This window comes from Microcebus murinus, chromosome 2 (genome assembly GCF_040939455.1).
Source record: "Microcebus murinus isolate Inina chromosome 2, M.murinus_Inina_mat1.0, whole genome shotgun sequence".
In the NCBI taxonomy this organism is placed as follows: Eukaryota; Metazoa; Chordata; class Mammalia; order Primates; family Cheirogaleidae; genus Microcebus; species Microcebus murinus.
The window spans coordinates 59353184-59425272 of record NC_134105.1 but is presented as its reverse complement, the minus strand read 5'-3'; the positions used below and the strand labels follow the sequence as shown (position 1 = coordinate 59425272).

The 72089-nt window shown below is 38.5% G+C and overlaps 1 protein-coding gene across 1 annotated transcript; it reads right to left on the bottom strand.

Annotated features, from left to right (window-relative positions):
* Positions 1-20158: 20158 nt before the first annotated feature.
* Positions 20159-46435, bottom strand: LHX8 (LIM homeobox 8). Its single transcript, XM_012787811.2, has 9 exons — positions 46148-46435; positions 44080-44166; positions 43563-43724; positions 39716-39837; positions 37279-37499; positions 36660-36763; positions 31864-31959; positions 25248-25431; positions 20159-20873 (listed from the first exon to the last, which is right to left on the bottom strand). Exons 1-9 carry the CDS (start codon positions 46226-46228, stop codon positions 20797-20799), a joined length of 1134 nt encoding a protein of 377 aa, XP_012643265.1. The 5' UTR covers positions 46229-46435; the 3' UTR covers positions 20159-20796.
* Positions 46436-72089: the final 25654 nt, after the last annotated feature.

Here is a 72089-nt window from a genome sequence, read left to right as displayed (position 1 = left end):
CTCTAAAATTCTCTAATTTTCAGATGAGAAAGAAGAACATTGGGGAATCACATATTTTAGCTTTTTCACAAGGTAATTTCTCAGGGGAAATTTCTCAGGAGAGGTAGAAGAACTGACTAGTCTGCACTTAGCCTCATCAGTAAGCTTTAAGGATGCCATGTCAATACTTTCTGACCCTAGAAGCCAAGGATCTTCCTCCTCACACAGGCAATGAATGTATCCAAGAGCCTTAATTCCTGAGAGGGTCATTTGTGAGTGAACGAGGAGCTTAAGTCCATGAGACAAACTCCCTGTGTTCCTTTGAAACACTTTAAAATTGTGTCAGCCTCAGACATAGACACTAGAGTGAATAATGAAAGCACAGGTGGTGGCTATAAATGTTGGAAAGGGAGGCTATCAAATGCAGAGACTGGGAATTACATTGAAAGCACATTTCTAGACAAATCCTCGTGGTGTTTGCTTAATAAGTATGTTATCCCCAGAGCCATAAGCTTTCAGAACATAACAATTGTGTCACAGACCAGACTCACGGCTCCTCTGGTCCAGGACTCTGCCTCAGGCAGGAGCCCAGGCGACTGGTGGTGGAAGCCCTGGGGGGCTCCCCTGCCATCTCCCCAGCCAGATGGCGAGGACCTTCAGGATACTGGCCTTATTCTTTGGGTCCTGCCACAGCCCTCAGCATGCAGTCTTACACGGAGGCAGCACTCAGTAAATATAGGGTAAATGAATAAAAAGTGGGTGGTATGTCCCAAAAGTCCTTGTCACCATCAATAATAGGTAATAGTTTGATGCTGTATGAAGCTATCTAAGCCTTTTTTGAATTTGTTTCATATTTTCAGCCTGCATGAATGTAATTAGTGAAGGAGTGCTTCTGCTCGTGTGTCCTAAACAATTCTTTCCTTCTTTGAAGCATCCCCTCAAGGAGCCCTTGGTCTGATGGAAGGGTGGCAGATGTATAAACATAAAATACAAAGCAGAGTGAGAATCATCCTAATGTACACAGAGCACCATGAGTATTTAAAGGAGAGAATGAATTTCAAGGAAATAGCAATGTTTTGTCAAATAAGTGGCATTTATGTCAGGTCTTTAAGGAGTTATAAGGTTTTATGTAACAGAAATAAAAAGAGGAAAGATGGCATTTCAAGCAAAGAACAGAGCCCAAGCAAAGCATGAAAACAGAAAGTGAAAAATGCACCTTGAAAGCAACTAGTTAGAGTAAATGTAGGCTGGTTAGATAAATTAGATTAAGTGTAGGCTAGGGGATTGAGAGAGTTAAGGCAGAAACACAGTTTGGAGTTATGTTGTGAAGAGATTTTATTTACTACTGAATTATGCAAGCCATAATATTTCAGCAGGGAAGAACAGAAGCAAAGCTTAGGCATACTAACCTGAAAATTGGATTAAAAAGAAAAACATCTGGATTCTGGGCTCTTTAGAAGACTATGTTTCTCGCTCCTCAAAGTGAGATAGGGGATCAGCAGCTTTTGCACCATCTGAGAGCTTATTAGAAATGTGGAGCTTCCAGCTATCCCAGACCCACAGAGTCAGAGTCTACAGATGAACGGGACCCCTAGGTGATGCTGGTGTACAGTAAGAGTTAAGAAACATCGGTCAAAGGACAGCTGAGGAAGCCTGAACACAGGGAGCTGCCCAAAGGTGGCAGGAGGGAGACGGAGAGAGATGTGGAGAGCTAATGCACCAGAGGCTGGGGAGGCAGTTGAGGCTTTGGGCTAGGGACCATGGGAATAGTGGGGTCATTCATTCATTCTCAGGCATTTCAGGAGGGAAACAATGTAGGGCTTCAGGGATGATAGGAAAGGAGACAATTGGCCTTCACATATAGGTATGGAGGAGCCTGCAGGGAGTATCCAGATACAGACGTCCAAAGGCATTTGGAGAAGCATATTAGATCATAAAGTCCTCTTGTACTTTATCTCAGCAACAAAGACATTCAAAATGTCTTTGAAAAATGTAATAAATCACCTAAAATGTTGTAGTAGAATAACAAAATGTCACAACTCAAAGGAAGCATAGGTGTCATCTAGCCCAACCCTCTCCTGTGATGAGAGGAATTATAAGTCCAGGAAGGGGAGGTGACTTTGACAGGTGAGTCAATAGAGAAATAATGACATTCTAAGTTGCCTGGCTACCCACAGAGGGCTTATCTCATCTCACTGTTATTCTAATAATACAGGCCTTGGAAACCAGGAATACTGGCTAGAAGTCCAGAAAGAATCAATGGAAGTCTTAGCAAATGGCTCAGCAGGAAAACTTGAGGAATTTTATAAACAAGGTTGTTTGCATGGTGCACAGACCTTGGTCAAGTTTCAGGGTTATTTCAGAATATACTTGGTATTGGTATACAAAAACCAACTCTAATCTGGAATGCTTATTATATGACAACAATATTAACATTTATATACCAGTTACTATGTGGCACCACTCACAAATTCCAAATGCCTTATGTATTCAACTCACTTAAAACAACTATATAAAACAGTAGGTGCTAGTTTTCTCCCCCATTTTACAGATGGAGAAACTAATGGCCAAATAAATAACCTACCCAATGTCACATGGCTCATAAGTGGTGGAGCTACAATGCAAATATGCCACAATTTTTAATTTTCTTTTTGGAAGATTGGTTATACCTATTTTTCTTCCTTTTCATGTAAAACCATAACCCTGCATAGACTGTTGCGCTAACAGACATGCTTGGCTTAGGGCAGTTTATGGTTATTCATTAGTCTATATCCTCTTTAGCTAATCCTTGTACAGTTTTGATCTGACACTGGCTTCCATCCAATGATGGTAATCCACTTCCATACCATTTTAACACTTCTCAGTCCCATTATCTTTAGATCATTTCTAAGGACCATCTTCTTAACAAAACCTTGCCTCTCAATGTGTTTTGGTAACAGGAGACAGAAAAAGACACAGCTTCTATTGTTTTTGAAGGATAAAGCCTTCTTAACTGTGTTTTCCCTTTTTTGGCTTTGGAGCTGAGATTTCTGTTCGGTGGAGTCGAGTTTCCTTAGCCCGGGATCAAGGGCACTGGCTGTGGCTGGCTCCCTCTCTCCGTCCTGAGGAAGAGCGTCCAGCATGCCACCTGTGCCTCCTTTGTACCCTGCTTGGTAAAACGTGCTCCAACCGTGTTTCCTCTGGAAGGCACTGGCACCGCTCCTCTGAAATAAATCCTCCCAGCTGGAGATAGCGGGGGCCGCGGGCAGGGTGCAGAAGCAAGGCCGTCTTAGGAGGACCTTCATTAATGGCTTTGTGGGTTGCCTTGATTTTCCACACGTCTGACCAAGTCAATTTCCTGTCTTGGATCCCTTTCCTTCTTGTCAAATCCTAAGTTTTCTGTTCTTCATTCTTGGCCTGGCTGTGTGGGTGATCGATTTTAATTTTTCTGCTTAAAATGTACCGAGTGTTTGCCTTTTGGAAAAGAGTCTAGAGCAGTGTCAGGGGAGGGACCCAAAGTTTAATATTTTCCAAATGATAAAACTCAAAGTCTATTTTATTCTACTTCTCCCTCTCATCTCCTTTCTTTTTTAAAATTTTACTTTCAGTTGACATGCAATAAAATTGACCTTTTAAATGTACAATCCTATGAATTTTAACAAATGTATACTGTCATGTAATCAGCGTCATAATCAGTGCTTTGTTTTTTAAACTCTGACTCTTTGAACAAAATATTACGTAAACATGCTAATACCTCACATAACATAATAGAACTATTATTAGCACTAGCCGTGGTTGCTTTTTCCCCCCAAAGAGGATTATGTTATTCATTAAGACATTTTAAACATCGTCATGTTTTGTTTATTTCTAAGAAAAACTTCCAGCTCTTGAATACACAGATATAAATAGACAAGATCAACATTTTCATGGTTTAATACAATTGATTCTACCACGTGTACCATTAAATTTCTTTTTATTCCTTTGGTCTAGTATGAGTGATGTTTTGATGGTTTGTTTTAAAGAATCTTGATTGTATTACTTTGTTTTAGCAGTTATTTATTTAGGACAAGATAAATGATATCTGATTGAGAAATGGTATTTACATCTCATAATGTAGAAAACAATGTTGTAAAAACAAAATAAGCAGAGAGACACAAATGTCAAGCTTGACTATCACTTCAAATCACAATTTCCAGATTTGGGAGGAAGTAATCATCATCACTTGAAAGTGGAACGATTTGTCTGTTGCTTTATCTTCAAAACTAAAAATATATAGAGAAAAGAAATTTTGATTAATGGAGAATAATCTGCATGATTTTGAATGGCAAAACAAAAGCCAAAAAATTTCAATGTTTAGATAGTCTTGACCTTTAAGTTCTAAAGAAAAAAATTTTTTTTTCAAAGATTTATTTATTATAGAGTCTTCCTACACTCCATCATTTCTTTGGTCTCTCATTCTTCAAGACCTAGCTAAAAGTAATCTTTCCCTAAAAAATTTTGTTTCCCCATGGTGGAATTAGCTATTCTTTCATCTGTGTTCAGCTCAAATATCTCCTGGAGCATTGAATGTTTTTTGTCACAATCATCTACTTATATAAATTCGTCCTCCTCCTTAGTCTGTAAGCAACTTAAAGAAAGGGCCATATTTTATTCATGCATATTTTGATAGAGGCATTAGCAAAGAACCCACTTGTTAATGAATAAAAAATGAATAAGTAAATATCATTGAACAGTTGATTAAATAGTTGATATTAATATTCATTCCACTACTAGTGTTACTTAGGCACAGCAAGGTGCTAGAAACACAATAATGAACAAAGCTGGCCTGGTCTTTGCCCTCATAGAGATTACAGTATGGTGAGAGAGAAGACAATGATAAATATCATCAATTTTAGAGAGGGTGCCCTTTTTGCAACTGATAGAATGCATTTTAATAAAATCAGTTAATATGTTTTCCATTATAATTTTACAATTTCACTAACATTTGACATTACTGTAATAAGACATTACTTTCAGTAAAAGGGCTATTAGATATGACTTCAACATAGTTAGAAAATATATGAATGTTTTTATTTCTTGAGTTTTCTTGTTTCAGTTTCTGGGGGATAATGCTGAAAATTGCCTCTTTCTAACCTATTCATAAATATGTTGTACACTTCAGCTGCACGTGCTACTTGTATGGAAATCAAGAGAATGGGCCACTGGTTCCTTTTTCTTTAATGCTTGAGTTATATTTATGATGATATTTTATAAATTAATGGTTTGCTTGGCTGATCGACTAACTTGCATATAAATTTTGATGGCAAACTTTCTTTTTTGAAAATGGTTTGACCAAATCCAAGAAAACCAGGGGAAAGAAAGGATCATAATTTTCTGTTTACTCGCTGGTGTCTTATTTTCCTTTATCCCAAGAAAGAAGCAGCCTGCTTATGTTTTGATAATGCTGTTTATCTGTCAGATGGTGCAGGCAGAAGCCAGCTGTTTCCCATAAAGATATCTCAGGAAATAGCAATAGGGCTGTCTACAACGGCAGATGCTATCTGATACCATTTCTAGGGGGTAGTTCCTGTTGAAACATAGGAGGGTTCTAAGGAACAGGCCAAGATGTCAAGAATGGTTAGTGCTGATACATGCCAAAGTCAATGCAAAATAAGTAAAGAGGAAAACAAAATCCTCTTTGAGGGAAGAAAGAAAGATTCAGAAGATGGTTAAAGCAGGCAGTATACACAGAGTGTGTTGAGAGAGGGATTGGTGACACAGTCTGATAGTGGGGGGTGAAAGCTCAAAGCTATGGACATAGTCCCTGGTGCCCAGATCTTAGCAGACGTTTTCATAACAGAAGTCCTTGGAATCTGAGCTTGGTGATGGAGGAAAGAGAAAGCAAAGCTCAGAAGACCTCAAGTGCTTGGAGCTCAGTCATTTCATGTAGGCTAACTTTCCAATGAAGAACATTAAAGAACTCTCCCCACAGTCACTCAAGAGGAACAGTGCCTCTATGTATAAAGCACTGGACCCAGGCATGGGCTCCATGGGGATGAGAGGCAGCAGTTCCAGAGGAGGGAATCCAGGGGAGAGGGAGTCATGAAGCCGTGGCCCATGAAAAACCAGCATGGAGAAGAGTAGTTCACGAGAAACAGGACAAGTTTTCCTCAAATGTTTCAAGAGCTGTCATAAAACGTCTTGGTCTGTGAGTTCCAGAAGGCTGGACAAAGAATCCATAGGAAGAAGTTACAAAATGTATATTTTATCTGAGCATAAGTAAAACCAGTATGTTCGATGAGTGAAATGTGGGGGTATATATACAAATTAAAGTTGATTTTTGACTCCTGCTATCTCTTTAAACCTGCTCATGGGGTGTGGCCTTTACACTCCACTAAAAAAAAAAAAAAATTGGGTAAGCCATGTCTTTTCTGTTCTCTTTTAGGTAAAAAAAAAGTTTTACAGCCACTTAAAGTAAAAAACACAGCCTCAAACCAGTAATAAGAAATGACAGGGAAGTCAGGGAGACACGACTCTTCTCTATTTCTCTGCTTCATGCTTTTTCTCCTTCCACAGTTTGCTCACTGTGATGCCTGATCCTTCCAGGTAGAAGCAAGGAAAGGATGGAGATATGAGGGGGACAGGGAAGCTGTAGTGGCTGCTCTGTTACAATGGCTTCACACTCCTTTAGTCTGGCATGTGTTTAAGCTGACTCTTTTGTGTCCTCCTCAGGAGTCCTTCCTATTCCTCGTGGTCTCCTGTCTGTAGTTCCCTTGACCTGGATGAATGCCATCTAGTCTAACTGTTGCTCCTTTCCCCTCAGTCCCTACAAACCTTCCTCCAGCTTCTCTTATGCTAAGGTTTAGTAGCCTTTGGGTGGCCTCATTGAACGAGACCTAAGACAACCCCCACCCTGGCTAGCTTTTACACACAGTCTGGAAGTGCAGACCCTTCCCAAGACAGCAGCATCTCTTCTCCACTACCTTGGCAAAGTGGCTGGCCAGATCTTTCTCTCCTTGGCATCTCTTGATCCACTGTGCTTGCCAACTAGAGGAAGCAAGTGCCTAACTCTCCACATGGACCCATCGGAGCCTTTCTTTGAATTGAGATGATGGGAAGGGAGGTATCCTCCAACACTTTCCCCACAAGACCCTTTCCAATCTCCAACAACTTGAGCCTTTTATACCCTGTGGGTTGCAGACAAGTCTGGTAACAACTTCTCAGCCACAGTGGTCTGTCCCACGATTCATTTTGGAATGTAGCATCTATTGTGAACAGAATCTGAAGAAAGAAAAGTTCCATGTTAATGCCCTATTACCCAAGAGAGGGCTTTTTAGATAAATAGTATACTATTAATATTTACATGATGAGTTGGGAGCTGGACTCATTTGGTAGCTTTTAAACTTTCCTGTGGCCAAGTTGTGCAATTTTATGGCAGTGCTTTGGGGACTTTAGGTGGGAACAAGAGGCAAGCCTCAAGTGGTGGTCTGGCTCCTCCATTGTCAAGTCAACTGAAGCAGCTTGGCTTTTGATTTTGTAGAGTTTTGTAGCTTTTATTTGTAGAGTTTTAATGTAAGATCTCACTGGGAGAGGATTATGCTGCCAAAAAAATAAAAATAAAAATAGCTGCTTTACCTGGTAGACTCATCTTGACTATTGATTCATTTACTCATTTGCCTACTCTGAGCAAGACACCAGTCTAGGCAGTTTTACTCTGATACTAGGAGTCAGAACTGCTAGCACAGCAAGTAAGCAGGGTTTCCAATGACAGTTTAGGTCAGCCACATCCTCACTGGGGGAACTTGGGGGAGTTACTGAAATTTTCTATCTTTCAATTTTCTCATAGGTTAAATACCTATCTGGTAGTATTGTTTTGCATTGTGTATGTCAAGTGCCCTGCATGGTATTGTAGCTACCATGACAGAAAGGAAGAAGGACACACTTGTAGATAGGATGAGGTCTCAGAGTTAAGTCACTAGAATATTTAAAAGATCAGGTCCCTCTTTTATTCCCTAAATTGGTAAATTCAGATGGTTTCTTGCTTATAGCCTAGATTTTTGGAGATAAGATAGCATAAAGATTAAGAGTATATATTCTGGAGCTAAATTACCTAGATTTAAATCTAGGTAGCTCTGCCACTTACAAGCTTTGTGACCTATGCTTCATTTTCCTCGAATATGAAATTGAGATGGTAATAACTAATTTATTCATGGGAGGGAGGGAGGGTTAAAGGATGTTGACAGGTGTAAGCACTTGGCACAGTGCCTGGCACATACTAAGTGTTCACTAAATGTCAGGTATCCATATTCATATTGCCTCGGGGTTTTTTCCTAGAGATTTTTGCATTCCTTAGTGGAAATGGGGGCTCCCAAAAGACTCCCAGAACAGGCTGAGCACACTCACTGTCAGCACTTAATGATAGAGCCCTTTCTCCAGAAGAAAGAGTCTAAGCTGAAAAGAAACAGAATGCCAGAGTTCAGAGTCTGACTGAGGAGTTCCAGCTGAGAGTTATTTTAAGGTACAAGCAGGTAGTGTCATGAAGACTTGGGAGCAGCCCAGTCACGTCAAAAAGAGACTCCACTGGCAAGCAAATCATTTAGCAGAGCCCAGGGTTCCTAGGAGATTCAGGCAGGGGGCCCAAACTCAATTATTTTTCTTTCCATTTCTTAGGAGAAGCTGGAAGGGAGGGGAATTTGGACTCAGAGAGTAAAATGAGGGGATTGAATGAGATGATCTCTAAAGACTGTTCCAGCATTCCGCAAGGCACTGAGTCTATGAGCATGACTAAAAGAAGAGAGATTAAAAAATATTCAAGGCAGGAGCATTCAGGCAGATGCTCAGGAAAATATGTCCCAAACAAATTCCTGCTGAACTTCAGAATACCCTGGTAAGGGAAATGATGTGAATTTCATACCCGGAGTTATGGAAAATACAATGAAGCACATAAGACTGGGGGAAAATCTTACACTGGCAGAGATAGAACCTTCTTTATTCAGCCAGTCTCTCCTCATTTCACCACAGCTAGAAGTTATGTTTTGTCAAAGGAAGCTTCAAAAGAATTTGGATGGACAAGTTCAACAGTGGCTGCAATCAAATTATCCCTTTTCTTTTTTGAAATCTCCTATTGAGCAATAGTTATTAGGCCCAGCCTCACAAAGGCAAAATAATTCATGAATTATATTTAAGCGTGACTGAGGATCTCAGGAGTATAATGGCCATACATATCTCTAAGAATGGCCATACATATCTCTAGTATAATGGCCATACATATCTCTAAGAAGCAGTCCAAACAGTTGAGATATGCAGTAGAGTTTGTGTGTTATAAGCAGGGATTCCCCAACCTATGGTGAGTTGTATAATTATTTCATTATATATTACAAGGTAATGATAATAGAAATAAAATTTATGATAAATGTAATGTATTTGAATCATCTGGAAACCATCCCCCTCTTCCCAGGTCTGTGGAAAAATTGTCTTCCATGTAAACGGTCCCTGGTGCCCAAAAGGTTAGGGACCACTGATATAAGGTCATGAAACTAAGATGTAAAACATCATGTGATGAATAAGGATATTAAAATGGAATTAAAGTATTATTGCAAGAGAGGAATTTTTGTGCTTCAAGGGATGAAAGATGGGGGAAGTTTTGGCAAGAGCCAGGAATGAGACAAGCAGCTGCTGTTGGAATCTCTTTGCTATTATTATACCAGAGCATCCCTGAAGTTTCCAGACCAGGATTTCTTGCCCTACACAAACAGTAATCATTCTGCCAAGATGTGGCTCAGCATTCAGTATAGGAGCTGAGCCACTCTATGCCGTCCATCAGCAAAGCCTCAGACTCACCATGCTCCTCCTCTCTCCGCCAGAGAAACCTCTTAAGGCATCATCTGAAATCTGAGATAGCAGTCTTCCCTGGTGCTGCCTTCCTGCTCACACCAGGTTCACCATCTTAACAGCAGAGCACAATTCAGTAGCATTCATGTTTTGGCTCCAGCTTAGGCAATAGTCTCTTGAGATAGAGGACGCATCTGTTAGCACTGATTACCTGTATCCCCAGCTGTCAGCCTCTTTGGGAAAGGGATTCTCATATGAGAATGACCTCCAACAACAAGTATACTGGGTCATTCCCATTTTGGATGAAGCAGTTGCATCCATGCAGGGTAGCACACCAGGCAGAAAAAATTAACGGAAAAAAAAAAAAAAAAGAGTTGGCCCCACCTCTTGGTCACTCAGTGACTCAAATATCCTACCTAAAAATTAGAAAACTAAGCTCAAGCCAATGTCTCTGTGACTAGCCAAAATGTCTGAATATTTGAAAATATGTGGAGGTCGGGTACCAAGTTCACTCATCCAAATGACTGACTCACATTTTGGCAACTGTGTAATGCCAAATAGCATTTTGGTCAAAGATTTCATGGAATTAAAAAAAAATCAGCAGAAAGAGTTTTGGTGTAAACAAAATGGATCCAGTTATTTATTATAATATTTTGAGCCCCCCCCTCCCTGGGGCTGGTTAAGCTCTGAGTGTGCTGTAGTTGGCTTACTCCCAAAGCCACCTGCTTCCCTCATTCTCAACCTTTGCTGTAACATACGAAGTGAAAAAAAAAAAAAAAAATCAAAGACCTAGGTTTAAATCCCAGCCCACTAGGAAAGCTATTTGGCCACCCTGAGACTCCACTGGCCTCAACTGTATCATCCATGAAATGGGAACTTTAATAATGTACCCTGTGGCAATGTCGTGAGGAGTAAATGTAGTGGTACTTTAAGTCCCAGCTCACAGCAGACCCTGGACAAATAAACAGTAGATTAATGAGGGCAAACACAATGCGAATTAGCACCTGAAGAGGCACAATCATTCATCACAAAGCTGCTATTTAAACTCCCTCCTACCATCCCAGGGTTTCTCAAATTGTGATCTCTGACCATCTGCCAGAATTCTTCCAGGGGGCTTAAGAGAGACAGAGACTTCTGGTCCCCACCCCAGATGTGACAAATCAGAAGCTCTAAGAATGACCATATCTAACATCCTCCCAATCTCCAGATGACTCCTGAGTACCTTAAAATTTGAGAGCAAATGAATTAGAGCAGTAGGTAAGACTTATTACCCTTTTTAGTCATGGGTTTGTAAAGAAATAGCTTGTATGTTTCAGTGATTCTTAAACACTCTCTGCAGTTCCTAAGTCCAGAGGTCCATGGATATTCTGAACAATTAGACAATCTGGTCAGTTTGGAGAATTTTAAAAAAACAGTCAAGGTATTTCATAGGGGAGCTGGTTTTCTGATTTTTCACTTGACTTGCTGGCCAACTGAGTAATTTTGTGCTATTATTTAGGCCTAAGGGGTGGCATTTACTCAATTTCCTGGGATATTAAACTGAATTTAATATTTTTTATTTAGTTTGAAAAAACCCCAACTACCATAGAAAGTGTCTGGTCTAAAATCCATTCATACTTGTACTTGATAGTCCAAAAGAACTCTTAACCCAGGAACACTGCAGTCTTGAGATTTAAGCTGAGCAGAGAAAGTATTTAGTGGGCGTGACATGCTGGGCTAGTGCAGATACATGCTAGCACAAAGGTGAGAAGCAAAACAGCAAACACTGGCCATTTCTTTGGCAATTCAGCCCAGGTGTATCTGTTGAAAAAGCAAAAATGGAGTTGGCAGAGCTGTCAGGCTACCAGAGGGTTCATCCAACAGTGAAACCAGGGAAGCACCATGAAGCCTGAAAACTGAGCCAATGTCACTGGCAAGACTGGGAGTTCTCCTCCGCCATTCGTGGAGCCTTTACTAAATGGGACCCTCAGCTGAGCAGCGATACGGAGGACTTGGAGAGAGGCCATGGAAGGCAATCAAGATCAATCAGGCTGCAGAGGAATAAATTCTTTGAGGGATTGGCCTCCTTTGTAGCAGAGCGATTGGGCTGTGGGCAGGGTGAGTGGTGTGCAGGGAAAATCAACAGAGCCTCGAGATGGCTCAGTGATAGGAGTTTAGAGATTTTTACTAAGAACGTCAAAAGAAAGGGATTGAGTCGAACTTCAGCGGAAATTGTGCTTGAAATTGGAGTCATTGTTGTGAGGGGGAGGGTGATCCTGTGTTAGGGAAAGAGCTAGTGCTGCTTTTCCACTCCAGGGCACCCACTCCCTCCACCCCCACCTCCACCCCCTCCTCACTCCCGTAGCCACCACTTTTTGACATAGGGTTGGCAATACGTCAGATAATGTGCTCACTGCTATCTATTTACTATCTCATTTAATCCTCAGGGTCACCCTGCAAAGTAGGTAGTGTTGTGTTTATTTATAGAAAAGAAAACAAGCTCAGTGAGATTAAGCAACAAGGTCACACTGCCAGAAAATGGCAAAGCCAATCTGTCTCATTCCAAATCTCATGCACACTATTTTCTCCTGTCCGCTTGGGTGTAGCCCAGGAAGCCAGTGTGGCTGGAAGCCAGTGAGCAAGTGAGTGAGTGAGTGAGTAGGGGAGAGGGTAGGAGATGAGGTCAGAGAGTCATGGGGTGGGGGAAAGGTAGCCACCCCACAATAAGTGCCCTTCAGGCCATGTAGCACGTTGCATTTTCCTCTGAATATAAAGGGAAGCTACTGGCAGGGGGTTTCAGTAGAGAAGCTCTAACTTAGATTTTAAGCACATCTGTGTGAACATACTTTGGGGAAAAAGCAGCAGAAGCCAGGGAAATAGTTGTGTAGCTATTTTAATAGTCCAGATGAGAGACGGAGGCTTGCCCTGGGTCTGATTGGTAAAGAAGTGGGAAAGTGAGTGGATTCTAGAGATACTTCAAGGGTAAAATAAGCAGAGTTTGATGAATTCATAAATGATATGCCCAAGGTCACATAGGCAGTAAGAGGCCCGGGTTGGGGGCTGGTAAAATTGGAGCAAGGCTCTAACTACCTGAAACCAAATCCTGTGATCTTTCCACTAACTACAGTGAGCCACAGTCCCAGGTTACTGAAAAAGAGATTTCAGATTTCCTGTACCTGAGGCCAAAATATAAAAAGTTTCCAGCATGTAAAACTTACGACTGAGTTGTGTGTCTGTGTGTAGACGTTATGTCTTCTTCATACCAAACAAGAGGAGTTGACAGCAGGTTACCCAGAACACGAATAGAAAACTATTCCCAACCCTCTACCCAAACATCGCAGCCCACTTTGAAGACCCACAGAGTAAGGCGAGAGGATGACCTGGAACAGCTACCGTGGGCACGGTGAAAAGTAATTTTACATTTTAAGCTGTATTCGATAGAAAAATGGGAGGAGCTGCTCCAGAGAAGAGAAAAGACTCTGTGGCCACATTTGCACAGCAAAAGCCAAATGGAAGATTGAGCAATTACCCAATAACTACAGGCTGGGGAGTCAGCCAATTTGGGTAACTCAGATAAAAACGTGTTTGGCTGCTTCTCTTGCCTGAATTACTCGATAATGGCCCAACTGTCTGTTTTGCTTAGTTGAAGAGAACAAGAAACAGGTCCATCCCAAGCAGAGACCCTGGCCGAGGAGCCGGTGGGGGAAAGGCTTGCCCCAGGAGCAGCCTTCAGGCTGGTATGGAGGGGTTAACCATGGTAAAGAGACTGCTCATGGTAAAGATGAACAGTTCCAATTCTGATATTTCTCACAGTCTGGTCTTGAGGCAAACCTGAGAAAGGAAATTATAATAAAATGTGTTAAATGTAGAGATAGCCTTTGAGGAAATGATGGGAACACAAAGGTGGCAACTACCCCACACTGGGATGGGGAACAATCAGGGAAGGCTTCCTGGAGGAGATGATATCTGAGCTTAGTCCTGGATGATGAGCAGTTATTAGCCAGGGAAAGAGAAATGGGGAAAGACAAGGGAAGGCTGTGAAGGATGGTGGCATTATTTTTCATCTTTGGCTGAAACTTTGGTGGCATTTTTTTTTCATCTTTGGTATAAGAGTTAGGTTACCAAATAATAATAATAGATAACACTCATGGTTTGTTATGCGCCAAACACCTTTCTAAGCACCTTATATGCACTATCTTATTACACTGTCACAATAGCCATTTGGGAAAGGTGCTATTATCATTTGGTTTTATGTATGAGAAAACTGAGGCACAGAATGGTTCAATAACTTGCCTACAGTTCCATCAGTGGGATGTGGCAAAACCAGGACCCCAGAATGTATGACTTCAAGGTTTTGCAATAATGCTCCTTGTCTTGGTTTCGTCTGTAAACAGCTTCAGCCATCAGGTTCCTGCAGATGTCCATGACAGATCAGAATAAACTGACGCTTCACACAGGCCAGAAGCTCTCAGAGTAGAACCCTAGCAGGCGAATGACATGCAGAGGCTGCAAGCTGGCCTTTGCCCTGCCTGCACGTGTGCCAGCTGGGCACCACCTCGGCACCTCTACCCTATTTGGTCCCTGACACTGCGTCTCCTGCCCTACATGAGCTCAGTGCATGCCTTAGAGCCTGTGAACTCCCTGTAGACTCTCCATCCATCCTAACAGGAGTGAAAGCCCATGATGGGGTTGGATCCATGTCTGTTAGTATTTTCCGGCTCATTCTCTCACCTTGTTTCCTTTACTGAACTCTTGCAAGTGTCAGGCTCTGCTGAGGAGCCTGTGAGACTAGCTTTGCCCATCAAGACTCCTGAGACATGTTTTTACCATTGTCCTAAATGCACCAGGCTGTATTATGAAAGATAAATGATGAACTAGGAAAATTACACATGGTCTCGCTTGGAGGAGTTTCAACCAAAGATGAAATTTGTGGTTCAGAACCATGCTGGCAAAGTAGCAGACTCATTCCAATGCATCTGAAAGAAATGAGCTAATAACTAGTAGTGGTTCCCTGGAGACTTCACCCTGGTTCCAGGAAGTAAATATTTTGAAATTGAGTTTATAACAATGGTTTCCATTTTCAAATATGGCATCACACAATTCCTTGGGGTTTAAAAAAACATTTTTGCAAACATTCAAATCACCTCTGCAAGCTAAATTATATAGTGATTTGCTACCTCCAAATCAGAGAGGGTGATATTTCCACTTGACTGATTAACTTTAAGATCAAGAAGGGAGTTAATATAGACAGCAAATGGATGTTTTCTATTTGTACTGAAGCTGGAATAAGAGCACTTCGCTTGAGAACGTGGAACTCATTACCAGCATAGATGCTCCACCTCTTTGCTTAAAGCATTGAGTAAAGCACTGTGCTCCCAGGGTTGCCTGGGGTAGGGCCGTGCTTGCCAAACTTCTGGTGCTCCCTCAGCTCCACCAGTTCAGACTCAGTTTGCCTGATCTCCAGCTGCTAGCCCCACCCTTATACCATGTCTTTTCCATTTATCGTCTCACTTTAGCCTCATAAAAGTCGTCCTATTCTTGTTGAGGAAATCAGCATAAAGAGAGGCTAAGTGCCCTTGTGATACAATTAATTGATGTCAGGGAATGTGCTAAAATCCAGGTGTGTCACATTCCGTGCTAAATGGTGTAAAAAGAATATAAATTCCACAGGTATATATTTGCTAAAACGCAAAGGAATGAGAATATTTTCTTTAAGGATCTGAGAAGAGCTCTTTTGGAATTTGAAGTTATACTAGGATGCTCAAGCATGGAGTATTATTCTGATTGTTTTCCTACCACTCTCATTTAATCGCTGAGAGATTACTTGCTACATATTTGGTGGCAGGAACTGTAGAATGCAATGGAAAGCAAGAGAGATGTTGTTTGTACCCTCCCAGGATTCATTACCCCTTCTCTTCTTTATTTCTTAACATCTTTCTTTCTTCTTCTGACACCCCCCACTCTACCTCCCTCCCTCCACCCCCCCCCCCCAACACACGAATACACTTTACCCATAAACTCTACTCTCAGCCCCCATTGAGTTCAGATCTTTGGTAGATACTTCATCTTTCTGTACTTAATGACACGATTTAGAAAGGGAGAAGGGGGGTTTCCTGCAGTGGTTTGCACATCCTCTGAGCCTATGGAAGTCTATTTTCGTTGGAATTCTTATGACACTAAAAGCAATATGTATTTATTCTCCTAAGATCTCTATATATTTATAAAAATAATCTGGTGCTCCGGTGAACTCCAAAGGCCTAATTATGTTAATCAAAGTTCCCTAAATTTCAATTGCCCCATCTGGTGAATGGGAACATGATGATGTTCAGAAAAGCATTTGAAAGTGTGAAGGGCCCTGTAATAAAAGTATCACTATAATCATCAATACAGCTAATAGAATATGAGGGTACAAAGAGTGCCAAGTACTGAAGTAAAATATTTGCTATCAAGTGAATGAAACCTCAGCTGAAAAAAGTCTTGAATAATGCTCCTTTTAGCCATATAGTCAGAACTAAAGGAAAAAAGTCACAAAAGTAGCAGCAGCATGAGTTTAACTTTACCCCCTTTTAAGATACTAATTCTCTGAAATGCAAACTAAAATATCATATCAAGTAACAAATGAATTATAAAGTTTAAAAAAATCCTTTTGTCTATAAGATTAGAAAAAATAATTATGATATTAATTCCACTGGTAGGCAGGACAGACGAGGATTCTGGAAACACAGTACCGCTGATGATGCAATTTAATGCAACATTCTGGGGGTAATCAATACATTACAAGTATCTTAAAACTATGCATGCACATCCATTGCACTTCTAAGAATTCATCTTGGGGGATTAAGGATGTGCATAAAAAGGTAGTTATGAAGATGCTCATTACAGTGTTGTTTAAAATAGAGAGTAAAGTATGGTGGTTAAGAATATGGTATCTGGAGTCACTGAGCTGCTATATTAAAATTCTGGCATTGTTACTTGCCACTGAGATACTGAAAACATTAACTTTTTAATTCCCACATTGTAAAATAAGGGTGATATAGAACCTGTTTCATCAGGTTGTGAATATCTAACAAAATACATCTGAAGCAGTCAGGCAGGACATACTGCAAGTACTCACAATGTAAGACTATGTTCATCATAATGAAAAATTAGATACAACCTACATATCTTACAAATTGTTTCATCCAAGCAATGTAATACTTTATGTCTTAGTGTGTTCAGGCTGCTATAACAAAACACCTTATAACGGGTAATTTACAAACAACAGAAACTTATTGGTCACAGTTGTGGCAGCTGGAAATTCCAAGATCAAGGCACCAGCATATTCCATCTGTGGAAGGTCAGTCCCTCAAAGATGGCACCTGCTATGTGTCCTCACAGGGTAGAACGTTAAAGGGGCAAACGTGTTCCCTTAGACCTCTTTTATAAGGCCACTAATTCCATTCACAAGGGCTATGCCCTCCCAACCTGGTCACCTCCCCAAAACCCTACCTCTTAATACCACCACATTGTAGATTATGTTTCAATATAAGAATTTGGGGGGGTAGGGAGGCATGTTCAGACCATAACACTATATATCAATTAAAATTATGTTGTAGATGAATATTCAACTTGGAAAGATGTTTATTAAAAGGGAAAAGCAGGCTATAAAATAGTATTTACTTTGTGATTGAATCTACAAGTAGATGTTCATTAGGTATTATCCAGTGCACCTGAACTTGTTTTGAATTCATATCCCTTTCTCTAAAAATTTAGTTGTATTTCAACAGAGCAAATATTTTGTAGTGCTAATATCAGTGTCTTTATTTCCTTAGATAGGGTCATTGAGAATTTTTCCTGTTCTAATATACTTTCGGTACTTAGTGTATTACAATATAAATGACTTTTGTCCTAAATAGCAAAATAGAAGCATTACTTTTACTAACTGGTAAAGTCCTCCACTCCATAACTGAAGTCCCAAGATCCCACCTAGTCCAATAATGCTACTAGAGTAATTATATAGATAACATACCAAGTCAAGAAATACTAGTTCTCTGCTTTCAAATGCCTGTCATAATTTTAAAAAGCATGAACTGTGATTCTATCTAATAATGTTTATTATGGGATATTCAAAAGAGACATACACATAATTTATAATAAGACTGAATTTTAAGAATGACATTTGTAAAATGTAAAATGACTGCAAAATGTTAATCCTACCTTGTCCTACTAACAAGAATCACCACCTAAGGAGCAGTGTGACTTCCGTTTTGATGTTTGAATAGTGTTCTTGATTTGCATTGCAAAAAAGATATTCTAAGAACTGAGTAGTATTCCATTGTGAGCATATACCAGTGAGCTAGCACTGTTTATGCTATCCTGGATTAAGCTTAAGCCCGTTATCCAAAGTGAGGCGACAGAAGATCAAGAAAATGGGCTCCACATCTACTCACCATCAAATTGGTACTGACTGATTAAAACTATGGTGCTCAAATGGTGGTAGTGTTCACCAGGGTTTGGGGGAGGGGGAGATACACATCTTAGGGTTGTGGTGAGCATTGTGGGGGGCGGGGGAGGGAATACCTCTAACCCCTGGTAGGGAAAGGCAAAGATATACAATGTAACCAAAAGGTCAAAAAAGGAAAAAAAAAAAAAGAAAAAAGAAAAAGAAAAACTTTTATAGGGTGGTGGGCAGATGGGAGGGGGGAGGAGGGGAAGGATATATACTTACAAAATAAGTGTGATGCGCACCACCTAGGGGTTGGACACGCTTGATGTTTTGGCAAGGTGGGGGGGGAATGGCAAGCGCAATATATGTAACTCTAACAATATTTGTACCTCCATAATATAAAATGAAAGGCAAAAAAAAAAAAAAGATATTCTACTCTCTCATGGTTCATGAATCTCTTAACACCTAAATAATTACTTATTACCTAGGTCTTTGCTACTCCAACAATGAAAAGTTTTCCTTCCCCAATCTTCACAAAAGCTGTTTGATCATTCCCAATTTCAAGCAAATAAGTACTGTGCCCACCTGCTTTCACTGAATATTACTAGCATAGAAATACTTCAATTCTTTCCTAATTTTAAAACTTAAAATCAGGATCTTTGACTTCTACCAATAGAAAAGAGCATAGCCAGATGCTTGTATCACATAGCACTTTAAGTAATTTCATTTTTAACAATTTTATACGCAGAATACATAAATCTCATTAATTTTGATAGCTTTGAACCTCTCTGTTATGGAAGTTTTACTTTCAACTTTGGGCATTCATCTTTGGAACTAAAAAGGGTAGTGATGTGGTTTGTAAAAATTCTGTACAGAGTCAGAGTGGTGAACACAGGAAAAAGACAGCAGAGAAAACCAAAACTCATAATCATCACCTCCCCAGCTAAAGGATGCCAATTATATCCAGCTGGGAAATGCTGTAAACTGCTAACAGCGCAGAACTTGGCTAGACTACAAGAGCTTTCCTTGACATCTGGTAAAGGTAAAACTGACCTCACCACTTCATTGTGTCTACATGTCTAGGACAGGTAGACACAAACCCAAGGAGATTAATATCAATCTCACAGGGTCAGATGGAGTGACTTTTGGCTACGTTCTTTTTCTTTGGTCAAAGGAAACTGGTGGAGTAACAGGTTTAAAAAAGGAAAAAAAAATTTTTTTTTCTTCCTTTCTCCCATAGTGAAGCAGGTTTGTTGCTTCTGGTTTGAGGCAGAAGTTACTTATGTCCACATGATTGCTTTCTGGTTGCATTTATGATTACTAGAATAAAATTACAAATGCTTCACTATTGTTTCCAGTCCTCAGCCAGATGTGAATCTGCTAAGTTAAACAAAGACAAACTTAAGATTCTCAGGGTTTTTCTCATTACCTTTTTTCCCCCTAACTGGTATATGAAAGACAATGTTTAAGTTCATTAAATCCAAAAATTAGTGAAGGTGGCACTACTCACTTCTGTAATTCCACTGCCACATAGGATAAAGTCCTGAGGTTTAGATTTCAGCTTTCAGAATCACAATCCCTCAAGGGTATTCACTAGGAAGAAAATGCAAAGAGTCCTTTGCTCTAGAAACCTGACTTCTAAACTCCAAATACTTAGAGTTCTCCTTTTTCACCCGTGAAGAAATATATTCTTATGGCCCATATTTCATTCCTGGGTTGTGATACCCCAAAGGTCATTCTGAAAAGTGTTCTGCCTTCCCTTTCACATTTACTTTATTAGCTGATTCAAGAGATTATTTGCCAAATTAGATGTTTTCAGGTATTCTCTTGTTGGGGGAGCACAATCTTCTACAGATAAGTTTTCTATTCAAATGTATGCATAATACAGCTCAAAACAAAATGATTTTTTAAAAATTAAGAGTTGTTATATTTTAAAGAGAACAAAGTCAACTTGCTACTGAAAACATACAAAAAGGACAAATTGGCTGAAATATTCACAAGGATGGAAAATGTTTAATAAACTTAGAATGGTGGGCTTATTAGACTATAGTGTTATTTACAGCCATAATTCATCAACCACAAACACAATAATGTGTTTGCATGGCATGCTACAACAGAAGCTTTATTCAGTTCATTCAGAAAACATTTGCAAAATAAATTTCAGTTGCAAATTCACAGATACAAGCTTCAAAGTATAAAGTTGTATATAACAAAAAATACAGGTAATATTTATAACAATAACTTACAGATACAAACTAAGGATAAACTACAATTTCACAAAAGATTGTAAACATTTTGCACACTTGTCAGTCCTTTCTTTTAGGCAAAGTGCTCTTTTGATGACAAATAAATTAACAGATACACACTAGAGCGTACTATTTCCAGACAATACAAAAAATGTTTTGATTTGTTTTCTTCTGTAAACATAAGTTTTACAAAAAATGAAGAATCAATAAAAGTGTCTTGCAGGCCAACTATAGATACATACCTGGGCAGCAAAGTGATGTTGGAAATGCTTTAGGTGTTAAATAAAAAAAATTAACATTAATATCTTTCAATGGTATTTTATACATAATAAATGACAAGTTTATATCCTTAATCATTTCTATCCCTGAAAAAAGGAATTAGGTATGACTTATTGGCAGTTGTGTCATTGAATGGGGTAACAAGGGCTGGAGTCCAAGAGTTGTTGGTGAATGAGCTATAAAATAGAAAGAAATTTGTGGATCAGTTTTGTAGGGCGAATAAAACTGATTTAAAAACAAACAAAAACAATCCAAGGCAATGTGTGTTCATCACTCATTACAGCTGAGGGCACCAAGCCACACTCATTCCACGGACCTCAGCAGGAGCAATCACTAATTTAGGATAATGAGTATAGTATTAAACAAGAATCTAGAAATGGTTTTACACCCTAATCTTTATTTGGGGCCACACGATTTTGCCACTTTAATTGTCCTCCATCCATACCCCATTCACTGCACTTTACCCTGCAACAATTACAGAAAGACAGGAGCTCTGTCTGCAGAGACGTTGCTAGCATTCACAGGAAGGTGTCGGTCAGATGGCCTCCCAACTTCCCTTTAATGTTTAACTACCTCCTCCCTGAACATACATCAAAACACACTTGACTTAGGCAACACTACAGTCTTTCATGTGAACACACGATTTTAATACTAGTCTAAGTAAATGGCAACAATGGTGTGGGTTCTGATTTTTTATTTCACTGAAACTTAAAATGAAGTTTCTGCTTTCACCATGAGCTATGTTGCTTCACACCAAACTTCCCCCTGAGAGCAATGAGGAAAGTTGAACAAATTTCTTAAAAATATGTTTGAAGGCATCTGAAAGATACCAAAGTTGTAAGAACTTACAAAGTCAGGTCCCAGAGAGGAGGGAAAGAAAACAAGCATGGTTTTCGCTCCACAAGAATAGTGACAATTTTTAAACTAAAGGAATGTCTGACAGGCTGAGAATTTTAGCACAGCATTCAAAACTTTAATTTTGGCTGGATGGTGGGGAGCAAAAATTAAAGATCAGGGTCTACAGGAGAGGAGAAGCCCTATTTAAAAAACAACAACAAAGAAAAAACAAACAGGCTTTCGTTTGGAATCCCAAAGGGCTGAATCCAAGGAATAGTGAAGCAGAAATATACCAGCCTTCATGAGGACTGATGCCTAATTGGATTAAGTTGATCTTCCTCTTGCCTAACTTCCTCTGCCAGAGGTAAATCGTCTCTGGTGGAAGATATAATCCAGACTCTAAAATTATTTTTGGTTTTTCATACCCAACATCTAAAATGCAATAACAAATAACAAGACAAATACAATAACAAATAACAAGACAAATACGATGACATGACTTGACTGAAAACAAAGAGGAAAAAATAAAATAGAACAGACCCCAAAAGAACCAGATATTGGAGTTATCAGACAGGAACTTAAGTATAACCAATATAACAATCATTTAAATAAGAAAAGGACAAAATAGATGATTTCAGCATATAAAAGGAAATTTTGAAACTAAAAAATATAATAACTGAAATTAACTTAATGGATGAGTTTTATAAAATATTGGACATAGAATTAGTGAACTATTAGAAAACAATATCTAGAATGAAACATGTAAAGTCAAAAGGCTGATAATTTTGAAATTTTTAAAATTATTTTCATAGGGGTACAAACAACATTTGAAGAGACAAAAAGCTGAGGATTTTCCCTAATGAAAGACATCAAACTGCATACTCAAGAAGCACACCTAGGAACATTATGGGAAAATTTGTACAAGTCAAATACAAAGAAAAGCTGAGGAAAAAAAGGCATTCACTTTTAAAGGAGCAAGAAGAAAATCAACAGCTGACTTCAACACGAAGAACCAAAAATAAAACTACCATTCAATAAAGCAATTCCACTACTGGGTATCTACCCAAAGGAAAAGAAATCATTATATCAAAAAAATACCTGCACTCATATGTTTATTGTAGCACTATTCACAATGGCAAAGATTTGGAATTAATTCAACCTAGGTGTCCCTGAACAGTTGAATGGATAAACAAATTGTGGTGTATATAATATATATGTGGTATATATAATAAAATACTATTCAGCTATTTAAAAAAAGGAAATCAAGTGTTTTGCAGCAACTTGCATGGAACTGGAGGCCATTATCTCAATGGTAAAACAACTCGGAAACAGTCAAATATTGCATGTTCTCACTTATAAATGGAAGCTAAATAATGTGTACATGTGGACATAGAGTGTGAAATAATAGACACTGGAGACTCAGAAGGGTGGGAGGGGTAAAAAGGATAAGAAATTACTTAATGGCTACAACATACATTATTTGGGTGATAGTTACACTACAAGCCCAGATTTCACCCATTACACAATATAGCCATGTAACAAAACTGCACTTGTACCCCTTAAAATTATACAAAAAAATCAAAATAAATCACGCCAGGTCATTAGCTATCCATATGCAAAACAACAGAAACAATGGAAGTCAGAAGACAATGTAATCATATCTTGGAAGTGCTGAAAGAAAATAACTGCCAACCTAGATTTCTACATATAGAGGAAATACCATTTACAACTGCCATCAAAAGAAATACCAATAAACTTAACAAAAGATGTGCAAGATTACTAAACAGAAAATTTTAAAATATAAGAGCGAATTTAAAAATCACCTAAGTAAGCGGAAAAAGATACTGAACTTCATAGTATGGAAGACAATATCATTAAGATGGCAGTTTCCTCAAATTGACCTGTATATTTACTGTATTAGGTTGTATCAAAATCTTAATTGTTTTCCCTTTTGCATGTAAATTGACACTCTGGTAAACTTATGAAAATACTAAGGGTCATAAATAGGTGATACAAACTTGAATTAACAACAACATATTAAGATTTGTACTACTGGATAGTAAGAATTATAGACCTAACATGATTAAAATAGTTAGGTATTAACACAAAAATAAACAGAACAATAAAACAGAATAGAGAATACAGAAGTTGACACATACGATATGTAGACACTTGATTTATGGCAAATGTGGTTCTCCAGAGGAGATAGAAAATTTGTATTTTCACCAATATAACAAAATCTTTGCTTCCTATCTCACACCACACTCAAACATCAAAAGTAAAACCAAGTTTCTAGAAGATAATATGGGAGGAATATCTTCATTATCTTTGAGTAGAAACAATTTCTTGAGGTTACCAAAAAAAAAAAAGGACTGCCCGTGAAGGAAAAACTGATCAAATAAACTACATTAAAAATTAGGAACTTGTACTCAACAAAGCATTCCATTAAGAAAGTAGAAAAAACCATGCTGAGAAAATATTTTCAACACATGTAATTATCAAAGAGCTCTATATGCAGATTATATCAAGAACTAAAACAATTCAATAAAAAAAAAAAAATAGACAAGCCAGTAACCCAACAGACAAAAGACATGTACAGGCTCTTCACAAAAGAGGATATATAAATGCCCAATGGAAAAAATAACTTCAGTCATGAGGGAAAAGCAAATTAAAATGAGATAACACTATACAATCATTAAATTCACTAAAATTAAAAAATTGCACCATACCAAGCATTGGCAAGGATGTGGAGCACCTTGAACTCTCTCATATACTGCTGGTCAAAGTGTAAACTGGTTTAACCACTATGGAAAACTGTTTGGCAGAACTGACTAAAAGAGGAATATGTGCATAGCCTGCGATTCTGTTTCACTTCCAGGTACATAGCAAATAAGAGTGTGAATTAATGTGCACCAAAAGGCATGTATAATGAAGTCCATAGCAGCATATTCAGAAAAGCCCAAACTGGGAAAAACACAAATGTCTATCAACCATAAAATGGATAAACTGTGATATATTCCTACAGTGGCATTCTATATAACAATGGAAATAAACTACTGATTCTTGCAACAATTCAGATGAATCTCACAAGGTAATTGAAAGAAGTAAGACACACAGTACCTTCTGTATGGTTCAAAGAAAGGGAAAACTAAAGCATGGTTTTAGAAGTCAGGGCTATGTTACTTTGAAAGAAAAGGATAATGATTGGCAGAAGACATAAGAGAAGCTGCTCAGGTGTTAATTATGTTCTACTACTTCATCTGGACAGTGTTTATATGGATATGTTCACTTTATTAATTCATCAAACTTTTACAGGTATGATTTGCTTCAATAAAAATGTTTCTTTAACAAAAAGACAGTAAACCCCAATCTAGAGATCTGAGTTTGGATACTTTTCTCTGATCATAGGAAAATAAACTATTTAAATATTTACCAGGTGAAAACAAAAAATTTCTAAGTAAAAATCAAGCACTAGGGGTCATCATTACAATATTTGTATTTTAGCTGTAAAGCTGGAATTAAACTTGTCCCTTAAAATGTTACCACAGAAATAAGAAAGTTTGGATGGTTTTGCTCCCTGCTGCACACCCCATGACACTTTTCAGCTACTACTGAGGTAATATTTCAAAATGTGAATGGATCAATAATCTAATATTAAAAGTTACCAGTTGTTGACTGCTTGGGAGACAGCGGTTAAATGTTAGGATACCTACCATCCATATAACTATGCAGCGCAGTTAACATCGTCCCATCTTGGGGCACGTAGGCAGAATAAGCCATTTCTTCTAACATGGGTGGAGACAGCCTGGAGGGTGGGACTGCTGTGACTGGGGCAGAGGAGGAGTGATTAGGACTGACGTGTTTCTTGTGGCGTGCTCTACAATTCTGAAACCACACCTGAGTGGGGAGAAAAGCAAGGGAACTGGGTCACACACCAGCTCTGTGCATATTACCAACTCAGTTTAAAAATGAATACAACCCCAATCACTCCACCACACAAGCACTGTGTAAGTGTAAATAAGCTTTTAAAAAGTTCTACAGACAGAAGAGAAACATTTTAGTTCAAATAACAATGGCCACTTTCCCTGCTTAGATAATAGCGCTCTGGTGATTTATTTAAACATCAATTCTATATTAAACCAGCATCTTCAAAAAAAAAGGTGGAGGAGAGGGAGTTAAGAATTCCAAAGAAGTCTCCTTAGTTTTACTACTGGCATTTGGAATACAAAGAAAAACAGAAAAAGCCCTTTTAATCAGAACTTAAAAAAACACACAAAAACCAAAAACTACTAAATGTGTTCTTAGACACCTGCTGGACTTAATTTCAAATCCTTGCTTAAATTGCTAAAATCCCTACTGAGAACTTAAAGCTTTATACAACCCTCTTGATTGAGTTATTCCAGTCACATTTCAACCTGCTGAGTTCAATTTCTCTTAGTAGCTATGTAGGCTAGTCCCTAAAAATCATGTTAGGGTCAGGTATACAATAAGAAAAAAACTTGTAATATTTAAGTAGAATTAAACACAAACACATCCACTGGTGAGAGAGTCCACAAAGTGCTAACCACCATGCTGTCCATTCTACCACAGAGATAAAGGAAGCAAATCCACTGATTCTTGCAACAAGAATCAGTGCCCAGAATGCTTCCAGTAACGAAACTACCTGTGTTTGAATTTCCCGCCACAAGATAAAACTTGACCACAGAGTGAGATTAAAACTTGACCACAGAGCATTCTCCTATTAAAATATTACATCACTTAATTTGTCATCACTCCAAACAATCCTGTCATGAGAAGAAAGAAAAGTGATGGGATAAAACTTTAGAGAAGTAAGGTAAGAACATGTTATGATCAGGAGAGAAGGCCAGATAAAGGTCAGGGGAGTAAGTCTCTGTTCGAGGCTGGTGGGCAGTAACTTGACGGCACAAGGGAATCAGGGCTGATTAATGTGAAACAGAAGGAAGCTGCAAATAATTTATAAGAAAAAGTTGGCCTGGTTTTAAAGACACACCCTGCACCTGGGACTCAAAAATAGAGGGCTGACAAAGTATGAACTCAGGGATTAAAACTGAAGGAATAAAAGTCTATAATTTAATAGGAAGTGCAGCCTTGAGCAGGTGGCTGAAAGGTAGCACCTAAGGAATGTTTCTGGGACACTTAGGCATGCATTAAGGAAAAGGAGTGGGAAGTCCCTCCCATCCCTGTTCCCTGGGATGTTAGACTCTGAGATACCTGGATAGAGACCATATATGTATTCTCCAGTCACAGTTCTGCCCACAGGCTCTGTAACAATAGGTGCCACTACTATCACTAGCCTCACCGAACCAAGACATATTCCAACATTTCTCAACTTGTACACAGGAACAGCTGCCACCTTCCTTTTCCTTTTATGGTGAACAGAAGACACAGACCAGGAGGACTACAGATACACTAATGTATGTTGCTCTATGGTTTCCAGAGTTTCTTCAATGTATCTTTTTATCTCCCATAAATTATACATGGGATGGAACCTGCTTAGTTGTAAAACAAACAAACAAAGAAAAAAAACCAAATGCTATCTTTCCAGTTTTGTTTTTTGAGACAAAAAAATAATCCCTGACTTTGGAAATAAATATGAAAAAAAATGTGACACACAGCAGAATAGGTAGCAGAATAACTACCTTAACAGTAATTCAAATAGTTTCTTGAAACAATCACCTACAGGTAATTAAGCAGAAAGAGGTTTGCAAACACAAAGTGTCATGAAACTTGCAGAACAAAACATAGCTAAGGATTCCAGACATCAGAAAATAACTTCTGGTATTAATGCTATCTAGCTGCAGAACTCAAATGCAAGTCATTTTGACTCTGCTCATTAACTTAAAATTTCCTCCTTCAGCTTTGCAAACCTCCAAAAGAGTTAAACTTTTCTCTGAGCAACATACTTTAACATTTTTGCATTCTAAATAATAAACTACCTAAGTTGAAAGCAGGCCATGCAGATATACTGCATAAGAAAAAAACTGCCACATAGAATGAATCCTTTAGAAAGCCTAGACATAAAGCCAAATTGAAGAACTTAGTATATAACAAAGATGAGATTTTAAATCATTGGGGAAGCATGGCTTATGAATTTAGGGAAAACTGGTTTATCATTTGAGAGAAAAAAATAGAGAAATCTTTAGCTCCATGGGACCAATCCAGATAAATTAAAGCTCAGGTGTAAATAACTGAAACCATTAGTGTTTAAGAAAAGGAAAGCCAATATTAAAATACTCTTTAAGGCCGGGTGCGGTGACTCACACCTGTAATCCTAGCACTCTGAGAGGCCGAGGCAGGCGGATTGCTTGATGTCAGGAGTTCAAAACCAGCCTGAGCAAGAGCGAGATCCTGTCTCTACTATAAATAGAAAGAAATTAATTGGCCAACTAATATATATAGAAAAAAATTAGCCAGGCATGGTGGCGCATGCCTGTAGTCTCAGCTATTCGGGAGGCTGAGGCAGAAGGATCGCTTGAGCCCAGGAGATTGAGGTTGCTGTGAGCTAGGCTGACGCCATGGCACTCACTCTAGCCTGGGCAATAAAGCGAGACTCTGTCTCAAAAAAAAAAAAATACTCTTTAGATAGATAAGTATAACACAGGCCAAAACTATCAAAAGATTAAGAGATTTAAATACATAAAAACATAAAAGTTCTATGTGGACAAAATAAAAAGGAAATTAATAAACCAAGAAAGGTTAATATGATAGGATTAATAAAAATCAGTAAGATGGAGAGAAAAAGAACAGAAAAGTGGACTAAAAACATAATTTCTAAAATTACAATTAAGTAAATGAGTTCAAGTTCATTGATAATAAAAGAAATAGAAAAACCATGAGATTTTTTTCAAACTGGAAAGGATGTAAAAGAATGATACAATATCCAAGAATCTCATGAGTTGGTAGAAAAGGAATTCTTGCATGTAGTTTCTGGCAGAATAAATTGGTATGAACTTTCTGGAAGGTGTATAAAGTTTATTTTTGTATAAAGAACCTAAAAATGTTTTATCTTTTGATTCAGCAATATCACATCCAGAAATTTATCCTAAGGAAACTATTGAACAAGCACACAAGGTAGAAATACAATGTTGCTCTTGGCAGCATTTTATGATGTGAAAAATTGTAAACTAAAATCATGCTATGCTCAACATATGAGGCAATAAAAATGATGTCAATCTTAATATGGAAAGGTATTCCCACTATACTGATCAGAAGAAATAGTAAGGTTTTACTCTATAAGACACAAAACTCATAATTCACTTGTCTAAAAGGGTATATGAACAATGACTGTATCTGGCTGCAGAGTGTAAAAGAAATCACCCATCTTTATTCTTTGACTTCAGTACAATGACATTTTGCTCTGTTACAAATATCTTACTAGGCAGATTTGTAGCTAGGAAAGGTGAGACTCTCCTTGTATGGTTGACCAAGTTTGCATATTAGGCTTAGCAATCAAAACTCTTTTCTTTAACCTTTCTAAAGTGTTGTGCCCAATGCTAGGAAAGAGTCTAGGGGAAGGAGGTTATGATTTCTATTTGAGACCATAGTAATTAATTTGTCAAAAATATTGTGAAGGGCTATTTAAATTATATATTACACATATTCATACATACATTGACAAGCTAGTACTTCTTCCTTTGCTATGTAAAAAATACTTAACATTCAACCTTCACATATTAAAAGCCAATATAGAAAAAATTATATTCTCCAAGTTTTAGTGCTTAGGATCAAGTTAGCTTGCTTATAATACTGGTGACCTAAATACTTGGAAAGTATGTGACAGATGCCTATCTGGGCTACTTAACTCCTTCAAACAACAAGAAAATCTCTAAGAAAACCCTCCATTTTTCTTTGCTTTCAATTTCAGAATAGTATTATACATAACAGTCATGAATCTGACTTACCTGAGGCTGTCATTACCATGAATGTACAGTCTTAAATTAGAAGGAATCCTTGGCCTATTGAGTCTGAACTACTTCACAAAAGAACTTTACTCCTAGGCACAGGAATCATTACCATCAATGGTAGCCCAGGCCATTTGTGCAGACTTTCAATACTGGGAAAGTTCATTTTGAATGAACACCAGTGCCTTCCCCTAATTCCCTGGCAGGACGCCTTCCATACATATTTAAATATACCTACTCCATATGTACACCATTCCTTCCTCACCATCTCTGACCTCATCTCCAGGTAAATATCCCTGTTGCCTTTAATATTATGACACAATTTCTAGATCTTTCAGGCCCTTAGTAGCCTCTTTCTTTAAAGGCAGCACTCCTTTCAGATTGGTTCCTTGTAAGTCCCTTTTCAAAATTTGGCACTCTGAAATGAACATAATACTCTGGACATGTGAAAAGTGCTGAGGGGGTAGAACTCACCACCTGAGAGGGCCCCATTACATGACAGGCAACTAGAACCACTGGGAACCTAGGTCTTTAGAGAAGCTGCTGTGACATCAGGTCTTAAAGCCCCCTGCTGCTTTGTATAGATGATTTGGTAACTATGAAACACTTCCAGGTTACAAAAGAATAAACACCTGTGGATCAACCGCCCAACTTAAGAAACAAAACATATGTACAATGAAGAAATTTGCCTTTATCCCCCACTGAGTTTCATCTTGCCTTTTCTGGTTATTTGCTTTCATTCCTTAACCTTTTCTGAACTTTGAGCATTATCTAGAATTATTTCCCATATTTCCCATTTCCCTGGTCTCTCTATAATATCTTTTTTTTTTTTTTTTTTTGGAGACAGAGTCTCATTCTGTTGCCTGGGATAGAGTGCCGTGGCGTCAGCCTAGCTCACAGCAAGCTCAAACTCCTGGCCTTAAGCTATCCTCCTGCCTCAGCCTCCTGAGTAGCTGCAACTACAGGCATGTGCCACCATGATCGGCTAATTTTATACAGAGATTTTTTTTGTTGTTGTCCAGCTAATTTCTTTTTATTTTTGGTAGAGACGGGGTCTCGCTCTTGCTCAGGCTGGTTTCGAACTCCTGACGTCGAGCAATCCGCCCGCCTAGGCCTCCCAGAGTGCTAGGATTACAGGCTCTCTATATCTTGATGCAGTTGGCCACCTCCTTCTTGAACACACTCTACTTCTTCAGCATCCATGCTTCTTCTCCACCAACTACCTCCTTGACTCTGGCTGTTACTACATCCACTTGAACAGTCTCTTACCCTACTCTCCCTAAAGTCTATTCTTTACTTTTCATACCCTATGATCTCTTTCTAAAGGATCTTTTCCTTGCCAGGTGTGGTGACTTGTGCCTGTAATCGCAGTACTTTTGGAGGCTGAGGTGGAAGGATCACTTGGGGCCAGGAGTTCAAGACCAGCCTGGGCAACATAGTGAGACCCCCATCTCAATTAAAAAAATAAAGATCTTATTTGCTCGAGTCCTGTTCATCCTTTCAAATACCTTGTGTACATGCTCAACTGCCACCATCATTGCATGATGAGCACAGCTAAGAGACTTCTTCCTCCCAACTACCAATCCAGCTTCTGACTTTCATATTCCTGTCAATGGCACCATACCCATGAATACTCTGACTTCAAATTTAAGAGTTAATGACTCTTCAACTACTCTTGACTTCCCCATGATAGCTTCCAAGCCCTTTTCTTGTCTTTCTAGTATCCATCACTTGCTATCAGTGCACAGTCAATAAAATGTCTCTCAGATGAATTCTAGGGTCTCTTTTCAAAAAATCACTATTTTGCTGGGCATCCCAACTAAACTGCCTACTTCTAGCTAGCCTCTCCCAACTCTAATTCTTCCCATGTACCGTCACTAGAGCCCTTTCTTCCTAAAATCACATATCATGGCTTAACAGAGAACTCTGCATTCATAGGCCTCTTCGACTTCAACAATTTCATTTCCCATAATTTCCAAACAAATTCTACATTCCAATATATTTTCTTTAACTCATCACTCCCTAGCTTTGTTCTCACCACTCCCTCTCCCTGGATCTTTAGCAAAGACCATCAATACCTCCCTACATACACAATCATAGAAAAAGCAGAAAAAGACACTGGCTTCAAAACCTGATTTAGCTTGGAACTGCAGTTGTCTTTTTTAGCCTGAAGATCTTAGGATTGCTATGAGCATTGAATGAGGTAAGATGTGCACAGGGTAATTTGACAAATGACAACCTAGCCCAAATAGGCTAATTATCAGGTTTTAAAAAACTGATTTAAGAGTGTGAAGAGACCTAAGATGGGAAACTAGTATTTTGACATTTCTACACACACACACACAAATTCACAAAGACCCAGAATTAGAACTTTTAGTATCTCTTGATTAGCCTTTAAAATAATCACCTGTATCACACGTCTGCTCAAGCCTGTTCTTTCGGCCAATTTCTGGAGGGTCTGTGCATCTGGGTTGTTGTCCTGAGCAAATTGTGCTTGCATAACCTGTTTTTAAAAATGTAAGTTGTAAATAGCTAAAAATAAGCAGCTCAGTCTTCTTTCTGCATTTCAATTACAAGAGAGATAAGACATGCACAAAAACATGGTATTCTTGTATTTTATTACTTGAAAATCAATATGGAGAAACATATGTATAAGTGAAAAAGAATGCATATTCTGTAAATTTACACACAAGTTGCTACACTAAGAGCTTTAAAAAATCCATTTCAACATAAAATCTTATCTCTCAACTATGCTGTTAAAAATAAGCTCACCTTTTCTTATAACCCAAAAATGAAATGTACAAATAGCATGAGTCTCATTTACTATTTTTTTTCATTTTGTTAAAAATTGCCAGTACTAGAAAACTTAATAAAATACAAAAATCATATCCCATTTCTCTCCAAACTCTGCTGAGCTAAACAGGTTTAAGGCCCCTAAAACAATTTTCATTAGTTTACAAATAACACATAGTTCAACATATGGATTCCAATTACGTGCAGTCATTGCAATATCTCCATCATTGTTTTGATCACTTGCTCTATGCAAAATATCTGGGATCTTGTAAAGAGAGACCCATCAGCCCACTGAATAAGAATTTACAGGGTCTAAACATTTATATATTGAAAAAGCTCACAGGTGATTCTGATATAAACCTTTGCATTAGAACCACTATGCCACATGCTATGCAATAGGGACACATGAAAAAAACTGTCCCTGGTCTTAATTTCTTGGGAGAAAGATACAGACATACCAATAACTACCTATACTAAAAGGTAAAGGGGAGGGAGGAGGTACCAGAATAAAGGCACAAGCCAAAAGCCTTGAATTCTTTCAGAAAAGGGAATCATGGGAATCAAGCGAGATACTTGAATTTTATTGCTAAAAGTCAACTGAGTGAAGTATTATAAAACATAAGGAATGTACCACAAAGATTGAGGGAGGGGAGTTTGGCATCCAATGTGATTGCGCTTGTATGCAGGCATGGGACGTAGGTAACTAATCTTCCCAAAGAACTCAAGCACTGCTGGCCTATACACCCTTCCCAGCAGATGAAATTGATTGCATTCTTCACTATGGTCCTCATATGATACTATCTTCTGCCACTGCACTTGTCACAGGGCAAGTAATTTGTTTACAATTCTCCATAGCAGAAAGTGAGTTCCTTGAGGGCAAGGCGGATGTCTTATTCTTCATATCCCTAAAAGTTAAACTCCCTATCACATAGTATGCAATAGTATTAAGAGTTTGTGACATAATGAAACTTGACAATGTGAGGAAAATCTAAAGACATTGTGGAGAAAAAGGCCAACATTGTTCAGGGAAACCTTATGAGGTTTACAAATTATATTTTCACTAAGTTCTCTCTGATTAATGACTCTTCTATAATTAAATATTCTTAGCTTCCTGTCTAGCCATGCTTTATCCATTTACTCACTGTAAAGAGAATATGGATTTTTGCTTTTAAAAGGGCAGAACTGGCCTAAAAGTTTATAATCTCACTCAGTTCACTTCATCTTTTCTTTCCTACTCCAAATGTGTTACTTCATATCTTCCTGTGCAAACAGAGCTGTGTTTATATGTAGTTGGAGACACAACATCCCAAAGAGAAAAAAGAATGAGCAAATTAATTATATCTTTGTTTTTAATTTTTCAAATAGAAAAAGGTGAACAGATATTTGGGGATTTGCTTATCATTACTGATAATTTATAAAGCAAAACAGCATGCTATCACAAATGCATTTCAAATTCACAAGTTTAATAATGGAACCAAATTACATTTAATATAGCAATTTCTTATCAAAGAATAAAGCACAACTTAAATACTGATCATTTAGAATTGGAATATTCTAAATAAAGGAAAAGATGTGTTCATTGATCTTCCTTTCAACTGTATCAGTGTTTAGTCTCACAAAAAAAAGAAAGAAAGAAAGAAAAAGATCTTTTTAATTTCTACTTAGTTTCACTATTCTCCAGTCACTAACACTGCTGAAACCCACCCCACTCCTTTTCCAAGCTCTTGTAACATGGCCAAGCAATGAAACTCTGCAGACACTCGTCATTTTAAGGCCAGGAGTTCTACCAGAAATGTCAGGAGTCTGCATAGCAGCAGCTGACCAACTTGATCTGAAAATAGATTAAAGTAGGAGCTAACTTTGGCATGTTTAATACTAATAATCATTGATTAAGTGCTTCCAACTACAATAAGCAAAACATAATATTGCCAAGAACTTCCTAAATATATTTCAAATTTGTCACATTTATAGACATGATATCTGCTGACACATTCTCTGAATCTTAAACTATTTTTCTTCCCATGAGTTTCTAAAGAAGAATTTGGGAAATTATCTTATTTATTCCTCCCATTTTAACCCTCCTCTATTCAAACCAGGTTCTGAATAGATAAGTCACTGGTCACCTGTAATATTTTATTGTTTTGCTAAATTCAAGCTCCACTTGAATATATTCAGTGTTCTGAAAGGTAGGACAGTTTGACAATAAGGGTACATTGCCTGATTTATTAGTGGGTCTGGCAAAAATAAATGATTCAACTTTATTAAAAAACTCTATACCTATCCCAGATTCCTAAAGAACTATTTGATGACAATTATTATACCTTATTTGTATCAGCCAGCTCTCGCATAAGATAAATGCTAATAAATATTGAATAAATGAGAGTATGTTTTGAAATCACATTACTTATGCTTTCATTTTTAAAAACCTATGATTCTGATATATATCCTTAAAAACTTATAATTCAGATCACATTTCCATACCATAATGCATGGCTCAAATGGTTTGTGCACACTTGCAATTTAAAACCATAATGCTATCTATGAGATTCAGAATCTCACTCTTTCATTTTAGCTACTGCTGCTTCCATTAAGTGGAGTTTTGTTAAGGCACAGTTCCACTCATGGTCTCTTACAAATCCAAGCAAAATGAAAGCCAGAGGTTTGGGGAGAAGGGTCCAAGTCTCTTCTCTGCCATTCCCTTGGTGGTCTGCCTTGAGGGGGGTTCCTGTACCTCTTGGATGAGTCTAATCTATATCAAGAAATTGTTCTAAAAATTAAAGGAGATAATGTAGATGAAATGTCTAGCATATGACTTAGCACACAGAGACACCGCAAATATTGTTCCTTTTTTCATTTGATTACTATCTATAATTATCTTTTCATAGGAGACTGTATATCTACCTATATTGGTTTCAAATTTTCACAATTAGAATGTTAATAAATTTTACAGCAAATTTAAGTTGTTAACCTTTTAATTATCACCAACCCTTCAAGGGGACAGCCTATTTTAAAAATATATTTATATTAGAGATTCTATTTTAATCCAGATACCTTTTAGTGGCCAAGTATTCTTCCAGATCTGCCATAAGTACTCACATTTTCTAACTTAGGGCATTGTGTAATCTTTATTGTAACACAGTGAAGTATCCGGAAAAGCAACGTTCAAACAGAGATATGTCTTTCAACCGCCTTATTGATCATTTCATGTATGTTATACCTAAATTAAGAAATCCAAAATAATCATCTATTTGAAACATTTTTCAGAATGGATCTAGATTTTAATGCTAGAGTGCTTTCCACTGCCAAGTTCCCTTGGAATATTTGTGTGACATCAAGGCTTCTTTCCTAATCATTCTCAAAATAAAAATTCTATCTTGAAACACTTTTATTGTACCCATCTATTTAAGATGGGTACATCTTAGGCTGTACTGGCAGATCTTAGGATACATGTTATTTTTCAAAAAGTTTCTTTCATTTGTTAACACTGCTAACACTTTAACCTTTAAAGTCTTAGTTAAAATTGATACTATGTATAAAGCACCCAGCTGCACAAGGTAGGTGCTCACTGTTACTTTACCTTAACATAAAACCAATACCTCAGCCACATTAATCTTTTAGAAACCATGATTTCATTATCTGCAAAAATGCCAGAAAGAATCATTATATGTGTACATTTAAATATAAAGGAAGGGGTAATTATTTTCTTGACGATCCATATAAATCAAATTTATAACAATTATATTTAGGACAACTAAGCTGAAAAGCATCCCTCCCTTTTCAGTGGACATAATCAACCTTTAGTATCAAATTATAGAATTACTCTCTCCTCCCCATTTATAAACAAAAAAGGATCTGCTCAGCTGTAGTCAACCAGTAGTTTCTTGCTTACATTAAGACATTTTCAATTGTTTCCTACTCAAATAACATACAATCTTGTCGATTAAAAGGCTCATCGCAGTTTGTTAAAAAGACAAATACATTAGTGTCCCACAGACCCATATACTATATGTGTCTTCTTTTCAGTGTCTCAAAATATCTTGCCTTCCATTGCAAGTATATGTAATAATATAAATGCCTAGGTTACAATGATGTTATCAGGAAATCAGGACAGAACAATATTTTGTTTCCACTTGATGTTGATACCTACAGATCCCAGGGAAATAAAGCTTGAACGACTAGTTCATTCATATCATGGTGTTGGAAATACTGACAAACATTTTGGGGCAATAAGTATGTTTTCAAATATTCACCAAGTTAGTTTTCATAAAAGCTTAGGGTAACTTTTTAGAAAACATAAAAATGATTTTAGGCAGCATAGAGATTGCTTTTTGTTTTAGGTGTGGTTTTTTGGGGTTTTTTTTTTTTGGTGGGGAAAGGCTTCAAAAATCATAAATTCATTGTCATGTCTACCTGAAGCTGATCTGCTGTAAAGCTGGTCCGAGCTCTTTTTGCTGGTTTTGGATGATTAACATCTTGCTCTGTGAGGAGGGCGCCTTCCACACTAATCCCATTACCTGTATTTAAAAAACATACTATACGTGTTGGTAACTCAAATGGGTCCACCCATCTTACAATAACAGGTTGCTTGACTCTCTTGGCTTGTTGTGAAAACTATATATGTCTTCTAGATTGCAAAACCCCTTAAATTTTAAAACATAATACAAATATACTATACAAGCAATATTCTATTTATAGGCTTCTATATTTAGTGAAAAGTACAAAAAGTTAGAAGTGCACATCCAAGGCCCATCCTTAGGAAGGCAAATACAGGGAAACAATTATTTACAAAAAAGAAAAGCAGAACCCTAACTCAAGGCTGCTGCCAGTGAATATGACACAAAGCTAATACATATGCCCTGGCTTTCTCTATAAACAGATGGAGACCATCACTAACAGTGGACTGCTTAATGAGTTTTACCACAATTACATGTTATACAAAATAATGCATTAAGATGACCTTAGGAAAAAACGTTTTTATTTCTGTATCCACTGTCCCCAAAGACTCAAGAGTATTTAAGTATATACTTACCATTTTCAACTTCTCTTTTTAAATTATCCAGCATGCAGTCATAATGCACTCTGCAGAGGACTTTCTCTTCCACCAAAGCAAACTCTTCTCCTGTGGAAAGTTGCCTTTTGCAGGAAAAGCAGGCAAAGCACGCCAAGTGATAGACATTCCCCTTGGCTCTCCGGACCCAGTCAGTAGAATGGATGTGCCTCCCACATCGAGAGCAGCGAGTTCCATACCTTCTACAGTGAATAGTAGGGGAGGAGGGGGAGATTTTAATGTTTCGTGAGATATTCACCAGTCTAAGATTAAACTAACACATTATGCTACTCCAATAGAATAACTTAAATATTTAAATATTTTGAAAATGAAACAAGAATCAATTATATTTCTAAAAATCAATGCAGTAAGCAATTGTGACTTGAGATAGGGTCACAACTCAAACCTGTTCATAAAAATAAGACCTTCTCATTCTTCCTCAAAAAGAATACTGAATTTTTCTATAAAAATGAGTGAAATATTTCAATATCCCTTTTGTTATATCAAACATCTGTGCATTTATAAATTTACCTAGATAAACACATACTCTCCAGACTGAAAATCTAAAAGTACGGAAGTATACCAACAGCAGATATAAATAATGTCTTCTTAAAACCAAGCTGAGATAATTAGAAAATAATTTAAATATCAGTTTTTGAATGTTAAAACATTTAAAATTGAAATGATCAAAGACTGTGTAGAACATTCTTCACTCTGGTGGGTGAGGAAGGAAAACTCAGAAATGTTTCCTTTGATTAAAAAGCTATTGCATTACTATCCACAGGAGGGAGGAAATGGTACCTAAAACTTTCAGAGACATATCTGGACATTAGATGCAGATCAATCTTAAAAAATACCAAAGCAAGAAGTAAATGTTTCTTTTTCTTCCAGTGTGAGTGACTAGACACTATTTGTCATGTCTCCTACAGCAATCAAAGTCATGGCCTGGCATGCCCAGATTATACTAGATGAGTATATGTGTCTGTGTCTATTACTGATAGATTTATCTTTAGAGGTATTGCCAACTTGATCTTTCAGTTACTGGAAAAACTGAATCCTAAAAATAAATTTCAGAATAAAATATGAAGTATTAAAAAAAATCCTAAAGAACTTTCAAAAAATCTTTAAAACCAAACCTTTCAAGGGGCTTTTAGTTACCATAAAAAATTAAGATTAGCAGGCCGGGCGCTGTGGCTCACGCCTGTAATCCTAGCTCTTGGGAGGCTGAGGCGGGCGGATTGCTCAAGGTCAGGAGTTCAAAACCAGCCTGAGCAAGAGCGAGACCCCGTCTCTACTATAAATAGAAAGAAATTAATTGGCCAACTGATATATATATAAAAAAAAAATTAAAAATTAAGATTAGCCTATCCTAAGTAAAAGAGGAAGCAAAATTTTACTATTGTTGAAGAAATGGATCGTAAATCTGATGAGAAATAAGCATTTTGGGTTAATTATGAAATTCTGTGATTTTATAAAATAAAGGCTTCTGGACTTCATGAAGTATTTTAAACTACCTAGCAGTTTTCTACAAATCAATCACTAAACCCTCTGAAATCACTTTTAGAAATGGAGCATAAATGTAATTAGCATCACAAACTTCATTATACAGTATTAACTTCCCAGTTTTACAATGGACATTTTCTTTATTCAGCAATGCAAATAAAGAAAAAAATATGGTAATTTTTTAAAGTCATGCTTAAGAATTATTTCAATTTTTAGGCAGCTATTTATAAAGAAATTATATCCTAGAAGTAATCTTACATTTAAACAATTATAAAGAGATTTCACGGAGAAAATGTTATATTTAATATCTTATGCAAACATAATCTCACAAACTAAAGATTGAACATACAAAGGAACATGATTTTTTGGCAGAATAATTAGATTTGGTGTATTTCTGATATCGGGATGGTCAATTCTTTTGAATAATATGGTTTACCATAGTCTCCAAACTCCTAGCATTTTATTGGTATATAACTAGAAATCATTCTATGGTAAATTGGTAAACACATAACAAAAATCTCCTTTTTTCTCCCATAATGATTTTATTTCATCTTACCACTCCCCCAAACAGGAGCTTTGTTATAATGAGTCATCTTGTATTTTATACTTTATACCTATGCACAGCAAAGGAGGTTCCCTGTTTTTATGCTTAAAATTTTCATTCCCCAAAGTGAAAGCATTATTTAAAATTAATTTTTGTATATTGAATTCATAAAGGAGGTAAAACATGTGTATTTGATTTGTTTTAATACTAATTATACCTCAGCAAATATGAAAGCATTCTTATGTTGAAATCTATTATGGAAGAAAAACTGGGCTTCAATAAACGAAATTGAACAAGAAAAAGCCTGTTTATAAGTCTTTTTGTATAATAATTTTTTTTACACGTCTCCTAAGCAAAAGCTTCACAGCACACCTGAAATAATCGAGTTTGCAGAAAATGTCCTTGTCTTTAATATAACAGCTGGTGTGCCTTCCTAAGGAGGTTCTGCAAACACTGCAGGACAGACACCGGACATGCCAGCACAGGTCATTCACCTGTGAAGGTAAAAGGGGCAGGGTGAGAAGCCATTCTAATACCACACTTGAGAACAGCATTCATTGGTTTTGTGCATAATGCAATTTAAAACACTGGCCTCTTAATATTTTAACACATACTCTGAATATTTTCAGTGAAAAGTTGTCATTTATATAAATATGCATCTGGACATATTCTTTTTTAGACCCCACCCAGAAAATTATACTAGTATATGCCACATTTTGTGTTTATACATTTTTTTTATTCCTTTGTAGAATTCAGGTTGTTTTTCTTAAATGGAAACTTTATGAACACAGGCAAAATTCTAGTCACATTAACGTCATACATACAGGTTTTGTTTTGAGCCAAATTCTTTCCACCATGAAACCTGGTAGTTAAAGAAGACACCTTCTCAACCTACTTTTTGGCTAAACAATTATAAACTGTGTACTCAATGAAGAGAGCATAAAAGAAAGTGAAAAAGCAGCACGATAAGATACTTACCCTCATAAAGAAGCTAGGCAATCCATTTCCCTTACAAAACAGAAATTGCTAAGGTAGATTTACATGTTGATATGGCAGAAGCCCAGGCTCCCTTCTAACATGAAACAGTTGTACAGAAACAATAGAAGCAAGGAGGAGTATACTGGTAAACCTACTTACTGATTTGGCTATAGGAGGGGAAAAAATAAATCTGATTATAAGCAGTTTTATAAAGGCACCCAAGCATTATTTCCATTTATACTTCAAGTAGTAAAGTATAAGGTGGTGTCGAATAAGGTACAGCATTTTATACTTTCTATATAGGAACATTAAATATTGCCAATTCAAGGAACAAATCGAAATTACTTTCACTTTACACTGTTGCCATCATCCTGTAAGTACCACAACTTTATCCTTAGAATTTGAAGATGTGTGTTAGATTGAACTTGCCTGCAATGCAGGCTACTAAAGTTTGCTCTTGTTAAATGGATACAGAACTAGGTTTATGCTTAAATTTCATGTAAAAGATTAGCAATACACAAAAACACCAGTTACACCCTAAAAATGGATCTAATGACTAAAACAGGAAAGTAAAGGACTGTGAGATATAACTTTTGCTACACTATTTCATAATGAAGACTACCTGTCCAATGATTCTATCAGATTAGAACTAGTGTTCAACATGCTTTTCTATGATATAAAATATGAAAATATTTCGAAGTTAAAAAAAGTTTTACAGGCTTCTAATTACAATTATGTGCCCCAAAACATTAATGAGAGTCTCACTTTCTATGAAATTTTAAAATTTTTGGTCTTTCTTTAAAACAACTAGAAAATAGCAAAGAAATAAAGAAATCTGAGGAAATTGGAATAAAAAATATTGACAATGGTGAGTATTGTCCTGAAAATGAAGATGTACTCATATTTTTCCCCAAAAGGGGCCCAACTAGATAAAGTTTAGAAGTACGGGCTTCCTTTAGGATTCCACTGTTTAGGACCTTCTATATCTCAATGTTATCCAGGTTTTTGTTTTCCTTCGCTTGTACAAGCAAAGCATTAGGCTAGAGCCATGGTCTCTCTTTTGCTCCCTAAAGCCAGACCTAATGCCTGGTTTGCCACCTTTCTTCAAAGTTTACTTTGCCTCCCAAAAATGCTGCTTCATCTTCTATTTATTTGCCAAGGAGTAAAGTAAGATGAAGAGAGAAGGTTCAGCTGGTACTGATCCAATCTGTATATTCCTAAATATACAATCTGTATATTCCTAAATATACAGATTCCTAAATATAATTCAGACCAAGCCAACAAAACTACCCAAAGAGGGCACTGAAGTATTAGATGAGGCAATAGATGCATATAACTCCTCTCATACTTTTCCATTTTAATTCTATTTTACTTGCCTCACAAGATGCTGTTTTTCTATATTAATTTCATCCTCAAAGACAAGGATGAAACTGTACTAGGTCTAACTATTTTTTTGTTAGTGATTCACACTGAATTTAAACTTATCTGGAAGTTTAAATGGAACTCGGACTTTATGTAATCATAAAATATCAAACTTTAGTTCAAATTTATACACTAATCTACACAAGAAATGGTACAATAAGACTGTACGTGGAAGACTTCATTAGGAGGACTTCTGTCCTATTATGAATGAAAGCTTTATGACTCACTAAAATAACCTGGATAATGCATATAAATACAAAAATATGTAATATGTAAATATATTTTAATATATACAAGATTACACTAGAAACTATTACCTATTGCAGAGGGTGTGTTAAGTGTCACTTTATCTTAACCTTTTTTCTACATCTTCTCTGCTATGAAGTGTTAAAAACTTTCATTGATCCATGATATAATCCTAAGGATTATGCTAATTATTGAAAGGACTCATTAAAAATAAGAAGCTAGTTTTAATCCAAAAGATTTTTCAATATCCAAAAGGCTCCAGACTAGCAACATTGAAAGTGAAATCGCAAAACTGCAGATTTAAAGAGAAAGCTATGTTAATTTGCCAGCTTTAAGAATCAATCACCAACTAACAGTCATTTTTTAATGTTTTCACTAAAACTTCTTTTGGTGCTTTATCTAGATTTTATCTATAAATTATTATTCCCATTTTACAGATGAAGCAGTTTTGTATGTTGAGGTATTAATAGAAACTTAAAGAAACCCACTAATTGGACTTTTAAACACATACTCTTTAATCCTTTTGAGAACCTAATCGGTGTGGGGAGAGAATAAAAAGTCAACTGGTTTGCTACTAATTCAGTGTAGAGAGACCATTAAAGTGTTTTTAAAACTCAATTTAAATTGAAGACGCTTAGAATTAAGATACATGGGATCATGATCCTGTCTGCAATGACATAGATAACTGTGGCCTGCCATAATTTCTACTCCAAAATTCCCCAACAATATTTTAAGTGACATTAAGTGAATTAAAACAGTCAACTCTCAAACCACCACTTGAAACACTTAATTCCTGGCTTGTGTGTGTCTAACTTTATATCAATTTCCATTTTTTCCCAAGCACTAGAGAAGACACGACAGCATTGGGTGTCCTTAATAAGAGCAGGGAGGTACTGAGATTTTTTTTTTATTTAAATGTTTTATTTAAATGTTCTTACGAACTTTTACTTTGGAAAAGCCACAGCTAACTGTAAATAAGTATACAACTATATTTTTAAAGATCTGTCCAGAAAAGATCCTTTAATGCACTTTACCGTGGCTTTCACCAAAAGAGACACTGCAAAGGGGAATCAGCATCTATCGACTTAAAATTCTTCTAAGCTAAGCAGGCAGGGGCGCGGGCGTTACTGGGTGGAGGGCCCACAATCAATTTGGAGGGAACAAAGACTTTTAAGAAGGTAATAATCCGAGGCTTGGTAAATAACTATTGAGCAAGTTCACGTCTCAGAATGGGTGAGGTTTTCTCCACTTCCCTTCCTCTACAGGTCGGTGGCTGGCTCCGGTACATCCACCCCGGGAATCGGCACTTCTAGACTGCGACGCGTCACACGCAAACTGTTTTGCGAAAACATGGAAGAGTCTAAGATTTCTTCTCACGCTTAACCTCATCCCTTGAACTGCCCCAGACTGGAATGCTCTGCCGAGAAAGACTACAAACTCCATGCGAAACTTGGGTGGGAAGGGTGTGTGTGTGTGTGTGTGTCGGGGGCCGGAGGGGGACCTTCCTTTATTTCCCAGAGCTCACACGCTAACCCCGCACCCCTTGGGCCTCGCGCCCGCGGCGCCGTCCTACCTTGAGAAGGTATTTGTCCACGATCTCCAGGCCGCAACTGTTGCACACACACTTGCCAGGGGGGCAGCCGGAGCCCGAGGCCATGGACTGGGGCGAGGACGACGGGGACAACGGGGCCGAGGAGGAGCACGAGTCCTCGTCCCCCGCTCCCTCGGGGCTCACCTGCAGAAAGGCGCGAGGCGGTTCTAGATCCCTCCTCCTCCTCGCCTTCCCCTCACCCACGGGGGCGCCCCCACCCGGGCGCCCCCACCCCCACCCCTCCCTTCCCCCGCCCCCCCCCACACACACACTTCTTGAGGTCTCGCTTCTGTCCCTCTCCCCCCGGGTCCAACCTCTGGCCACGCAGCGGCTGGGGCTGCCCACCCCTGACCTCGAGGACCCCGGAGCCACGCGGGCTCTCCACCCGCTTCGTGAGCGGCCGGCCGGGCCCAGGACAGGGCGCCGGGACAGCTGTCCCCCGTCTCGCGCCGTCTCCCCGTGGACAGTCCCGCCGGCACCCGAGTCCCTCCCCACTCACCAGTGCCTCTTCCCCGGCGCCTTTCCGAGTCCTTCCGGTCGCCAGGGCTGCAGTCGGTGCGCACTCCTCGGACATGAGACCCCGGCACTGCGCGGCGGGCGGGAGGGAGGGAGGGGAAACGAGGAGAAGCAGATACCACAAGTTCAGAGCGTGCAGCGCGACCCCGAGCCTCGGCACCGCGGGCGAGGTAATGAAGGCCCCCGGCGCGCGTGCAGCCGTGCGGGCGCCGGAGCTCGGGCGCCGCGGGCGGGGACGCGCAGCCTTTCTCGCCGGCCGCGGGCGGCCGCCACCCGGGCGCTGAGGGGTCGCCGGGCGCGCCGCGTTGCTCCCGGGGCTCCGGGTCCCCAGCGCTCACCGGAGCACGGCGGTTCCCCGCCCCCCCGCCGGGGATAACAAGTTAATAACAATCATCCTCGCACAAAGCGTTTTCTTTCTAGACGTCAATCACGGCGGAGCGGGGAACACCGGGCTAAAGGGGGTGCGGGGCGGGGGGAGGTGGAGTGGGAGAGAAGAAAAGAGGATTGAGGAGGGGGTGGGGGGGGAAGAAACTTGATTTCTTTAATAACCTCAATTAAAAGAGCAAGACACATATATATTTTTAAAAGGGGGCTTTTTGAATAGGATAGCCCAAAAGGTGAAGAGGTTTAATAGGATACTTGAAAGCTAATTACAGCGGGATTTAAGAAGCCTGGTGTTTGTTCCGATGACAATTTGAATGAAAATGCTTCAGATTAAACCGAGCCAGCAGCTCTTTGGTAAACTTACAGCAATTAGAATCGCAAGTGATTTACAGTCGTTTCTTTAAGGTGTAAATTGCCACTTATTGCTCAGTAAGTCAACATTTGAGCTACTAAAGGATTATTTTTAGCCAGCGCAAAAAGCGGGTCGAATAATGGAAAATATCCAGCTGAATTTAATTTGTGCCATTTAAAGAACTCACCCAATCTTGGTCAAAATGTTTTAAAAGCAACAACGCGCGTTAGTTACTCAAGTGTTTCCAAGTCTTTGCCGGGAGTTTTGTTCTTAACCGAAAACGCAGTCTTTCTGGGCTTTTTCTGCCTTCGTTTCTGAAAACTCTAGCTTGGGGGCGGGCGGGTCTCCGGAACGCGAGTGGCCCGCACCTCGGCACTTCTGACTCTTCACCTCCCTTTCCCACACCCGCCTCTGGAAGCACCGGGCGAGACACCGGCCGAACCTGGGGATCTCCGGGCCCCTCTGCCGGGACCGTCCCTTTCTAGGGTGCGCGCCCTACGCGGGACCCGGCGCTGCTGCCCCGCGGCCGCGTCCTGCCCCTCACAAAGAGTTTGAGCAGAAGAGCTCCACGTTCGCCGGGTGTTCCCAGCCAGCGTCGGAGCTAAGCCAAAGCCAGCGGCGCCGGGTGCGGGTCCCGCTGAGGCCTTCTCACGGGCTGCAGATGGTTTTCAAACTAAAAACGCGAGGCGCCCAAGAGTCCTGCCTCCAGAATGAGGTGAGAACGTGTCAGGTTCCCCGACCTACTCTGGGGAACCGTGTGCCTCGTTTTGCGCCCTGCAGTTTGCTGCTCTTGGTATTTTAAGGTAAACAGCTCTCCCGGCCCGCGCTGGGACCCCCTCGGCCTTCGCGCAGCCTGCTCTCCCCCCGTGTGGCGGCGGGCCCTGGGCAGCGCGGACCGTCCCGCGGCCAGAGGCGCGCCTGAGGGCCGGCAAGTGTCCGCGCGCAGCCGAGCGCAGGGAGCAGAGTCTCTGGCTCCCCAAGACAGCCGCCCAGTCCACCCGACCCCTCTACTGGACCGCCACGATCGCCACGGCAAACAGTACGAAAGCACGACTCACATGGACTTAACAGCGCCTTAGGCTCGAGGCTTCCTCTCCCAAATTACAGGCTCCATGCCTCAGGTTAAGTGAGCTTTGGGGAGGGAGGGCAATGATTACTGACTAAAGCTACTACGTAATAAATAAAAAAAAAAATTGCCAGGTCTAAAGATGAGGCCGTTACAGGTAGTTTCTGAACCTTGCTTAGGAGCCCAAACAACTCGAGTTTCAAGGACAGGACAAATTCAGCTGTTCTGGTCAGGCGTCGGCTTGCTCACCTTCTCAGGGGGAACTGCCAGCTCCGGCACGTCCTTTTCTTCTAGTTTACACACAAACATCTGATCGCTCTTCCAATACATGGCACTGCTAGGGCTGCGTATCACATACCAACTCCGGAGGGTCAGAGGCTGTCCGGGTCTGCCGATCTTCCCCCCTCCCCCGCCCCAATGCACTAATAAGAGCTGACACCGAGGAGGAGAAGAATGCTACAAGTGTGTCTTCGAGACCCAAGAGGCCGCTGTGGCCGTGACCATTCTCTGATGGACTGTTCTTTCCCAACTTCACTGTGGTCTGTCCCTCCAGGAAAAGAAAAAAAAGTTTTGTTTTCCAGAGGGTGGGACCTTACATAAGGGGTGGGGGGAGGTTGTGGGGGAAAGTCTTTTCCTGCAGAAATAGCTTCACCTCCTTAAGGAAAGCCCGCCTTCCCTACATGTTAAGATCTTTATCAGGACACGCCAGGTTTAGTATTAAAAAGAAAAAAAAAATTGGGGATGGCCTGTTAACTTGACTTTTAAAAAAATTTTGCTGTCTGTGTTTGCCATGACTTTTAAATTCTCGTTCCCTAACCAAAACCTAAACAAAGATTCATGTTACATCTCTTTCTGCAGCAAGCAGAAGGGGAAGTGGTGGTCTGGATGAACGTTTTAGTCATTCTCCTGCAAGGCGCACTCTCCGGTCTAGCCGAGGAACGTGACGGTTCCCTGGCAGCCAGGGGGCTGCCTTATCTAGCGGTTCTCTCCCCCTTTGCGAAAAGTTTTCTCATTAAGATAAAGAAGGGACATCTGCGCAGCACAAACGCTTATGATTTGCGACTAGATTTGAAATCAAGGCTACAAAGAAAGACAAAAGTATGTTGCTAATGATTATTGCTTTTTCATCTAGTCCTAGACAAAATTTAAACCCTAGAAGCTGTCGTCTGCTACCTCAAGTTCCGAATGCGGGTGGGTGGGGGTGAGGGAGGTACTCACACCATAATTTTGATTAAGATTGGAGGGTGTGTTTGTTTTAATAGCTTCTTTAGGGTATAAACTTTACTTCGTTAGTGTATGAAGAGGAATTTGGTAAGAGATTAGTTTTAAATGATTTTATTTCCAATTTTTACAAAAACTTCTGAAACATAAGTAATACAAGAAGATCCGGGAGTCTTTGTTTCTTAAAGGCCTTTAACAAAATCATTTGATGTTGCTTCAATTAGACGGAAATATATATGTGTAGACATATATGCGTACCCACACATAATCTTATTTCCTTGTCCTGTTTGTCTAGAAGAGGAAGATCCAAGTTATCTTGCCCCACCAATCAGCAGCAGGCGAGTGGAGGGCAGGCTAGCGGAGGGGATAGGTAGACTTTCCCGTGTAACGGTCTGGGGCTGGGTCATTACTGCATATTTAGTTTTTCTTCAATTGCATCTTTCTCCCATAAACACTAAGGTCTTTAGAGCATTTTCCTATCACCATTGTTTTTCTTTTCGCGCAGCTGCGCACATGTTAGTATTAGCCATCCCTCTGTCGTCCTCTCTGGGGGACCTCGCTCAAATTTACGGAGTGGAGGAAAAGGGATGCTATGATTAATATGTGCCCTCTTAAAAAATTGGAAGCTTGGGGGTGGGCTGACTTTTCAAAATGCTAACTTGTGCGTGGGAACCAGAAAGACTTGTGTTTTTCATCAAATGCAAAAATCAGCATTTGGGGGAAAAATTCACATAATGCGTTTTCCATGAAATCGCATCGTTCTTGAGATGGCTCTTCCGAATGGAAAGAGAGTCGTGCAGATTGTTGGCGCCATCAGGCCGTGTGTAGAGCAGGATTTCATCGAAAGTGAAATTAAAAATAAAGGGCCGGTTTGGAGATTTAATTACAGTTCTTTGTGTTAGAGTTTGCAAAGTGAATCTGGAATACTATTTGGCTATCTAGGAGAATTTGTCGCGCGGGTCATTTGGAGATCCCGAGAGCGCCAAGCTGGGGAAGTAGGGCGGGGGCGCCGGCGTTTATGCCGTCTTTCCACCCACCCTCGCCTAATCAGGCGGCTCTCAATCAGGTTTTCAAAATACTAATCTTGATCTAAGAGCGCCTATCTCTGCATAAGTGGAGGAAATGATTCATTTTTAGAGGCTTCTGGGCTTGGGGAAGAAGAATGGTCGTCAGACATGGGGAGAAGACCTGAAAGACTGGTCTGGCGTCGCTTTACTCCAGGCGCTCGGCAAAATGCTGACCGGTCCCCCGGTGAGTTGCGCGCACCCAGCTTTGTCCGATAGGCCTTGGGCGGTGAGTCAATTTCTGTGTTCTGGGCTGCATGAGCCTTTGGCTGGGGGTCGCGTGTGGAGGTGGGAGGAGAGAGATGTGCAGTATTTGCTATGAAAGTCAAGGCTGAGCGCCCCGCCCGCCTTGGGCCCTACGACCTTCTGACCCCTTGTCAGGGAGCGAGCTATGGAGATATCGCTCCTGCTTAGTGACCGACTCCTTGGAGCTCTCATCTCACTTCTTACCCACGCTCCTCCTCGGTTCCAGCAAAGAAAAAGTTTGCCTGCTGTTTGCAGACTACCATTTCCCGCTTTATGTGCTTGAGCAAAATCAAAAGGGTTTTCTTTCTTTTCTTTTTTTTTCCTCACCTCTTTCTTTGTAATGAGAGTTTTTAGCCCTAACTCCAATTGATACCAATTTTGGACGAGCCAAAACAGACCAAAAAACATCGTCTTGCCTGTCTGCAGGTGGGAAAAGCAATCACTAGCGTCGTGACGGTTCCTACCTACTAAATTGAAATTATGAAAATCAAGAGACCGCAGGTCCACCCAGGCGGGACTACCAACACCCCTGGATCACAGGGCTTTTTGCAAGCCCAGGGGTGAAGGGGAAGAGAGGAGAAAGGGAAGAGAGCCTGAGAGACTTCAGAGTGAGCCTTGTCCTGGGCAGTGTGGTTGCTGCACAAGTTGGGACGCAAAGAGCGTTTCTCTCTAAAGCCCGCGGAGGGCAGAGAAGGGGTCTGGATCCCATGGAGCCAGCCCTTGATTGGAGGTCCAGGGCTGGAGAAAGGAACACCAACCCGCCCTGACCCCCAACGGCTTCAACTCACCGCGAAGAGCTGCCTAATTGGGCTGCGAGCAGCTGCGAAATTTGTAATCGTCTAATAAGCCTTCCACCTCGGTAATTCTTATCAAAAGGCATAAAACTGATATTTTCACACTCAGCTTGCACTGCAGGCGCCGTAGATAAACATCCTTCATCAGTGGGATGAAATTAAGTCTGCATTGACAGAGGTTTCCGGAACTCGATATTTAAAAGCAATAGATCCGAATTAGCAAATTATAACCTTAAGTAGGGAAAGTCCCCACCAACTTGACTATTGTACCCTTTGCCTCTGAGCTCCTCGCGGTGAGTAACCACATGTTTGAGGAAACTTAACCTGGAGGTTCTGCGGTGCTCAGGCAATCTCCAAAGCCTCGGCTCCCTGAATTGTCGCTTGCTCCCGCTCTCAGCCCTCACGCTCACCTGCAAGGACTTGCTTGGGTCAGACCAGTGGAGACTTGGGCGAGGCACAGCAGGGGCCTGGGAGAAAACGAGGTCAAAGGAGACGCATCCAGGACTCCCGGGCCTGCAGGTACAGCAGTAGTGCCTGCTCTTTCCACCCCTGTTTTCCCCTGCCTGGGGCACACAGCCGGCTGAGGACTGTAGGAGGCGGTGGCTGAGGCAGAGACCTCCACGCTGGTAAGAAGGTTGCAGCTTCTGGCTGATACTGGTGGCGGCTGCTTAGAGCCTTGAAGGTGAAAACTCAGCCAAGACCACTCTGAAACTGCGGTTGTAACACTTGGTTTAGGGTTAGGAGAAGGTGTCTTCGGATTTTTGCCCACTCCTCCTAACCATTGTTAATATTAGTCTGGAAAAGAGACTGAAGGAGATAACTTCTAGAGGGTCCTTCTACGAATCTGGGCTTCTCAGAACCCACGTAACCCCTCAGAGATAGCACAGCTAGAAACGCGACCACCTAGGGACTTGACGGTCCCAGATTCATTCTTAGACCTTGTCATCCACAGTTTCCCAGGGAAAAGGAAGGGCGCGTTTATTCATGCCAGGGGAGGTCGCCTAAAGGTGGCTAGGGCATCTGTCTGGGCCCCACAGGTCTCTCTCCCACTGGGGCCAAGAGCGACGCTTGATAGGCTCCCAGCTAGGCGAGCGCGCCCCGCGGGGCGCCTGCCTGGACAGCTGCAGTGGGATGCCCAGCTGGGGCTAGTTGTCTCCAGTGGTTCTGGAGACCCAAAACTCGAAAACCAAGTTCTGCGCCTGACACCCTGTACGTGTGGACTGGCTATTTCTTTTCAGCCGGTGAGTCTCCCTCTGGAGCGCAGGGAAACGCTCCGAGTCCGCTGCGGAAGGGGTGAAGGGAAGCGTTTCCCGCCTGATAGGAGAAAAGGATCCGAGAGAGAAAATTAGGAGTCGGGGGCAGTCTGGGACGCTTCCGGCCTAAACGCTGGGCGCGAAATGCAGAAGTCTATTACACCGTTTACTCATTGTGACATTTCCAAGCCGACGATCTCGCTTTAAGCACGCCTGTGGTTTGAAGCTGCTGGTTTTAAATGCATTTTTTTTTTCGTTTAGAATGAGCAACAAAGCAAGATCAGTGGCAGAAACCTGAACCTGTTTCTACAGCAGTGTCAAAGTACACAGTGGAGAGAACAAAAAAATCTAACTCTCTAGCCGCTTCCCGGTACTCGGTTTCCCTACTTGTCCTAGGCACGTCAGGCGGATCTGATCCGGAGCTCACTAACCTAGAAAGAGGAAGAACCCAATCCCTGTGGGCTTCTCTTCGCCTCTTTCATCCTCCCGCCCCCCAAGCCCTGTTCCCCAGAGATCTCTGAAAGCTGAACTAAAACCTGGCCAGGGTGTCAGGAAAGCCAAATTTGCTCTCAGAGCAAGAATGAGGGCGTCAGACGGTGTTTCTCGGGTTTGGGGGTGGTGGTGTGAGCCTCCTATCCGCATGCCTGGATGAGGTTTTGATAAAGGAGCGCGCAGCTCCTGTTGTTAGCCAGTGTGCGCGCCCCACGAGAGCCCCCCATGCCGCCCACAACTTTCGGTGTCTGTGGGTCTAGGTCTACGGTTCTTCCCGGCAATACATCCACTTCCCATTGTTGCTTATCCGACATATTTTGTAAAATGATGCTTTTACAAAAATATGAAGTCTGGGGAATAATCTTGAGACATAATTTTTAAAAGATGAACAACTTTATATGGATTTCTGCTACAGGAGATTGGTTCCTGTAGCTGTGGCAATGTTTTCTTCCTTTCCTTCCTCTCCTCCCCCTCTCTCCTCCTCCTTTCCTCATTTCTTGCTTGCCTTCCTTCCTTTTTCCCTCTTTCCTGGGAGTTCAAGGTTTGAGAGCTAGGCAACCTGTTATTTATTATAGTAAAGCACAAGATTTAAAGTTAGTCAAGCCTGTAATGGAATTTTGAGCAATTTGACTTTTTAATACCTCAGTTTTCTCACTTGTAAAATGGAGATGAATCACTTAGAAGTTGCCACAAAAATCTCAATGATGTTGAAATAAGTGTTCATTGACACAGGAGATTCTCAATGACTACAATCCTCTTCTGCTCCCTTAGCATCCTGTTCCCTTCACTGGGGTGGTCTGGATGTAGAGGAGTCACCAAAGACCTAGCTCCCCTAGTGAAGGGGCCAGGCCAGTGCTCTTCAGCATCAATCTTGATTCCAGTTGCCCAATTCTAGGGGTTCACCAGACCCCGTGGCCAAGGCCAGACGCAGCTCCCTGGGCTGCAGAGGCTCTAGAGAAGAGCGCACAGCCTGGGGCTACCTTTATAGTGGCCTCTTGGCCCAAAAAACACACAGAAAACTTCCCCTCTTCCTTTTTCACTGGGTTATTGGGAAGTTAATCTGACACATTTATATACTTGGCGCCCTGACTTCTGTCCGTTTTTGCAACCTTCTGAGTATTGTGAAAACGGCAGTAACCATAGCTGTTGCGTATTACTTATCAAACGATCTACTGACGCTGTGGTGTACAACTCTACTTCTTTACCTTGCCCAAGGCCACATTTTACCAGACTCAGTCAGAATTCGAACCCAGATGCCCAACGCAGCGGCTTGACAGTTAGACTTTTAACCACTTCGCTAGGTTGTCGCTTTACAGTGAGTTAGGAAACGGATACTTTCGGTTAATGGATTCATAACATGGTTCTCTACAGAGTTCAGTCGACCTGGGTTGAGGCTCCAGCGCAGGTGGTCCAGCCGCCAGCCCCTCGCTTCAGCTTGCTTCTGGCGGGGCTGTAGGCTGCCAGCAGCAGGCGGGCATCTGGGATCTGGTGGGGAAGAGCGCCCCCTTCCCACCTCTACTCTCGCTGGGCCTAGGCTAAACAGCACAGAATGATTTGAAGTGCCAAATAAAACAGCCACAAAGGGGAACATTTAAATTGGTGGTAAAATCCTTCTTTCTCCTTTTCTTTGCAGGTTATAGAATACAATGTCTAATTATCCGTGAATAGATCAAAACCTGGATTGAACATTGCCGGCTGAGATTCAAAGGCTTGGGCTCAGCTCTTTTCCACCTAGACAAAACTCTGGTTACTGTGTGGAGTAAGCAGAAGCTGTGGTGCCTGGTTCAGATTGTGTGAAGGCATCGCATCTCACCCTCTGTCCCGCTTGGGAGAAGAAGTCTTTAGAAATGGGCTCCACAAAACAAACAGGTGAATAAAATTGATCCCTACAGGTTTTCCTGCAGCTGTAGGTTTTGAGCACCCTGTGATATTCTGACTCTCTGAAACCCAGTCCAATGACAGGCATCAGACAATGAACGTTTGCTTTTTGAATGAGAGAATGTATGTGCTGGCAAGCACAGAGAGTTTCATGCCTTTCTCCACCTTCTTAGTTCTAGCGCCTCTTACTTTGCTTTGGTTACCTTCTTGCCCAGTTCCTGCATCTTGAAGTTCTGACATAACTGAGGGGATTTCTGGGCTCCACTTTTCACCTAGGATGAGAGGCTTATAATCTTCAATGGATCCTCAGACATCGTGTTGGCAATTAAATTAGGAAACCTGCTCTAGGTGCCTAAGAGACCATCCCAGTCTGAGACTCTTTTTATAGAGGAGCTTATCAGAAATCGGAGTAGGAATGTGCTGGATCAGTAGAAACCTGGGGCAAGCTTCCTATAGACCCACTCTGAATGCACACAGGGAAATGCTGTGCACATTGGCTGGACGTTGACATAGGTTTTAGCTTGTTCCAGGATAAGAAGGGGACCCAGAGTGGACAATCTGGATGGCAGCCGAGGTCATTCAGAGCCAGATGCTGCTGCAAGCAATCCTTCCTGACCTGGAAAATAGATGCATCCTCGATTACAGTCCACGAGATGGAGAAAGAATGCCAAGGAACTCACAGGTGGTGGATGGAGTCTTAATTATTGAGCCTGACAGGTCCCTGCTCTGTGCCAGGTCCCAGTTGTGTGTCCTGGGTACCTTGGTGGCTTAGTCTGCCATCCTTGTCTGGACTCACCATGCAACTTGATGGCTGGAGTCCTGAAGTCCTGGAAAAGGACTGGAAGAGGCCTGGAGACCTGGAATGGTTGAACCAGCCTCTGAGGTGTTGAATTTACCCAACACTAAGAGGGAAAACACTAGGGCTTTATTCTGAAAACTCCAGTTTCCTGTCAGATGAAACCAAGAAGATTTGCAAATTCAGACATAGCTGCTACAGGCTTATAAACATGGCAGAACTACTCATTTTTGAAGTGGTTAATCCCACTCATCCATCAAATAGCCGCCCCTTCCTCAGGAGAAGCTCCAATAGACATTTTTGTAAAAGGCATCTTTACATTACACCATCTTTTGGTAATAACACCTTAACCTGGCTAAGAGTTTTTCAGTTTGCACCATTATTGCTTTTGAGTCTTAAAGTCAGAAGAAGCAATATGCAGCAGTTTCTTCTGAAGATTTAATATATGCAATGCCTTTTCAAGGTTTCTTCCTCCTAACCCTCCACTTCAGAACACTTTTGCCCTGCTTCAGTAATTTTAGGAATATTGGGGGGGAGAACCTTCCATATTAAAAAAAATAATCTGTATTAATCTATGTAAATCTGTCTCTTAAAGGTCAGCATGGAGGAAAGAAATAGGTAGTTTGTAAACTAAGCCAAAATTGCTGCTTCATTAACCCACCCCTCCCCCAGGATGAGGTAACTTTTTTCCTAACAAGACTTTACAGTTTCAGAGATAAATGTGCACTTTTTAAAAAGAAGTATCATCGATTATTTAGCGTTACCCAATATATAAAGTCCTAATAGTCATCTATGAGGTAGATATTACTATGCCTGATTCACAGAGGGGTAACCTGAATCTCTTAGAGGCAGCACAAATTCTCAGGACAAATTAGCGACAGAGGCTGAACCGGAACCCATTTCAACGTCTTAACCATTGTGCTAATATATAAAAAATAATTCCTGAGCCTTGCATGGTATGAAGCAGTTTCCTCTCCTCCGTTTCTCTTGGAGTAATAGAAATGGGAAATTCTCTTAGGAGGTCTTGGGGGTGGCGGGACCAGGGACTGGAGCGGGGCGGGGGCTGGACGACTGAGCGCGGTGCGCCGTCGGATACGGAGGAATGGATTCTGCACCTGTGGAGCCTGAGCCTGCGCGCTGGGAGGGCGGCCCGCGGGATGGCAAGCCGCCAGGGGAGGGAGTTAGATCGCGTGCTGCGCGAACGCTTTCTCATCTCCTGCTGGTCATAAATATTGTTGCATTTCCTTGGTAACCCCCACGCCTGCAGCAGAGGCCTGCAGGCCGCCTCTTGTGGGAGCCAGGGGCCCTTCCTCGCCCCTGCCCTCACCCCCACCGAGGCTTGGCTTTCCTTGGCCAGCGCCTGCCTGTGGGGACGAGCCGGGAGAGAAATGCGCGGGAGTCCTGCAGGCCCCCAGGGCTTTCAGGCCCCTGTTCTCCACCCCGGCCTTTGCCCCCGCCAGGCGCCAGCCCCGGGGCAGGCCGGGAGCTTCCCCAGCGCGCGGTGCACTCCGGGAGGCTCCAAGGCCTATGGGCGCAGGGCCTGGGCGACAGCTGGCGCCCCCAAACATGCTCTGATCCGAAAGCAAGCGCGGGGGGGACACCCTGCGTGACACACCCCTCCACACCTCATCTCTAATCCAAACTCGGTGTGAGCGAGGCTCCTGGCATCGCCCTGGTGGGTTTGGTTTGGCGGCCACCCTCCTCGCGCCCTTTTCCGTGGGCTACCTCAGGGCGGAAGCTTGGGCTTCAGATGGGAAACATTCTTCCCCTGGAATCAGATCTGTCTTCCAGAAGTTGTTAAAACCTTTCTTGACTGAGAAAGAGCGCCTGGAGGAGACCCAAGGCCCCCTTCTCCCCCTTCCTCTGCCAGGAAACAGGTAGGCAATTCTTGCTCAACACTTCAAAAGCCCCAGAGTGCACATCCTAGCACCCCGCCCCACAACCCCACGAAGCTGTTAAGAGGGAAAGCCAGAAATCCCAAGCCAACAACAAACACCAAGGCCATGGCCAGAACAAATGTGTGCCTCTGCTGTCGGTAAAGTGGACGGCTCCGGATTCCCGAGTAGGGAATGAAGGTTGGAGTGGGCGAGATAAGGTCGGGCCCGGGAGGCCGGCCGCGGAGTCTGAGCAGTGTCGCGGTCTTCCCTTCTTCCTGGTGCAGCGTCTAAGCGCGCAGGTTGGGGCCCTGTCCTGAGAGGTACTAGGCGTGTTGGACCTATCCATCACTCCAGAGGGGCGCGGTTTCAGCCTCTGGGAGGGCTCCCTAGGGATTCGAGTTTTTTTCTATTGTACTTGGCCTTAGTTCCTGTGCCAGCCATAGCCCCTTGGCTCTTGCAACTTTTAATATCGCTGTGCAATGCTTGGGCAAATACTTGTAACTAATCAGGCACGTGTGTACAGTTTTTTTTAAAGGGCTGTGTGTGTGTGTGCGTGTGTGTGTGTGTGTGTGTGTGTGTAAGAGGGAGATTTCTATGGAGCTGAGGAGAATATTTTCCGTTCCAAATGATGGATAGAAGCCGTTAGATCCCCTAAATTTCTTAGGCTAACCCAAGGACGTATTTTTCTCTTATATGATTAGTTTCTTTTAATGTGCATTAAAATTATATTATTAATTTTGGCCACCCTAATAGAAGTTTAATACCAATGGAAAAGAGAAAGCCAAAGGAAAATATGTGTATACTAACTTTAGTCTGGAAAAATATCAGTAGCATTTCTTATTTCACAAAGACATGCATTTTTTTCCCCAGTTGGCAACGGCATCGTTTTTAATGTATATCCTATGTTTATTGTTTCTGTTTGGTACTTTTGGTCATTTGTAGCACATCTGTTTCTGATATTATTCCTGTGTTAAGCACACACTATTGTGTTAGCAAGATTTTATACCATCTGTTTAAAAAAATTCTTGCCAGTGCTAGTTGATGCCCGGTTGAACTTTAGCCAAACTTCTTCATTTTATAATGTTCTCTCAGTCTTGAGCATATATAATACATTTTAATGAAATTATGCTTTTGTACTTGCTGACAGACATCAGAAATGCATTTGCCCAGGTCAACAGCAATTGAGCTAAGTGTTGGGTGGGAGGAACAATATTAAAATAGTAAAGATGTTGAAAAAGAAAAATATTTGGAAACAAAACTATTAAATTAAAATCAAATAATCACCCATATAAACAACTGCTGCACATGTACACGCACAGAATTTGGATGTGGCTACTGGGAGTTAATGTATAATTCTGATGATTTGTGTATTTCTTCATTATATATGTTAAACATAAGAATTTATATTTTCAACATTATCCCAAGGGTATAATAATTGGTTTAAAAAATAGCAAAGTAGAATAATATTGTAATGCAGTTGTTCAAATACATATTAAATGTAACACATTCAGATAATCATTGAGCCTATCTAAAGTGGTATTTCTTTTTTAATCTTGTGCCCGACCACTCATAAAGGTTTTCCATTCTCATAAAGGTTTTCCATTCTGTTATGAAAAGCTAACACAGACAGTGTTGCCTACTTCTGAGCTCTTTAAAAGTAGAGATATTTGTAACAATTCAAAAAAATACTCAAGTATCTATTTTTTGATGGCTAAGAAAATATATATATATATGTGGAATAACTACAAAGCTGGAATTGGCTTGAAAAAGTGCATATTGGCTGTGTGTTTTCAAGTATGTTTTCTAAAATGTAACATTCTAGTTGATAACATTGACCTATTTTATTTACACCTAAGGTGTATACCTCAATGTAAAGCTTTAAAAATGATAATGTCTCATGATATTTTAGTTATAAGCCCAGAAATATCAACCTTGATACTTAGATTAATAAGCTTCTGACATCTATTTCTAGAAATCAGTATTCTTCAATTGGCAAATAATTTTCTTCTGAGATCTAGCCAAAACAGTTTGTCATATTCTTTTAGTCGTTACCTGGCCAGACTGCTTTTATTGCTCTGTAATCAGATGCTGTGATTGATTAAAAGGGGTGTCCATTAAATAACTACTTAGGTATGTACAGCCATTTTTTCTGATTGTTTATGTAGGAAAACAAATATTTATATTCTCGTATTTAATTTCTAAATAAAATGTATCCATGGTGATGTGGATAATTGACATTATTTATGCAAAGCATTTGGAATCGAATACCTTGTTACTGTATGGTAAGACTGGTTATAGAAAGGGAATGTATCTTATAACATTTCTGCCTACATATACTTAAAAATTATTTATCAAGATCTACATTTTCCTTAAATTGTTACTTTGGATGTGTTGAAATGTAACCTATAACTTTTCTTTTAAATAACTAATGTTACTAAAAAGCAAACCTCATGGATCTTCACATGTCTGGTTCCAATTAATCTGCTTAGACTATTTAATGGATAAAATAACAGACCTGATTTAGTCAATCTGGAGTTCTAAACCAATTTTCTACGTACCTCTTTAAGGTCTAATGCCTTTTCCTACACACATTTAGTTCATGGTTATGCTCTTATAAAACCTGGGATTGGAAGAATAACTAACTAGATCCATTTTCTTAAAAAAATTTTTTTTGCAGTTACATCAGTATAAAAAGGGAGTCTCAAAACTAATGTCAATGATTATTGAAAGAAAACTTTGTCAATTTATCTTTGTGAATTCAATTAATCAAGCATGTGTTGAGCACCTACAATGAACCAGGTGCTAGAGATAGAGAGAAGATGGGTGGTCCTTGCTCTCATAAAATTCCTAATCCATTAAGAAGACGGACAAAAATACAATTAGCTCATCTTAACAATTCTTTAATGATTTTTATCTACTCCCTGTGCTTTGACTTAGTAAAATATAAGATGATCTCATCCCACTACTTTGTAATCCCAATACTTTACAGTTTTTCAAGGTTGTCATTTGTATGGAACAAAAGCAAACTTCCCCTAGAAGGCTATTGGACATTAATTTATGGATTTTGAGATAACCATATTTTTGTCCTTTTTTCAGGTATGGAAGGGGGTCAGCATTAACTTGCTGTTCCTGGAACATCTGCTCAGTTGTGTTGAGTCTTGTATCAAAGTTATTCCTTTAGTCTGTTGTAGAATCAGTTGTAAGAGTAGTGATTGGTTGCAGTACTGGGGTTAGATAATTTTTTGACTTATTAAATTTTAAAACATGAAACAACTATTTCCCTCTCACCTTTTCCTTCTCACTCTCCTACAAAGTAATTTTTTACTTCTATTACAGAAAAATTTTATAGATGATTGAGGGAAAGGAGATTCTGCAAAAACTATCATTCAAGGCAATAGATGATGGAAGTCAATATTTGTTGGTTTTTCTACCATATATTTACTAGCTTTGGGGATTAATTTTCCTAAAACTGCAAGGCTGAGTTTATTTTTCCCCACAAACAAATTGAAGATAAACTGCTGCAGATATTTTTTAAAAAGTTGAAATTTCTTGTTTATGGAAAAGTTTGGGAATTTAGAATAAAAATTTAGATGTTAAGATTTTTTAGCACTTAAAAGAATTACAGCAAAGTTTAGTTACTATCTCTAATAATTTTAGAGATCAAAGTATAATTTTCTTCTTTTTTACATTGGTAGAAAATACCAGGAGAGAAAGGAGCAATCATTTGATTGAATTAATTGAATACTTTTTGCCCTTGAAGAAACATTGCATTTTTGTCTTCTGTTTAACCGTGGTTTTTTGAATAAGTGTATATTGTGCTTTCCTCTGAGAGAATATTGAGTCTCATTTTACCTCACCATAATCACAGATCTGTCTACATGAGCAATTGATTTCTACTGGCTATTGTCATACATTTCATTTCTGATTCTATTGTCCTCAACTTCTTGCTTCATAGAAAGGCAGAATACTGAAGTGAAAAAGCTGTTAGAGTTGGATTCTGTTGACCTGGATTTCAGTTTCTGTCCCTTCAGTTTTTAGCTGAGCTGTCCTTGGGAAAATCACTTAACTTTTTGAGCCCCAGCTTTTGCATTGTTTTGGAAGATAAGGGTCATAATTGTAAGTTATCATTACCCTTTGAAAATTTTTCTAGCTTTTAGGGATAAACCACTGTTGACAGATTTTCAAGAGCTTTTCTCAAACCAGCTTTGAAATCTTACTTAGGATAGTCTTCCAGAGAAAAATTTTTCTTCACATTTTATATCTCTGTTTTTAGAGTACCATCATGTCATAGTTTATTTACTGCAATGAAGTTGAGGCTGAATTCTGGTCTCTAGACTAGCAGGAGTTTCTCCTTCAAAGCTAATCAAACTTGTCTGAAGAGAAGGTAAATTGACTCCAGCTCAGAGTATGAATCCAGGTCTAACAAAATGAGAAGTATATTTAATGTTATTCTTCAAAGCTTGGAAAAGAAGAGCAAAACAATGACACTCAGTTCCTAAAGCAAACCGTCTCCACAAAATTATTTAAATTACAAAGATTGTTTTTATTTTTAAATCTTGCAATTCTGAATTTTTCAAACATTTGTTAGAGTTGGCTAATTGCTGCTGTTGATAATCTGCTTACTCCAACAAATCAAAATATTTGCATATTCCCAAACAGGCCTCCTTAATTCTTCTAATTCTCCTCCTTCAACTTTTAAAGCCTGCCTTAAATGCTGCCTGCTTCCTGAGGATTTTCACCTATGCTGGAGGTGATTTTTCTTTGAGAACTCATATTCATTGAATTGGGAAGTTGCTTGGTTATTTAGTTCATGCCTACTACAGGCACACTGAGTATGATTCTCCTAATACTATATCTCTGTCTTATTTTTGGTGATTCAGCCCTAGAGTTTAGTGTCAAATAAACCCCACTCTTCATGCTGATGAGAAAGAGCTATAAACTGGTAACATGATCTATAGGTCATTTGTTAATAAGCTCAATATATTCTATTTTGTGTTCTTTATTTCAAGGAGATTTCTCACTCATTACAAGTACTACATGCATGTTGTTTGCAGTCATAATGGATTTGGACTGAAATGGCCATCTCTATTCAGGCCTCCTTAGTGACTATTTGCAAAGTAGTGGTATTAAAGTCACAGGTGAAGGCTGTGGCCATGGAAGAGGCTAAAGGGAACAGGAATACTGTGAAGTCTTGGTCTGGAATGTGATGATATTTCACTTTCCAAAACTATATGGTTTTTAAAAAAGTTCCTACCATATTTCCTGATATTAACTATTGTGGTAAAAATATTGGCAGGGATAATTTTGGGGGGAGTAGTTGGCATTTCAGCAGCAGCTGGGTAGAACAGAAGTCGCATCATTCTATCTGTGGCCAGCATCTGTGGCCCATTTTACAGTTGCAGGGGATTACATCTGTTCTCCAAGATATAGTTTATTTCCATGTAAAATACTTCTGTATATACATCTTTTAAAAGCTCATATAGATTTGTATATAAGTTAATCTAATTGATTGTCAATACCCATCACCAAAATAGTAATAGATTAGAGTAATAAATATTGCAGTTGCTGCAAAAACATCCATTCTATTCCATGTACTATTGTATAGTAGCCATGTGGTTTAATTGGGATTGACCCTAACCCTAGGTCCAAGAGGTCAATCAATGGAGGTAAATCAATCCTCTATCTCACTGTAATTGATTCAGGAATGGTTACAGGAACTGAAGCTCCATAAGGATTGGGACTTTGTTTTTTCATGGCTGTATTTGCAGTGCTAAGAATAGTACCTAACACAGAGTAGGTGATCAATAAATAATTGTTGAAAGAATGAATGAAGCAAGATTGTGTGGTCAAAATAATCCTCAGGAGTTTTGTTTGCTTCTCAGGATGTTGGACAGTCCCTATTTTCCCTGGATATAAACCAGGGAATGTAGCAAATGTAGCCATCTTGTGGCCAGGAAGGAAATGCCCATGGATGAAACTGACACGTGGAGGAAGGAGATCAAAGCTGAGAAAATGAATGAGAAACAGAGGCGCCTCTGTTAACTTGTACCTCTACATTACCTCTGTGATTTAAACTATCTTGAATTAGATTCTTTTTTTGTTCTGCCAAGAGCATCTTAAATGATATACTGAGAATGGTCTAATGTATATAGCAAAGAACAATTGTTCCTTCATCAGCTCTTTTCCTATACATATTGATTCTTGAGGCCAAGAGTTTAAATATTTAAATACTAAACTACTACCGTTTTTGGCAGTTTTGACAGTCTTAGACTGAATTAAGGTTTTTGGTGAAAACTCTAAGACATATGACATCCGAACAGTTTTCATGTTGTTGAGCCAGGTTCCCTTTAACAAATCAACAAATAGTTTAAAATATATAATTCAGTTTTTCTATATCCAGAGACTTACTAAGTATTAGGCAATACATAGAAAAATTGATATGTTCCTTTTAGGTAAATTTTGGTTATGTGGCTTTTCACGTTCACTGAGTTTGAAATAACAAAAGCATGTATATGTAGAACCAATGGTACATATATTGCTAAATAAAACATTTGAAATGACTTTAATCGAGCTAAAAAATAGAATATAATTTTCTTTGTTAATCAGAAATAAGGCATCTCTCTTATGTACCTTTTTGTTATATATTGCAAATTTATTTAAAAAATTTTTAACCCTTTGCACTCACTTGCTTTTTTCTCATTATCCACTCGACATTATCCACACTCAACATCCAAGTGCAAAGGGTTAAATCTATGGTGGAATTATAGCCTTAGAAACTCCTCCAAAACACAGTCACTAAAGTTTAACATAAATCTGTGATGAATTGAGCTTAACCTGAAGCTAAGTCTCTAGTTATCATTCCATATGATAGAATGTTAATAAAGACCCAGACTTTAAACCTTGAAGGCTGCAGTCTGTAATGCCATTTGAAAACCCCAGTGAGAACGGTAATGGAGACTTATACTAGCCATATACAATACCTTCTATGATCTGATCCTCACATTATGATTTATTTAAATATCTGACCTTTGTGTTTGGATGGCACTTTGTGTGTCGCTTTATCTTCTACTTTGTTGCTGAAATGGGCATATCTGATTCCTTCACTAGCTTAAAAACTTTTTGAGGGCAGTGACCATGTCTTATGGAATTTGAGATTCTCAGTGTCTCAAATAGTAACTGCCCTGTGTTTGGTGAACAAATGGATGGGTGAGCAAATGAATGATTATTCCATCTGATGGGATCTCAGTATAAATAATTTTAGTGATCAGATAGTAATATAAATGTGGGAAGGGCCCTAATAAAATACAATAGGGAATGGTGCACCTGTGATATACCTTGCTTATGCACATTTAAATTAATTTTGGTTTTAAAACACTGAGTGTCAAGACACTTAGGAAGATTACTAATTTGTGATCCTTGCATTAAGTCATCTTTAAAAATAATATGAACTTAAAAAGATTCAGTCAGCTCTGCTACTTACTAGCTTTGTGACCTTTCCATGTCTACTTTTTATTTGGAAAATGCAGATAATAAGGACTTTTTTTGACTAAGTTAGAGGGTCATTGTGATGATCAAATGAGATAGTGTATCAAGATATTTTTTAAAATGTAAAGTAATAAATGTTAGATAAGTTATGAATTTCTAGAGCATGAATTGTGACAGACATTCTAAACACAAACAAAGAAGCCACAGTAATAAAGGCTCATTAGCTCTTAGGGACCATAATGAGGAAATCTGATAGTGGTTTCTGTTGTAATTACTATCTAATGGTTTGATTTTGGTAGATAGTGTGGAACCCTGGGATTAGAACTGTTTGAGACTTTCTAAAGACTTTATGGGATGAGTTCCGAAAAGACTTCCTACACACACAAAAAAACCACATTGGGAAGTTCTGGAAGAATGGCAAATGGGTCAGAAATTAAGATGTCAGGCAGGTGGGAGGAGGAGGGGGAGGGGAGATGGGTATATTCACACCTAATGGGTACAGTGCACACTGTCTAGGGATGGACATGCTTGTAGCTTGGACTCCAGTGGGGCAAAGCCAATATATGTAACCTAAACATTTGTACCCCTGTAATATTCTGAAATAATAATAAAAAAAGAAACTACTTAAACTAAAAGGTTATGTACCTACAGAGGTTAACTATGTATCTCCCAACAAATTTGTGCTGATTGTTTGTCTGCCCTTCCCAGCCAAGCCTTTAGGAAAAGGAAGTCTAAAACCCTTCCGTGGGGAAGGAAAAAGTTGTGGCTCTAATGATGGTCTTTCCCAAATGGAGAATAGATAGACATAATTATTTTTTAAAAACATATAGAGTTTGCCAACTTGAGCAATGAGGACCCTTTCTTTTGATGGCAAGGTAATGGAGAAAATGGCCTGTGAATATTCATTCAGCGTATATTTATTGAGTACCTGCTATGTGCCGAGCACCATGACAGGCACTGGGGAAATGCTCTGATGAACAGAAAAAACACAGTCCTTCCTCATCCCTTGATGCTTATAGGCAGGTGGCTGAGATAGACATTAAGCAACCACTCTACAATTAATTTTTCCCACAAATGGGAATAGATGATAATACAAAGATACTTACAAACCAGTTCTCTAATGTAGAATAATACTATTTTTCATCTTTTCTCTCCAAACGAATTTCTTATATTCTTCAAAATAAATTTTAGAATGCTTGTTTCTATTTTTCAAGGTTACTATTAAGTCTGATTGTTTAAGGATGTAGAACTTAATTCAACCCTGAAAATAGACATAGGTAAATTCTCCAAACTCTCAAATATAACAAATAATTGAAAAAAAATTTTTTTACCATATATCCTCTTCGAAACTTTTTAATTTAAACAAATCTTGGTGATTTTTTATAAGATGAAAGTGTATTAAAACATATATTTTCTTATCTCTTTTTGTGGGTGCTCAATAAATATTTTTTTCCATAATCAAATAAATTCATGATCAAATCCTGAAGGATGAGAAAAATACAGAAAGGATGAAATAGAGATTTTAATTTTCTCCTATAGGCTATGACTGTATAGAGCCGATGATGGTAGTTTTAATTTAAAAAACAACAACGTAAAAGACTTGATAGTCTACAGGACAAAAAGAGGTTAAAACAAAACTCGAAGGCAAATAAACACTAGTTAGAAGTTGCTGGCTTCAGAGTCAGTTGTACATCTCAGAATGCTTATTCTTAAGTATTTATTATCTATCTCACTTTTAGCACAAACAAGCTATTTACAAAACTGTTTTATAAAGAGGTTTCCCACATCTGTCAATTATTTCTAGGTACTAGCTAATCTGATAGTTTAGAGAAAAATAAATAATCAAACTGGCTTATGTGTCATGATGTAGCTGAAGCTTTCATTTTTAGGAAATTTTTTATATTTTCAAGTTTTAATTCAAACCACTAATTCCACCATTTTTTACTTTTCAAAATATTTTTGAGCAATTGAGTATATTACTGAGTCATGAATTCAGAGTGTCTGATCAAGGATTGAGATTTTCTTTTTCGCTAAACTTTAAACTGTCTTGTAAATATTTTAAGAATTTGTATTTTTACATTGTCTTCTTTCTCTAAATTGAATTACTGTTCACTTGTTTTGCTTATGATATTTTCCAATTTGTGGATTTACATGGGACAAATACTCCTCATATGTTACTTTTCTCCTGGCTCTTAAGAAATAGAGAATATTTAAACATATTTATGTGTTAATAAATTTTAATATTGTAAAGAGAAAAATTATGGAAATTTGTGTTTTAAAGTAAAGTATATTTATCTTTTATTTTTGTGAAGTCTGTTAAAATGTTCATGCCCTAAACAGAACCAAGAGGAAATTAAAACTTCAAATTGAGAGCTTTTGAAAATGATGAAATCCAGGGGAAAACTATGTATCACTGATAGTTGCCAGCCAGAAATGCAGAACTAGTCATGCTTCAACTCTGCTAGTTGAGACTTCCTTTTATACATGCCATTCATCTAGAGCTTTTTCACTATTTAATTGTTGGTGGGGTGCATTTTAAAAAACTTTACAATAAATCATATCTTCAGGTGTTTGCTTCTTTTTGGCTTAGTCTCTGGTTTTGAAAAACCTTTAATGGGAAGGTTAAGTGGGAAAGTCTGTAGTTCTTTAAAAAGGGTAAGGAGCTCTAGGGCACACAAGTAGGGTGGGAGACAGAAAGTCTCCAAGAAATGGATTTTCATGGCACCTTTTTTTGGCTCAAGTTCTGTTCACAATTTGCTCATGTAAAGCTTACCAGTTGGCAGCCTCTCTTGCCTAGACTGTCTGCTGGTCAACACTTGTTATGCCAGTAGATAATTAACCAAAATGATATGTATTAGTACTAATAATTCTAGAGACTTTCCAGAATACTGGTGGTTTTTATAGTAAGCTGTTACTGGACAGTACATGCAGTTTTAAACGTGGTCACTGCAATATTTTTAGGGTAGAAACTCTAGTATTTTTCCCTCCTAGTAACTTTAAACTTTAAGTATAGAAAAATGCTTTATTTCAAATCAAGCAATTTACAAGTAAATATTGTATTTGATAAATTTAAAATATTTATAGTTAACTAATTAGTTCATATCTTTAAAGTTCAATGAAAATGTAATGGGTCAAGTGCCATTATTATTTTTCTTTTAGCCGAATTATTAGAATTACTGTTAACTCTACCTAAGATATTATAGTTAAATCAGCATTTTGTCTTTGAAAATGATTTCTAGGAACCTGAATGAAAGGGGAAATAAAATTAAAACACTCCTAATATTCAAGTATAACTTATTTTGGTTACCTTGCTATTGTATCTATTGTTAAAGGGAGCTAGTTTTTATTTTAAGAGAACACCAAGCCAAAAATCTCAGCAAGATTTAAATTATAAGTAAAACATCTCCAATTTTAGGGTATTTCTTTCTCTTCTCTTTGGAAAGCAAGGAAATGTTTAAAATAATACTTGATAAAATATCTTGTTTTAAATTATCAAAGAGAAATATTAAGTAGAAATTTATGAATGATTAAAATTATAGTGAAAAATACTCAACTTTCCATTTAAGTTACACAAATAAAGGGTTGATATTTATTCCATTTGGAAATTTTTTTTGAAAACACCTGTGTTGTGGAAAATATGTTATTATAGTATTTTTAGAAGATTGGCCAATAATAGATCCTGACTTTATTGTCTATGAATATAAAAAAGTAATTGATTAGAATTAAAGTATAAATAGAATAGATTTTAATAGACTCTATCGCAAGTACATTTTTATTCTTTGTTTTTGATAAAGTATTTGTAAAGTAAACATCTATTCGGGGTAAAATAGCATGGAGTTTCAGTGGGTTTTGTTGTTTTTCCAACATCTTGATTCTCCATGTTAACCTCCTATCACAACGGAAGGAAATACAGTATTTAGGCAGCAAAGATTAATTTCTGTTATTGAGATAACAAAGCAAAAATATTTTCTGGGGAAAACAACTACTTTTTAAAATTTTTGATATATTTCTTTGGATATTTTCATTACTAAAATGAAATTGCAAAAATATAAGTAAAAAGAAATAGTTACTGTCAAAATTGTAAGAGTTTATTTCCCTTCTGATATTCTACATACTAAACAGTCTTTGCATTAAGAATATCATGCTTTTAAATTAAGCTTTTTTAAAGTAATAAATTGAAATACTACTTTATATTTTAAAAGGCATTATAATATGTAGTTTTATTCCTCATAACCAAGTATACTTAAATAATCATAATTAAATTTGATAATATTAGATAATATTTAACATATGGGTGAATTGTAAATATAGTTAACATTTCTGATTGTTAATTATACCAATATCTGGCTAGCAGAATATTATAATACATATTTATTAAGATTATGGGTCATTATAAACATCTGGGCATTAAAATTTAGGATTACAGTTTAGACATTAATTTTACATGAATTCCTCTATGTGACCACAAATAAGAAAATAAATATGTTCCAAAATGTTTAATGCCCATGTCAAGGCCAAAGGAAAAAGAAAAAAACTTGAGAAAAGCATTTTGAAATAATTGATGTGTTCAATCAAACTACAAAGACGCTATAATGAAGAACCTAGATTATTTTTTATTTTTCATTTTATAAGATATGCCAGCACTAGATATATTGTTACATTTTATAATTTAAAATAATGAGTTATGTTTACACAAAGTAATAGTACATTCAGAGATGGAAGATTTACTTTTATTTTGTTAGCTGCATTCCATCTGTTTTGTCAAAGGCATGGTGCCAGCAGTTTCATGATGTCCAAATCATCAGGCATAAAGTTCTTGTATGTGAATCAAGGTAGATTTGTTTTATGTTTAACTGACTTTGAATGGAGAAAAGGACAGGAATGACTATGAGGTACTTACTTCAAGATGCTTGAAAAGAAAGCCGTACATGGATACCTAGTTATAATAGTTATTTTGAAAAAGTATAATTTTGAGCCAGAAATAGTTGTTATATGTGAACTATTTATTTTAATTAATTATAATGGTAGGTATGATGACTCCATGGTCTCATTTTTAGGACTACTAACCTTTTTTCTCCCTAAGAGTTATAAATGTAGCGATGTGTTAGGTAAAGTTTTTTTTTTCCCATAAAAGCAAATCAGAAAAAATGTTTTGAGGCCAATTAAAATTTGTTTTATTTTTTCTAATTATAAATATAGTATATATATTCATTGTAAAATTAAAATATTAAACATACAAATAAAAAGCTCATGCAGAATAGGTTCCTTTTTTTTTTTTTTTTTTTTTTTTTTTGAGACAGAGTCTCGCTTTGTTGTCCAGGCTAGAGTGAGTGCCGTGGCGTCAGCCTAGCTCACAGCAACCTCACACTCCTGGGCTCCAGCGATCCTTCTGCCTCAGCCTCCCGAGTAGCTGGGACTACAGGCATGTGCCACCATGCCCGGCTAATTTTTTATATACATATCAGTTGGCCAATTAATTTCTTTCTATTTATAGTAGAGACGGGGTCTCGCTCTTGCTCAGGCTGGTTTTGAACTCCTGACCTTGAGCAATCCGCCCACCTCGGCCTCCCAGAGAGCTAGGATTACAGGCGTGAGCCACCGCGCCCGGCCTACATTTTTAAATAATAAAAGATTGTTTCTTCATTTTGTTGGATCCCATGGAAAAAATATAGGTTCTTAAAATGCATATTGTTGATTTCATTGCTAATGAGAAATATGGCCCTGCTTTCAGCCAGTAAAATGTTAATATAGGGCATATTTGTGAAGGAACAATATGGAAGTTTTCTAATGAAGAAATTAGGAAGAGTCATATCTTGTAGTTAGGTTACATATGACTGACCTTTCACCATTTCTTCACCTCTAATTTATTACTGATAGAGAATATCTGAATCAGCTTTAATTTGCATCATATATTTTTCAACCATAAAAAAGATCTAAGTAGCTTGGAATTACTTTATTTCTGAAAATAATCTGTACTCTTTGTACAAAGTTTTATCTAATGCATTCTAATATATATGCTTTATTAAACTTCTATGAGAGTGAAACAGTTATTGGTGGTAGTGCTGCTCATGTAGAAATTATTATATATTGGTCAGCTGGTTGCTAGTAAATTGAAATTAATATATTTTACTTATAAATGACTAAAACTTCCCCAAGTAGTTTTTTTTAAATATAACTTTTACTCAAAATTTGCTAACCCCCCAAAGCGTCAAAATAAGATGGTACAAATAATAATTTTATAGCCTTTTATAATTTACAAAATAATTTTTAAAATATATAATATAATTAAATAAAAGTAAGTATTCAAAAGGTTTGTAGAGCTAGAAAAACTTTAAGAGTTTTGTTTGTTCATAATAAATACTTATATTGTCCTGACATTCATATCTATGATTAAAATAATAACTTCCTTTTATAATGTTAAAGAATTCAAGTGAAATAGTATTTTTATGAAATATATTTTCTATATTAATGTAATGAAAGGAAGAGTCTTATAAATTGGTTTAGTTTTTTTCTACTTTAAAAAAATATGAAAATTTGTTTGTTTATTGTACTCTTTCATAATTAAGGATGCTATAGGGGACCAAAGTTGATGCTACACATTGTTTCTTATAATCTGGAAATATTTTTATACTCAATAGGCTGTAGAACTATAGAAATCCCTATAGGAGTGTCATATCTGGTAGTATCTCTATATATGCACATGCTTTTTGTTGCAGAAAAAGAATATAAATTACTATTATCATTTTGTAGTCATCCCTAGTCTTTAAAGTGACAAAAGTTAGGTAGTGTATCTAATCTACCTTCTGAAAATCCTTATTAACTTAAGGTCTGCTAATTTAGAGTTGGTGATCATTTAAATGGAATTATTCTTTCTTTAGAGAGAATATTCATGAATAATTTATAAATTTTATTTTAGTAACATTTAAAATATTCCAGGGACTGTTTTTGACATACCATTTATATATAAACTATGATATGTTAAATAAAATTGGTCTTGTATATTACTTAAACAATAAACTTTCTAACACAAAATAAATTTGCAAAAATTTGAGTAAGAATTGATAATCTTGTTCTATAAAAAGCTCATACAACTCATTAAGAAAAATAGCAAATCTCATAAATAAATGAGCAAAAAGCATGACCATTCCATAAAAGAGGGATTATGAATGACTATGAAAGGTAAGAAAAAAATTGCTAACTTCAGCAGTATCTGAAAAAATACAAATGAGTAATGAGATTATGTTTTCACAAATCAGATTAGCAAAGCCTAAAAGATACGTAATGCTGGTTAGGGTGAAGGTAATTTACATTCTTGCTGGGAGTAGAAACTGCTATAGCTTATAACAATCAAGCAAAAAGGCTTTAAGATGTTTATAATATAGTATTTCCTTTTTTAGTAATCTATGCAAAGGAAATAATACAAAATTCTCACTAAGGTTTACACTCAAAGATGTTTAGCATAGTCTTATTTATAACAAGGAAAAATTGTAAGCCACCTAAATGCCCCGAGATATGATTAGGTAAATTATGCTTTACTCAAATCATGCAACCTAATATAGTCATTATTATTAATGAGTCATTAAAATAATAAATAGTATAAATAATCTTAATGTCATATGACAATAAAATTATTCTAATATGTTAGATGAGAAAAGCTGGATACAAAATTATATATACAAAGTAATTTCAAATATGTTAAAATGAAAGAAAAAAGACTAGAAGGAAACATGACAGAATGTGGTTGCATAAGGAGGAAAGTGTAGGGTATTTTTTTTCCTGCCGCTCTTTTGGTTTACCACTAATCAAACAGCATTATTTTATTTTTAAATCACAGAGGAGGGACCTTAAAGTTTCTGCCTCAAATTTTGTGCAAAAGGACTGCATACAAATTTTTGGTTTTTACAAGTTACTTGGATCCAACAAGATATCTAAAATAAGTGAATTATTAAGATATATTTTTAGAATAGAGTTATATAGTTGTTAAAATTATTTTTCTGAAGAGATTTAAGTAAAACAATTATAATGTAACTAAATAAAAAGCATGTCATATATAAAGTATGAACCTAACTATATACAATATAATATGTGGAAAACAATAGAATTAAATGTGTCAAAATGTTGGTGACAGGTGATTTTTATTTTATTTTTTAAATGTTTTTATATTTCTCAAATTTATCACAGTGCCTCTCTAATTAATTTTATAATCAGAGAAACATAGGTGTTGAAACTTTTAATAAGCAAGTTTTCTTTTGGGCAAAATTTGTTAATAACTTCAATATATATAACACACTTATAACTTAAGTAATAACTTGAAAAGTAATAAGAGCTTTTTATATTTCAAATGAGGTTTTTACCAGTGGCAGTTGCTCTTTTCTCTTAACCTAAATTAGGGAGATTTTCTTGTAGATGCATATAATTTCAGTAGTAATAAATAACTGATAGTTATTAGAGTTTTGATACCCAAATCACATTGTTCAATTGCATACTCAGAAAAACAGAAAACAAAATCAAAAAGGTTAGCAAATGTGGCTGGCAGTATGGTTTCATACTTCTTACCAAATCTAAGTTCCAGAGTATCATGGATAACTTTTAAAAATAGTCATGACCGTTCACATGGGTCTTATTTTGCAAGAAAGTGCATGGAAGCAGGTTGCAGTCTCATGGGGGAATGTGTAGAGGGTGGCTGTTTCATTATCCCAGAATGACATATGGAAATATCAATAAGGGTGCTTACTGAGGTGTGAAACTGAGTGAGAAAAAGGGTACAGCAACGCCTATTTTCAAACAACAGAGCATACCCTGGGATACAACCTGGCAAACAGAGAGATAGACTTATCTCACTAACATATGTAGGTTGAAACTAGATACAGGATCTGAAAAATTTAGATGTTCTTAACAAAGAACAGTTATTTTCACCTATATAACCTGCTAGGTATGACTGACAAGACAGCCTTTCACAGCCTGTTCACATTCATATGGCTATAAATGACCAGATGTATTGTCCTGGAATGTCAAACACACTCCATTAATATACACAGTACTTAAAAATAAATCAGCCCACTAATTGATTGGTCATTATAAAGAA

What these genes read in the sequence shown, in the direction of transcription:
- LHX8 (XM_012787811.2), bottom strand. Translation starts at nt 46,228, where the DNA reads ATGTATTGGAAGAGCGATCAGATGTTTGTGTGTAAACTAGAAGAAAAG. An exon ending in GCGCCGGGGAAGAGGCACTG is followed by an intron (nt 43,725 to 44,079) that starts GTGAGTGGGGAG and finishes GCCTTTCTGCAG; the next exon opens with GTGAGCCCCGAGGGAGCGGG. An exon ending in TGAGCAGACGTGTGATACAG is followed by an intron (nt 25,432 to 31,863) that starts GTGATTATTTTA and finishes CTCCCCACTCAG; the next exon opens with GTGTGGTTTCAGAATTGTAG.